Source organism: Punica granatum, chromosome 4, assembly GCF_007655135.1.
Source record: "Punica granatum isolate Tunisia-2019 chromosome 4, ASM765513v2, whole genome shotgun sequence".
NCBI classification, from domain to species: Eukaryota; Viridiplantae; Streptophyta; class Magnoliopsida; order Myrtales; family Lythraceae; genus Punica; species Punica granatum.
The window spans coordinates 17,206,377-17,278,465 of record NC_045130.1 but is presented as its reverse complement, the minus strand read 5'-3'; the positions used below and the strand labels follow the sequence as shown (position 1 = coordinate 17,278,465).

The window sequence follows — 72,089 nt, the reverse complement described above, 5'->3', positions numbered from 1 at the left end:
CTTTGAAATTTTTTTCTAATTTCCACTTTTCTATCGGATCAATTTAATTTTCACCAGTAAAAATTGCTTTTTAGATTTTTTATTTACAAAACTAGATATAAAACGCCTCCAAGATATATTGAAAATTTATCTGTAATCTCCGTAATAACACCTAGCAAAATGGTGAATTCATGTGTAACATCAATATATCTTTTTCTAGATTGGCCATATGCTTTTCCAGCTAAATGTGATAAAGACATTCCCGAAGACCCAACACTAGTGGCATGTGAACTTATCATCTCCAATTAGGTATCTTATTATGGAGAATAGAGATAAGGAATCTTTTTTCAATTTAAGCCCTACCACATTTCATATTTTTTTATATAAATAATTGCCTTAGATAGAAGAAAGATGCTCTCATTCAACCAAAAAGGACAAACCTTTACAACCGTCAGATTCCACCCACAAAAATCAAGAACGTATTGGCTATATTCAAATTTAGTAACTTATTTAATTTTACAATTTCTTTAAAAAATATTTTCTTTTTTCTTTTATTTTTTTTTATTAACTTTTTAGATGCACCACGGTTTCCCGCATTTCCACTGGTTTTGTCGGACGTTCGGTTGCCGCGTCATTTTCTATGGTCTCATTTCTTCTTCTTCTTCTTCTTTTTTTTCTCTCTCTGTTTTTTTTTTGGTCTTTTCTTTTTCTAAGCACCAGAAAGATTCCGGAAAATAATTGAACAATGGGTGCATGAATAAAGCATGGTGAAAGGCTAATGACAAAGTACGATCGCAAAAGATCTGTCATGTGTCCGTCAAAAATCGAGTCATGTCATTGCAGAGTGCTGTCAAGTTACAGAATCTCTGTTCCAAGATCGAATCCTGATCAGTGACCATTGATGAGGAAGTCGTATATAACTGTACATGTTCTTGATTTATATACATAGCGAACTGTACATGTTCTTGATTTATATACATAGTGAACACCTTAACAAACTAAATGTCTAAGTCGATCAGGCATTGGCGGAAAAAAAAAGTGAATTAGGCAATCCGAATGAATGCTAAATTGATATTATTTGACTCCTAACCTTAGTTTAATGAATATAAATTCTAATAATTAATTAAGGGGACGGATAATTTTATAATAATAATCGAATTTAGAACCTTAGTTTTCATTACTAAATGAGGGCTTATACCACTACTTTGAGATCTATATTTGAGCCAAGATAAAAGGACCAGAAAACAATTTAATCGGACAATGCGGGAAAAAAAAAAGATGGGGAATCCATAGTGGACGAATGGAATTCACTATTTCGTGCGTGAGTTATTGATAGAGAAATAGGCCAATCAAAGCTAAGCACATGTCCTTGTGGATCGATTCTTCAAGAATCCAAGAAAAGGTATCAGAACGTTCAATTATTTCCAAGACACACTCTTCTTTTCATTTATTTATTATATTACACTAATAAATAATAAATAATATAAGACTATAAAATCTCAAGATCGAGTCAATATAAAAAATCATGTATTGAGAAGCTTTATCCTTTTAGTGAGTCGATCAAATTCAAACTGAATTAGTCGGGATTCGTTAGGTTTCTGAATACACACTGGACAAAAAAAAGAATAATAATATAAGTTAATTTTTTGGGTATAGAGTAAGATGATATATTGAGAAAAGTCTCGTTCATGCTTATCTTCTGTAGTGGGAACTATATTGATTTTATTCGCATGGAAAGGAGTGAACTCTACCATAGACCCATGACTGCTTAGGGTTCTTTAGTTTGGAATTTACGAGAGAAGTTTCGAATATAAAAACGAACTAAGAAGGGTCGATAATAGTGAGACTTTTACTCAATCTGAAATCATATGGTACTGTAGGCGATTCATTAATTGTAGGTACTTGATTTTTTTTTTAGTATGCATATTGATATTCGAAAGTTCAATAAGTTCCGGTTAATCAAGTTCGAAACAGTTTGGCCCATTAAGAGATGAAACTCGTCCAATTATAAATTTTCTCTACTCACAAGAATTGATCCGAAACTTTAGTTAAAGAAAACAAATATCGAATTGTTTGAATTAATCCATATTGGTTTTAGGTACTTCAATTTGCTATGCCCTTTCTAATTATTTCCCCAAACCTTATAGATGTGATGCAGATCGCCCCCCTTCCAGTTGACTTTGGCTGCCTCTATAATAAGGACCACAGAATAGGGAACAACAAAATTAAATTCGTGATATTAATTGAGATAAGGGCTGCCGATTTACGAAAATTCGTGGAACTTCATAAAAGTTTGGCATTCAAGTTACTGGAAGCTTGATATATACTTCTTTTTCTTTCTATAAAACATATGTCGAGCCGAAATATAATTCTCAAAATACCGGAAGCGTAAATCGGTAAAATTAATTCGATGTGGAACCGGTTGTTAATTAGTCGGGTGCCCCCACCATATAGAAAAGAAATATATTGCAGCCCCACAAAAATATTTCCACAAGATTCACTCGAATTGCATCATGTCCTCTTCCTTTTCACTCTCTTGGGGGAAAACAACAAGCTCAACTTGATTTGAATCCAAAGAACTATGCCAGGAGATACCCTCACATATTAGGGCTATCAAAGGAGACACACATCCCATCCTTGTCAAACCAGCCCCATTGAGCATCTTTCACGTGATGACAATAGCTCGTGTTCCATGGCATTATATGCGACGATACCGTCCTCATGAGGGAATCTCCTCGATCGAAAGGATTACCAGTCAAATAATTAAACTCGATCCAGTACATGCATGTAATTAATATTTGCGATGATACCGTCCAATTACATTGAACTAGCTCAAACTTCATACATATAAATAGCCTCCCCATCTCTTTAGTAGAGCAGACTGTAAAATAGTTAATGTCTGATTTATCCAATATTAGACGGATCGAATCTACCGATCGATGGAGATCGGGCTATAATATGCCACGCCTCATCTCAATGTTTTCCCATTTACATTTCGATGGGACCCTATCGACTCTCGAGATGGAATCTTTCAACGAAGAAAATGGAAAATAAATAAATTGACATGTACAAAAGCTAGCAAACAGTTGTGGGAACTCTCTAAGGCTGTTTTTGTCACTTAGGGTTTGGAGTCTTTGTCTACTTTTTTGAGGGAAGCTGTTGGAAGACATTATTGTTGGGTGCTCATTGGTCCTCCCAAATACTCCACTCAATTCACTATTTTTGGCCCCCCTTCGCTCACCACATCCAACCAATTAAATCATCATCCTCATATGTTATTCTCATCTGCAACTTGATCGTTCCCCGCGTATTTTCGACACGTCTAACGAATTATCGATTCAATTTGTTCTGTTTCTAGTCTAATGTACAGACCAAGAGAACATTCCTATTGTGAAAGTTTGAAATTTTTACAGTCAGCCGTTCATTCTAAAAAATTGATGTTCTTGGACGATGACATTATCTATTATATTATTTACTAAGATAATACTGGTTTTGCTGATACGTCATACATACATGATAATAAGGGAATTTTTGAATGATAAGAGTGCATATTAGAATTCTTATTATTGGAAATCTACTCAACGATCAACGAAGATAATGCGGAAGAGAGAAAAATCTGCACACAATATATATGTGGTAAACTCTCAAACGTGGTAAAAATATTTGAAGGAAATATCCATGGGCAAAGTAGGTTTAGCGGTGACTTCTCATTAAGAAACAATTATGGAGTGGAGTACAAGGTCCCTCACAGGCACAATGCTCGACTACAAATAAGGAACTCTAGCCCTTGAAGATATATCTCATCTCAGGAATACTCCCACTATCTAAACGGTCTCCCGCACTTTACATGAAAGATCTCGATAGATATATATAGACCCCGTTTCTCACTCAGCATAATTTTCCCTATAATCTCTATCAATAATACCCCAAAATATGATATTCTCAAGATATTACCTAACCAAAAGATAGTGATTCGATACAACAAAATAGGAAACAAAATCTGATCAAAATTCAAGACATAATTCTCAACATTTATAGTGGATAAAGTTCTTGTAGGAACAAAGAATCAAAATGATTCTTGTTCCTATTTCCGATCGTTCTTTGATGTCTTGCAATAGATTTATCAAAATTTTTCTTATCAATATAGCTTTTTTCTCTGTGTCTTTAATTAATTGGGGGCTTACTCTTATGAACCACCATATGGCTGATCGGCGATTACTAGAGATTCTAGCGGCTTCATGCAGACGAGTTATCATGCACTTTCGTATCTTATGAATCGCCATATGGTTGATCGGTGATTACTAGAGACCAGCGCCGACTTCATGCAGACGGATTATTAAGAACCTTTTAATTAAAATTTGTTATCTATGCACATGGTTCTGGCGGCTTTAATATAGCCTTTTCTTTGATATCTTTGATTAATTTGGGGCTTACTCTTATGAACCGCCGTATGGCTGACCGGCGATTACTAGAGATTCCGATGGGTTCATGCGGACGAGTTATTATGCACTTTTTAATTAAAATTTTAATGAGCACTATACATGTGTCTTTCGACTTTGGCTATAAAATTAATTGGAAAGGGGCTCACGTTATAAGGGAATAACAAACTCATTTCTATACGGTTTTCGAGTTCAATGTGCCGGTAAAGGCTGGTCGGAAGTAATTCTAATGAATACGTAGATCCTGGATATGTATTTTTATTTTTATTTTTATTTTTTTGGGTAATTTTTGTACAGGGAGTAGTTCGCAATGTAAGGAACCGTATTTGAATGCCATATGCGACAATTTGTAAGGAAAAAGAGCAACCGAAAAAATGAAAAGTAGAGTTTATACTTTATAGTCGTGCCTTAAAATTGAATATTGGATGGATGATCATAAGAAACGAGCAGAGCTTACCAGAAAATGAACTGCTACCTCCTTTTTTACTTTTTTAAGAAAAACTTGAAATGGCCAGGATCCAGTCCATAATTATCAGCTTTGCTGTACTAAAGCGTTCTTTAAACTTGATCAGAAAAGGGTAACGTAGCAGTGACATTGCTCTTGACCGAAAATTAAGAGGAATTTTAATTATTATCAGTGACACTCCCCGTGTCTGTTCATTTTCCTTCTTTTATTTATTCAATTATATAGTTCCATATGTTTCCCATATATAATAAAAAAAAAGGAAGCTTTTTTTAAGCTTGTTAACTAAATTTTAATTTCCAATTGAAATTCCCTTTTGTTTCTGGAGGGAACTTGTGCGTGTGCTCTTGATCCAACAAAATATCTACCAGATCTAGATTATTAAAGAAAATAAACCTGAGAGCTTATTCTTTCACTTTTTTGTCACACTTTTTCCCTTAATCTCCAACTTCTGGCAACGTCCTTTTTTCACTTTTCTCGCCTTTTCTTCTCTCCGTGTTTTCTTTCTTTCTTTTTTTTAATAAATCATAAAATCTTCTTGATCTTGATAATTGGTTTATAAATTTAGCAAAATTAATTGGCACCTCTAGGGCATGACTGCTTCCAATCAATTGGCACCCAACCGCGTCAAGAGTTCAAAGCAGCCGAACTTGGCAATCATCGGCTGGTTCAGAGTCCGCGCATGCATCTTCCCGCTTGCTATGGTTATTCTTCTCTATCCCGGGCATGGAAGTGCAAGGTGACACATGGTAATAATTAAACCAATGTGCCAGTTTCATCGCCAACCGGTGAGCCGAACAACTCATAAGAATTGATCTCGTGAGGGAGCTGGAATCACGACCTGATCGATCTAAAAGTCAAGCTGCTGCAAGTCCAACTACTCCCACTCCTCAACTCTGATGTCACAAAGATATATATGGTCCACCTTATAGATTTTAAAGAAGCCATAAGATGAATAAAAGGATTTCTCATAAAATCACACGAGGGCGTATAAGTGACGAAAGTGTGTGTGCAAAAAGTGAAAGGAAAAAAAAAAGAAAAAGAAAAGAAGAACAGTACCATATCCTTATTAACCCGAGAAAATTGTTTCTCCTTTAATTTCTTTTGGCTTAATTTTGACTCAACGAAATTCTTTTCTTTATTGTGCAATTAACTCGATCGGTTAAAATTCTTTAGGGTAGCTAATTCACAAATTAGCAATTCGGGTGAAGAAATACTTGTCAGAGAATTTTCTGGATCACAAAATTAGATAGAATTAGATTAGATATTTATGTATCCAGTTTTCGTATTCGTATTCGTATTCTACTAAGTTTAATCTTTTCTCCTACGAGCGCAATCGTGCTGTATATATTATTCATGAGCTTTTCTTTTCTTTTTCTTTTTTTTTTGGAATGAGAAAGAAGTATGTGCCACTGAATTGCGATCCTTTTTATCTAAAAAATGCATAATCCTCTTAGATAGTGTATCAAAAAATTCATTCAATCAATATCCCAATCACATATGTTGAAGAGTTATTGGATATAGTGTAAATTATAATTAATATTATTGATAGTAATCGTTTAAATTAGAAGGATTTATAAATTGATTATTAATTAGAAGAATGTAAGAACTTTTCATTTATTTATTTATAAGTTCTTCATATTTCATTATTTACCTATCAAACTAAAAAAAAAATGCTCATGAAGATTCACCATTACTTATGGGAAATGGAGAAATTAATCTCTCCTAAAGTCCAAAGTCGTAGAAATTGCAATTTAGTCCACCGGGGGGGGGGGGGGGAAGGAAATTGCAGCATGAAAGGGAGGGATTAAGAAGGGAATAGGCGGAAGTGTTTGCAAATGCAATTGTGTGTTGTGGGGGGGGGGGGGGGGGAGGAGGGAGGAGGCGAGGGGGTGGGGGGGTGTGAGGAAACGTGGGAGCTGTCGGGGGCGCGTGGGCTGACGTGGCCAAGACAGTGGAATCGGTTCGCCGCATATGGAACGGCGGTGCTTTTTTACTATTTCTTTTTTCTTTTTTCTACCCTTCAATTGGTGGGTCCCCCACTCCAATAGATTCCCCACCTCTCTCTCTCTTTTTTTTTTTTGGTTATAAAAGAAAGAAGAAAACTCTTTTCCCCACCCTCCACTAGATAAATTCTCTTTTGTCCATAAACGACGTGTCGTTTCCATCTTCCTTCTCCAATGAGATTTTTATTTTTTTGGCTAAGTAAATCTTCTCCTAAATCATGAAAAAGTTATCCGATATACCCGATATTATCTATTGTATGTAACATCAGTAGGAATACATTTCTTTGAACTTAATGTATTCCCTCCGGCAACCTCATATTTCTCAAATGCATGATTGCCTGGTCCAATAAGAGATATACATTCTTCATTAAATAAATTATTAGGTATTTCCGATATATAGTATCAGATTATTCGAGTACGGTGACTTTGATAAAAATAGGGTAGCACCATATGTGCGTGCATTTTCCTCTTCCATCCGGACATCCCTTACCAAAGCACTACAAGCAAAAGCTAACCTATTTTTTGAAATAACAATCGCTTTCTCAACCACTCATGTCCTCCTTGCTCCCTTTATGCCATTGTGAGCAAGTTTTCTTGCTTTCTTCTTTTCGGTTATAATAATTGATTCTAATCACATGCGTCCTTTGTGCGATCACCGCGCATTGCAACTTGGTTTTTCGGAAGGGACGTGTGAATAAATCTTCGACATCGTATGTTTAACACCACACTCTTTCACTTCTTGAATCTCATCGAGAACCAAAGAACTATATGCGATCTATAAAAATGCTTTTATATTGACCTCTCATTTAATTGCTATCTACTTCCAATCCATGTTGATACGGGGCCAGTACCATGTTGAGAGTATCTTCGTTGGGCACAAGATGCTTTGGCAAACAAAGTATTTCGAAAGATTTTGATAAACAGTAAGCTGTGGATTTTTTAAGTAGACTCTATAAAAGATGATGCGGACAAACGGCCCAACATTGCTTTTCCCCGTGGAACACCTTCTAAAATTGATAGAAAAAGAAAAGCAGTGCAGCATTATATGCTCTCGCTTAGGAATCAATTACTGTTTTAAATCCAATTTCTTACCAGTGAAACTGTATATGTTACATTATTTAGCTCTTCATTTTCTTATATATTAGACTAAAAATTCTTAAATTATGTACAGAAAGTATATGTGGTTATTTGTCATTGTTAAGAGTCAAATATTAGACAGTGAAAGTCAATACTAGCTTTCAGACCGTAATCACCATGTTCTTCCTTTCTCCCATTCGGGGTCTATTCAAATTCACATGCTAATCACTAGGTATGGCATAAAAAAAAAAGAAAAAAAAGAAATATAAACAGAAACTGGAAAATATAATTAATTATTCCGAAGTTTTAATTTTATTATATCACATCATCTCTAAGCTTTATATATTAAGTTTTATCTCCTTCTAATCTCATATCATTTGATTGAGAAGAAACTGGATGGAGGCCAAAAGGTATCTGTACTTTATATTCCCCATCCATCGACTTCACCTTTCTTTGTTTTCATTTGTTCTTAGGGATAAGGCAGTTGTGCGCTTTCGTCAAAGCTAGGGCTGTCCAAATGGGTAATCCGAACTGCAAATTTTCGGTTCGGTTCGGTTCGGCTCCATTTCTACTTTCGGGTCAGTTCGATGATGAACTTGTTCAAGAAAACTTCTGGTGAGGCCGACCCGAAATGCAAAAAACCTATGGCTTTTACTGTTCCATCTATTACCTCTTCCAATAAGGGATGAAAAATATGGAAGAGAAATAAATCGTTTTCCTTCATCTTGCAAAGCCAAAAAGAACAAAGATGACCATTCAGGTTTGCGGCCTTCCACTCATCATTCCATTTCTTATTCTCGAGACCATCCAGTCCTGATGATCATCAACGTGACAAACAAGAGAAAAGAACAGCGCGAGAATGTATACGATCAATGGGATAGTCAATTATAATCAATGCGAGGGTGACATGGTATTATCGTCGGGTTGTTTTTTCAAGGGGATGGAGAAACTACTCGGTACTCCTGAATGAAGGAACACCGATGAGGTTCAATTTGCAATCAGCGTCTAGTGCAGGTCGTGAATGAGATTGGAGAATCTCCTTCCCATAAGAGTTCTTGTATGTTGCAGCCGTGGCCGATGAAGGATCACGCATGCTTCAATTTGCATCCGTCACCGAAGGAACAAGGCGATGCCATATTCGACCGATGGAAGATAGTTACTTGGACCCAAGCGGAAACTTGTGGACCCAACGGGCTGAGTGGGCCGGGCCAAGCCTATTACCCGAGATACCTGCCGATGGATATCAAAAAAAGGCGGACCCAGAATATATATATGCACCCCTACCATCCCCTTAGTAGGCCAGAATCCGGCATTATATCTAAAGAAGTCGAGGGGCCGTAATTGAGTTGATCAAATGTATTAAATAAATGTAAAATTTTTACTTTGACCTATACGGACTTGAACTCAATTTAAGTTAATAGATTGCTGAACTCAAGTCTCATATAATATTGTGGTTTCTTTCTTAATTTTTTCGTATAGGACAACATATCTCAACATTCGTCCTCATATGGTGTCGTGTGGTCCAGCACGTGTCACGTGCATTTAAACACCCGCTCTCAACAAGTGACCATGAGCCGAGCATCCTCTTCTGTGTTCGGGCGAGGGGGACAAACACCAAACTAGCATGATGGTTCACACTCAGGCCTAACTAGAGGTGCATCTTTAGCTACCTCGGAACTAGATCGAGCCACTCTCGGGCATAACTAACATGAGGCGCACTCTTGGCTATCTCGAAACTGAATCTGGCATAGTGTGAGCCCGCGCGTGCGCGCGAAGCTCTAGTACCATATAAAATACCCATTGGACCTATAAACGATTGAGCTCATCTCCAACCCAAAATCTCGAGCTAATAGGTTGTGATACCCAAGCTCTTAATAACCTATTCAATTCCTCATAAAACTCGTAATTGAACTGAACGATCTCGATCCATTGATGTCAAGAGGATTACAAATATACAAGTTTGCTTTACCTCTAAGAGGAAACTAATTCTATGGTAAATATCAAGAATGCCTAATCTAGAAGATTACAGTAAAGATCATATTATAAAGTGTATCCCGAGACATTCTCGAGTTATCTAGAAGATTCAGTGCATCTCGGATGTATCTCTCAATAGTCCCCTCAAGTTGGAGCATAAGACTGTTGAATACCCAACTTGCTGACAAGAAATGCAAACCGATCTCGACCCAATGCCTTCGTGAATAAATTTGCGAGCTGCAACCTGATGGAAACATGTACAGTGGCAATGATTCAAGACTGAATGTGTTCACGAACAAAGTGACAATCTATCTTATATGTTTGGTCCTCTCATGAATCGCAAGATTGGTTGTGATATGTAAAGCAGCATGATTGTCACGGAGCAAGCATGTAGGATGAGTAGTTTGAACGCCAAGAGAACTCAATAAACTCCGTAGCCAAAGTATCTCGCTCATAGTGGCTGCCATAGCCCTACACTCAACCTCCGCAAATGAACGAGACACAATAGTATGCTTCTTGGTCTTTCGGGAGACCAATGATCCTCCAAGTGTGATGAAATATATTGTAATTGATCCTCTGGTCATAGGGCAGCTAGCCCAATCTAAATCACAGTAAGCCACAATATCTAGAGAATTAGCCTGTACAGAAATTCCTTACCTTGGAGACTGGAGACTGCTTCAAATATCACATAATCTGGACTGTTTCAAGTGGCCGCATCCTAATGAGGTTGACGTGGATCCTGCATAAATTGTGCCAATATGGGCCTCGAATAACTCAAATCCAGTCTGGTAAATAGTCAGATAAATTAATCGACTAATCATATGTCTGTATTTGCTTGCATCTTCAAGGCGAGAACCCGAATCAATAGAAAGCCCATGATTTTGCTCCATAGGAAAAGAAGAGGGCCGAGACCCCTGCATCCCGCACTCGTTGAGAATATCAAGTGCATATTTCTTTTGACATAGAAAGAGACCAAAATTGATATGAGTCACCTCAACTCCCAAAAAATACTTCAGTGGACCAAGATCCTTAATCCGGAAACACCGATTAAGATACTTCTTAGGAGAAGCACAATGAGCAGAACTGTTACCAACCACTATAAAATCAATCACATAAACTAGAACTCCTAGAAAAACATGCCCTCTCGAATAAATGAATAAAGAATGATCGGGATCACATTTTTGAAATCTATATTTTCTCAAGGCATCGATAAATTTAGAATACCAATTGCGAAAAGCCTGTCGAAGACCGTAAAGAGACTTCCGAAGATGACATACAACCCCTCCTCTACGTGAAGTAAATCCCGGCGGCAACCTCATATATACTTCTTCATTCGAATCCCCATGTAGAAAAGCATTCTGCACATCCATCTGATGCATCTCTTATCCTTTTGCTACTGCTACAGTAAACAACATCTCGCTGTGACTAATTTTGCTACGGAGTGTCTGTACAAGATGTTTGATGTATAATCCCATTTCGAAAAAAGAAATCCTGCAATTATGGAGGCATGAATTCCAACCCGTTATCACTTCAAACTACCTTAACAATTGTTCCAAATTGATTTTTAATTAAATTACAAAAGCCCATCAAATTTTGTTGGGCTTCCGTTTTATCCTTCAACAGATATAACCAGACTATCAGCTGTGATCATCCACAATAGTAAAAAATTGCTTGCTCAGGAAATAGTTTTCTCCTTGCACAAGATGAAATGGAGATGAAGCTTTATTCAAACTCAAATTAGTCTGTTTAGCCCGAAGACATACATCGCAATTCTTATTCTTCATGCAACTAGAATCAAAATCAAATTTATTTATTCTAATACCACTGGACGAATGTCCAAGACGTCTATGCCAGATATCTCCCGAGCCTACACCCAAAGCCTGACAAGCCAATGCCAAAGATTCCACCCGCCATAGGTAGTATACCCCCTCGAAGCTCACCTTGTCCAACCGTCCTCCTTGATACGCGGTCCTATATAAGACACACCATAGATTAGAAAGTCATAAGACAATCCATATCCTTGCTAAGTTGACCGACCGAAATCAAGTTACAGTTAAATGTGGCCACAAATAGAATATTCGGCAAAATGAATGGATCCCTAAACCGAACAGTTCCCACACTCGTAGCTCGAGTCGAATTTCCTTTAGGAATGTAAATAGGAAACGTGTCTCCAATCAATCTCAAATCATCCAAATAATCTACACACCTAGTCATGTGCCTCGAGACACCAGAATCAATTATCCATTCACCTCGCCCAACAAAAATAAAATTATTATTATTACCTACAAGTAGCTCATTACGTCCTTTGTGTGCTGGAGAGTCCCGAGAAGGAGCTCCCGCGCTGCTAGACGTCATCCCTTCATGAACCGCATTGGCCAGCGTATTCCCAACTGGACGTCCTCCATTCCATTGTCCAGGTGCTGTTGTATTCTGCCACACGTTCTGTCCAGGCCCCTTTCATTGCCCAGGCGCTGTCTGTTTGCCCTAGCCTACAGGTTTCTTTCTTCTGCCCTTGCTGCCCCCGTCCGTAGGTTGCCCGTGAAGAGCCCAACAGGAACTCTTAATGTGTCTTGGACGACCACAATGATCGCAGATGGGCTTCCCTTCAGCTGTCTATTGCTGCCCTTGCCTATTCACACTTCCACTCTTGACTGCAAAAGCTCCCAGTTCAGTTTCTCCCTCGAGTGTGCGCATTATTTCTCAAGAACGAGCCACAACATGTTGTTTTTCTCCTCTGAGACCATCTGATAGACTCTGCTCATCGTTGGCAGAAGTACGATCCTGAGTATGTCGGATTGTACACCTCGAAACTGATCATCTAATCCCATAAAAAACTGATAGATTTTCTCCTTCTACCTCTGGGCAACATACAGAGCAGCAACATTGCACGAACATCCCGATGGCTCGAGATAATTTTTGAGTTCATCCCATAGCGTCTTGACACTTGAATCATACTTCTGGATCGTCTTGCCTCCCCGCGTCCCTGCCTATACATGCAGATATCAGATTTCAGCTGATAAATCCTCATCTCTTTCCTTTGAGAGCATCTCTCCTTGAGATTGTCCCATAGAGGTTTCACATCTGTGGCATAAGCAACACTCGGTTGTAGGTTTTTCTCCAATCCATTTAATATCGAAGCTAGAACAAGAGAATTGCACATCTCCCATTTTTCCAGATTTGAATCCCCAGCCGGTCGCTTCAGAACTCTGCCTTCTATAAATCCCAACTTCCCTTTTACCGTTAATGCGATCGTCATCGCTCTCGACCACGTTAAATAACTTTCTCCATTAAGGAGACAGGAGGTGATTTGCACTCCTGTTGAATCCAACGTCCCAATCTTTTAGACTGCAGAAATCCGCATCCCTTTCCCTGAGTCTTCAACCTTGCCTTCGTTCTTCGTCATCCCTTCTATATCAAATCTCAAGTCTCGAAGGTTTGAGAGAAAATCGTGCTCTGACACTATCTTAAAACTCGTAATTGAATTCAACTATCTCAATCCATTGTTTTCAAGAGTATTACAAACATACAAGTCTACTCTATCTCTAAAGGGAAACTAATTGTATGGTTAAATATCAAGAGTGTCTAATCTAGAAGATTACAATGAAGATTATATTACAAAGTCTATCCCGAAATATTCTCAAGTTATGTAAAAGATTCAATGCATCTCGGATGTATCTCTCAATAATGAATAATACCAACGTGGATTGATTCACGTGGTTCGATACTTGTTCCGTTTAAGTAAAGTCTCAAGTTTGAGTATTTATGAATGTAAAAAATCAATGTTGGGAGAACATTACCCCTTAGTGGGCTGATTCGACTCGACTGAATTAGTCGAAGCGCAATTGAAAGTCTGAATATTAGAGTTCACACTGAAAAATTTGTATTAAATGAATAACGGAAGGGGGGTGTAGCACATGACCTTGTGACTCGTTTGGTGATCAAGATATTCCAAATTTGATATCAGGTGGGATTATCGATGCCTATTTACTACCTATTATGATTAGGATTTCTATTTCATTATACTCAATCTATAAGCTTTCTTTGTAACCGAGAACAAAATGTATTAAATGAATAGTGAACCGGGAGATGGTAAGTTGAGAGTTCGTAAGTTCTGGGTGACCAAATGGACTATCTGTCAATGGGTTTCTTTTCTTCTTCTTTTTTACCGCATATACATTCTTGAATTTAATTTATCATTTCCCTCATTCTATTTGAGCTTCCTTTCTTCTATAAGATGAAGAAAGAACGTACAAATCACACATTACATGTTTCCGCAGAGAATATCTTCAGTCCAGAACCTCCAAGACTTATTTAGAAAGTAAAGGCTTTATTTTTATTATCAATTAATTAATCCAACCCATGCACCCCTAACTCTTTTGGAAGTTAGATTTTGTCCGATTTGACCAAGCTCTTTTTTTTTTCTTGTCTGAATAGCCGCTCCGGATGAAGTGTCTGAGATTATTTTTCGAGATTTTTGGCCACATGGGATTGCGAACAAGAAAAACGGTTCTCCTATCATGACCCGGAGTCATGTTAGAATTTAGCTAAGAGATAGAGAGATGGTACATAGGCAAATTATATATGGAGGAGAGTCTTTAGGAGAGTAAGCCTACCACCAAAGGAAAGATTCTGCTCATGACAATCTCATACGTACCATTAAATTCTAAATCTGATGTATAGCAAAATGCCAATGAGATCCAGCCAAATACAAACTATTATTGTTACAAAATAATAAACCGCTCATGGCAAGCGCGTATACGTGTACTATTATATGTATTCAACAATCGTAAATTGATGCATTGATTGAGACTACAAAAGTATCCGAATTTATTTAACCATTCCTGCAGTTGGCTCAGATTCGAGCAGTTAGTGGTGAATAGGTGGCCTGCAAGAGAATAATATTTCATTTAAGCGATCGCCTAATTAATAGAAGAGAACAAAAAACTCTTGTAAATTTAACTTAACTAGATTTTTGCTGTACGTTACATTGCTTTCTTAATAGAGATTTTTTTGCTGTTTGTTTAATTTAAAAAAATTATATAAATGTTCAAAGTTTAATTTTAGAAATCATAAGTTCCATATCATTTTTTATCCAAATCGTTAAGTTTCACTGAACGACGAACACGGCACTTCCTGAATGTCCTCTTTTTTTTTCCCCCTTTTTCCAAAACATGGCACTCCAAATCGAGGAACAAATAGAGATATGACTGGGAATTCGGGGATTTAGAAAAAAGAAAATTTACATTAGCAATCCATTGAAAACCTTAGCATGTCACAAGCAAATGCAACGCAAGATGAAAATTTCAAGAAAGAAACCAGAAGATGTCGTCAAAGGACCTGAACAGGCAACGGCAACCAAAAGGTGGCTTATTTGCGAACGAAACAGAAATCTAAGGAGAGATGATCAATCAAGGTGGGATCAATATCAGGAAAAATTAAGTAAAACATGCTTTGCCGGTTTACTTTTGAAGAATTCTTTCAATTTTCTCAGAAAGTTTTCTAAAAAATAAAGCATTGCAAGAAAATTACTAGTTATTGAAATGAATTAATTTTTCATAGAAAATCTTCTTCTCCACTATTCCCAATTATATATATAGATTAAAGAATCTCTTTTTTTTTTATTTCTCTTTTCATTAGTCCCTGCAAAAAAAAATCATTCATCTATTTTTTTTATATTTTATTTCCTTTTCTATTGACTTTTCCATTTATAAATTTAATTTATATCATTTTTTAATGGTGACCATTCCAATTATTCTCACATTTGAAAATTTTCTAACTTAACATTAATAAACATATTCTTTATACTTTTCAGTGGAGAAACATATTTAGAAAAGGAAAAGAAAAAGAAAAATTGAAAATTTTAGTTTAGAAAAGGAATTCTCTATTTCCATCTCTATTTTCCACGTCCTTTCTAAATTTATTTCTTCGTAGAAAAATATGAAATTATATTTACTAATGTTTAGTTAGAATTTGTTTTTGAGAAATATTCTTAACAAAAAATAACTTATACATGATAAATTTTTAACCTCAATGATGCATATAACAATTTAACTCGATTTTATCTTTTGAAATAAAGCATAATGCATGTATAATAAATTTAACTCAATTTTTTGGGAAAAATGAAGAACTTTCTAAAAGTAAACATATTTTAAATCAGTAATAATTCTTTAATTTATTACATAAGCTCAAGAATATTGATGAAATTACAACCTCACGTCATTGCGAGCAATATTTTTGAATTGGGAGGACTTTTGGATGGATTAATATTAGGAGAGTATAATAAAACTCAAGAAGAGTGCATTCAGATTCCATGAGTTACCGGTAAATCATAGTTCCAAAGATAAAAGAAAAAGGGAAATAAGAAAGGTTGTCAATATTTGTATTAGAAAGAACAAATTAAATTACAAAAATTGCTAAATCCTCAAAAAATGCGTGCTTAATAATCCTCCTATAACACTCACATATATTAAATAATCCCTTAATATTGTGTGAATTACAGCTCATGTCATTATAAGTGGAATTTTTTTATTTAGGATAATTATTAGTAGAATTTTTAGATGCCACTTGCAATGTAATATACAAGTCTCAATTAATATTAAACAAAAAAAATGCATGAATTAGAAGTTTACAAAATTCTTTTTAGGAACTAAAATTTTGTGTTTGATGTTACTCAACCATATAATACCGGATCCAATAAAAATAAAAAATTGTGGGTAAAAGTTATAAAGAAAAAACAAAGAAAATAAATAATACTAAAAGAGAGCAAAAGTAACGGAGAGAAGTGGTAAAGTGGAGATGGGACATAAGTATTCAAGGACAGGAGATAGAAGAGAGATGCGTGTTCAAAATGTGTAAATTTACATTCTTACTCCTATATTTATAGCTTATTTAGATAGTATATCTATATATCTATATATTGCTATACAATAGCAAAACGAAAAAGTACATTAATGAGGCTGCGTCTTGTGTCATTTCAGGATTTACAAGGTGGTGCTATGTAAGGGTGTGCACGGGTACTGGGTATACTCGGAACTGGTCGGAACCTACCCGTTAGGGTAGAGTCCGAATAGCTCGTATTGAAAATAGAATAGGTTCCGGGTATTAAAATCAGGAATCGATGAAAATCGGTTCCAGTTCCAGTTCCTGCCTATGAAATCGATTATTTATTAAAAAAAAGAGGAAAAAGTAAAGTTACTATCTCTTCTAATGAATCAGAACAAACACACTTTGTTGTGCGGGATCGTATTATAGATGTTTAATTTTGTCGATGGATTGATGAGACATATATATTTTTTTGTTATGGATTAATCTAAATCTTTGTTGATATTATATTTGGCATGATTACTGATTATGTATATGAAATTTTTGATTTTATTGAGCAAGAGAAAAAAATTTACAGGTTCCAACAGGGTACTCGGAACCTGTGGTATAATACAGGTTCCGGTTCCATGATTCAACATGGTAGGGTCCGGTTCTAAAATCTTGGAACATGTCCCTTACATGGTAGGGTTCAGGTATCGTGAAAAATACAGGGTACTCGAAACCAATCACCCATAGTGCTATGTGTCAAGTCCTTAGTCTCTACTTACTCAAATTTTAATTATCTTCTCTACCCTCTTTAATACATTAATTAATAATTAGTGCATAAATAATTAATTGTTTATAACGATAATATACTTATATCAATTCAATCTACTAAAATTATTTCCATTTTTCAATTCTCGATTTAACAAGTAAAATTATATTTACTAGAATATCTATGAACTATAAGAAATTTCTATACCAATATTAAATACACTTAAAAAATATTTAAAAAATCATTCAAGTGAATTGATTTAAGAGTTCATACAATTTAGTAATAAATATATCTTTTGAAATTTGATTAATTTAAATTATTTACTTTTCCAATTTTCAATTCTAAAAATGCTTAATTATATTTTTGAAACTGTAATAGATTTTTCAGTTTAAAAAGGATGGGGAAATATTTTTTAAAATTATTTTACATAAGTAATTACTTACATAATTGAAATTGTAAGAATGTCTAGAAATATTTAAAAACTATTACAAGTTCTATATCAATATTATATATACTTAGAAATTAAAAATGATGCTAAAAGAATTTATTTATTTAAAAGTTCATTAAATGAATGGACTAAATTTAGTCTCTATTTTTACTAAATTTACTTAAAGTTGAAACATTTAAGTTCGATGAGTAACTTATTATTGTATAGAGGATATAAATGTAAATACTTCTACAATTTCATTATTGAAAATTAAGAGTTTTTTAAAAAACTAATAAGTATTAATTAATTACTTTAATTAAATAATTTTATTCATGTGATTTTACTAATATTTTTTTGTAAAATATATAAATAATGCTTTTTAAGTGAATAATATAATTTTTTTTTATGTAAATAAAGTATTTAATAGAACAAATCTAACACAATGAATTTAACATTCTTTGTTCATTATTATTTTAATGATTATCAAAGAATTAATTTTATAATTATAAACCAAACAAAATTTTTAAAGACTCAGTATAATAAATTATAAAAATTCCTACCATGAATAACACTTTCCCACAACGCGCGAGTGAAATGACTAGTTATGTATAATAACTCTTCATAATTCATCCCCACATAACTCTTTCCACCCCGCAATCCAATTAAGTGGTTAATGTTATATTTTTCCTTCCTCCAAATATTGTTTAAAGATAATGAGGACAATTTACTAAAACCAACCAAAAAATAACTGACTGAGACACAAAATCTTACTATTAGAAATATGAGAAGAAAAGATTTGGTCTACTTTTTAATTTTCGAAAATATTTATCATAAACTGACGTAATAATTAATTAACAACTATCAAATTCAAAAATATTAAATATTTTCTTAACCACCATCCCCACCTGCTCGTTATTTCCTCTTCCACGCTTTTCTCTCTCAGCCACCCCACCGTTTCCCTTGTCCTCCACAACCCACCTGAATTCGGTTGGGCACACATCTATTTATTTATGAATTACATATTGGGAGTTCATAATTCTTCACTACCTAAAACCTTTACCCGAAAGAGGGTGGGGGGTGAGGAAATCAGTAATACATCCCAAATTCGAAACGCCTTGAGAATCACCTGCTAGGTCAATTGGCTAGTTTATCCGTCCCAAGTGTCGCGGGAGATTCCCAAGATCCGGAAGATTAATCAGGTTAAACCTAGACAGTCAATATTTTTTTAAAAAAAGTTCCTTGAAATTTTTAAAAGAAAATCAGGGAAAAAGAATGACAGTTGAAGTAACTTTTATTATCCCAAAAATACCTATCAATAAAATAAAAAAATTAATAGCATTAGATATTAAGGAAGTTATGGCTATATTAGTAATTTTAAGCTTCTTCTTAACTACCCATTTCTTTCTCTTCCCCTAATTTTCTCCCACTTTCTCCTCTTTTCTTCTATCTCCTCTCTCACCTCCCTCACGTTCAATCCCCAATTGCCATTTCTCCCTCTCATCTAGGGTTGTGCAAAAATAACCGATAACCAAACCATCTCGATAACCTCTCTGCTCTGAAGAGAAAAATAACCAAGTTATTCTGTTTCGGGAAAAAAAATCGGTTCCTAATTTCTCAAATTATTTGTTTTTGGGACGGTTGCGGTTTCTAATTTTAAAAATGGTGGTTAACCATCCCGTTCCGAATATATATAAAGATATATAAAATATATATTTTATTATATTTATATATAGATTTGAGTTGAAATATTTCCACTTTCTTTTTTCTTAAGAAAAAACTTGGAAAAGAAATCTAAAAAATCATCTAGTCATTATGTAGAAGATTGAGAGATGTTGAGTAATGATGGGAATTTTGATATTTTTGTGTAATTAGAACTTCGTAAAAGTTTGATTAGTAAATAAAAACGTGCTTGTTTGTATTTTTTACACTTTATTTAGTGTTGATTGCACTCTTGTAGAATGATTAGACTCTATAAATTTAGACTTTACTTCTAATTTTCTTAATTCAGGACGGTTTGGTTAATTGAACTTAAAAATTGGTTATTTTTCGGGAAGGATTTGTGATTGTAATATGGTTACGGGATCGGTTTCGGTTAGGAAAATTTCATTACTAGAAATTCTGCACCGGTACGGTTAGCACTTAAAACTGAACCATCCCATCCCATACCCACTCTTACTCTCATCTCATAATTTTCTTTTCTTAAAAAAAAATTAATTCACCAATTACTATTTTACTTAATGAAAACATTTTTACGATAATTACTAAAAAATCAATACATATTAAAAAATTATTATGAAAAAAAGTAGATATTTTAATGAGTAGTAAACTGAAACTTATTAAAACGGCATGCATAGGAGTTTTAGCGTTTAAAAACATAGAGCCAACAAAAAGTACAATAAGTCATGCGCTTGTAAATATATAGGAAAAAGAATTTACGAAACACCGCGAGTAGCGTAGTTAGAAGTGCGTACGTAGAAGCCTGTCCCCCCATACGTGGTGGTGGATGTCTATGTATCACGTCTATCATCCCTGCATGTATACATAAAATTCACAGATATTGTATTTTGGCAAGTCAGATTCCATTAGGGCAAATAAGTTTAGGAGTTAAAAAAGTTTCACAATCAAAATTCATTTTTATAAAAGGGGAAATTAAAAAATTCTTGTAAAAATTTATCACAAAAAATCATCAGAGGTATATCTTATCCCCGTGGGAGACACATCATTTTTTAAAAGATTTCAGTAGATTTGGTATCTGGAGTTTGAACATGGATCGAAAGACAAGGCGTGCATGGATTGAGATTATGTACGTAACTGCGTGCCCGCAGATGACCAACTGACGATGGTAAAATGCCACGGATGTGCACTTCATCTACAAAACAATTAACTTCGTCATTAATAGACTCCCCACGGCTAGTAATCCAGGCCCTACAGGGTTCAGGTTCTGGTTTAACCTTAGAAAAGTATACTCACCCCGGGGTAGAAGTCGTCCAGCAAATGCCAGCGGAAGGAGGAAGAGACCGAGGATAGCTGCTATCGCCATGAATCTTCCACCGGTCATTGCGAACGATGAACTTGGAAAAACCAAAGGATTTATATATATCGAGTGGTCAAAAAAATACTCCACAAATCTCCGTGTGACCAAATACTTTGACAAAGTCAAGCCTGACGTGCTTAGTCAGTTTATAATGTATAGAATCTTCAGTTAGTCATGAAGCTGGCCAAACATGAATTTTCTTTATTCAAAATATCCGAGTCCTTTAATTAAGAAAAAGATGTGTCGAATCACCTGAACCAAAATATATTGATTATGCATGTTTCGCTATTACACTATTCAAGTTGGCTCAGCCTTGAACGCTTCTATCACCGTTTGTGCAACTAGATTTTTATTTTATTTTATGAGGACGTGTAAACAATTTTCAGATATTTGTCTACCATATAGAATTCTTGGTAACTAATAGAGATTGGAGAAAACTCGACCACACGTAATAGTTTCTTAGATATAGACCGAAAGTATATTAATATATATATATATACCCAAAATATAAAATCGACCTTACATATGTTAAAGATATCATGTAATCTACTGAATCTTAGGATTCGAGTGGCCGAAAATGGAACCGGTTCCTTTTATAAAAGCTACTCCAATCGAGGGCAGCAAAATGGGCCGTCCCATTTCGCTGATGTAGCCTGAATGGAACGCCCAATCCCATCAGAGATGCTCCTAGAGGTCAAATAAAAATAAAAGTCATTAGTCTATATTTGCAAGAGGGTTGGAACCAATTAGTTGTTAGTGTCCGAAATTGTAGTAGAAAACCCAAAGTCATACTAGTTTCCAGACCATACTTCACGTTTCTTATTTAATGTTCCGGTCGAGTTGATTTTCAATGCAAGTGAGAAACTACTTGGTGCATGTGAATGCAAAGACTCGGATGAAAATGAGGACGTCGAACCGGAAAGAAGATTTATTTTGAAATCAGCGTCTAATGCAGTTCGTGAATGAGACTGGGGACTCTCTTATGTACGAAAGGCTGTTGTGCATGTCGAAGTAGTTGTAGCAGACGATGGATCCATGCAGTATGCTTCGATACACAAAAGATTTCTACAGATGAAGAAAAGCCGGACCCACGAAACAAGAGGATCCCACCACTACTTGTTTGGATATGGCCCAAGGAGAATTTTCAGTTGGGCGGCCGATGAATTTCCTAAATGGGCTGAAAAGAGGCATGCTTCCATGCCTGTGAGCAAACTCGATTATTGGATTCACAGCCCCTTCCTTTTATGATTTTATCAGATTCTCTCAATGGCTCAGTTGAGAGCAGTTTCTTGAAAATTGTCGGTGCCCTGCAACCACACGTGAATCCCATCCCCGCTCATTAACCAGCGAGGATCAATGGAGCCCCTGCCCTGGCTTGTCCTGTCAAAAGTACGCAATTTGTTCAATATTGAAGACACTCATTTGAATTCCGTGGAGGATTTTTCTCCACTGTTTCAACAGAAGGATCGAATCAAGCTTGAGGAGATTTAGTCCATGTAATCTCATGTTGTATTTACTGTTAGTTTGTCTTTTGATTCTACTGTATCTCTAGGACGAACCATTAGATCTCCAGCATATATATGTACTTGTAACTATGACTGACGAAATTAATGAAAAACAGAACCTTTCTCATAGCTTCTACCTTCTCTGTTTCTTGACTTCCGCTTTCAATACTACTAACAAAGTGATAAGCCTATGCCTTGGAATACTTGGGTGGAATTTCCAGATGAATCTGTACCAAACAACCTTTGATGTCTCGAACTATAGTTTGGCTTGAAGACTTATGAAAACTAGTTATGGCGCGATGAGCGGGGAGGAATTACACTGACAAGAGAGGATTTCAATCAAACCGATCGAACTGAATTAATGATCCGTATGCTCTACATATGAATGTCGGATATGTACACTCCGGACTTGGGAAGAATGGCACAACTTCCCGAGTTCCCACGACTGGACTTCCCACAACCCTTGTGATGAAATCGAGTCTCTGAATGATTCCAACATTTTTTTTTTCCGTTCCAAGCTCACAAGAAAAGCCCACAGACAGTATAGGGCATAAGGGAAAGGCAAATTGAGGAGCACGTATATGATTTTGATAGATAAGCAAGACAATTAATGGGGCCATCTTGTATGTAGATCAATAAGTACTAGAGATTATTTTCTACATTTAATATATCGTGGAATTTAAAAATAATAGCACCATCTATGCTATGAAGCGTATGACTGTTTCCTTAATCTCTTTTCTCTTAAGTTTCCTCAACGGTTAATCCTCTTTTACTGAAAAGCAACGGCAACCCGAAGAAACTTGTGAATGGTGTATATAAGTCATACAGAACATACGCATTCATGGTAAAATCAACGATGCATCCTCGTAAAAATTTTCCGGTTGATCAGAGGAATTTATATATAAACAAACGTTCGCTAAGCAACAAGCTTATTGCGTCTCTAGCACGCCACAAAAAAAAAAAAAAAAAAAAAGAAGAAGCAGAAAACCACTGAGAGGAATCTATAAAAGAAATTACAGAATATCCAAATTACAAAGCATCTTATTGGAATTCGATCATAATAGTTTTGAGTCCTCTCGAGTCTCTTGGTGTCTCACCGGTGGCAACCACCGCCCCAATTAGCATTGTCGGCGATCCCGATTGTGGTGGTGCGTAATGGTTGCTAGCAAGGCCACCACCAATTAGCATTGTCGGCGATCTCGATTATGATCTGCATGTAATGAAATACTTTACATGTCGTCGATTAAATACAGTCCATATAGTTCATCAAAAGAATTACGATCCATACAATTATTGCTTAGCTCTCATCAAATATTCCTAGGCGTAACTAAGTGTGATCGGTTCCGGGTACCCTGTATTTTTCATAATACTCGGACCCTACCCTGTAAGGGACAGGTTCCAAGATTTTGGAACCGGACCCTACTTTGTTGAATCATGGACTCGGAACCTGTATTATACCACAGGTTCTGGATACCCTATTGGAACCTGTAAATTTTTTTCTCTCGCAAAATAAAATCGAAAATGTCACATACATAATCAGTAATCACGCCAAATAGAATATCAGCAAAATTTAGATTAATCCACAACAATGAAATAATAATATATCTCATCAATTCATCGACAAAATTGAACATTCATAATACGATCTCACACAACAAAGTGCCTATATTCTAATTCATTAGAGAAGATAGTAACTTTACTCTTTCCTCTTTCTTTTTTTTTAATAAATAACCGACTCCAGGTACCCTGTAGGCAGGGACTGGAGCCGGAATCGATTTTCACAGGTTCCTAATTTTAATATTCGGAACCTACCCTATTTTCAATACGAGCTACCCGGACCTTACCCGTTAGGGTAGGTTCCAACCGATTCCAGATATACCCGGTACCCGTGCACACCCCTAGGCGTAACTGCGTCCATCTTCAACTGAATATGGAAAAGCTCCACGGAAGCTCACCTCCTCTGCACCACGTACAGTAAATATACATCACTAAATTTCCCATGTTTGATAATCTATTATTATTATTATTATTATTATATAAGTAGGCTCCTGCGAATGAGAGTCCTCTGTTCGTTCGACAAGAGCCTACCCCTGCTCTAGAGGAAGGTGCAGGTAGGGCAGCAATACGGTAGGTAACAACGGTGTCTATATAGTGGGCCTCGACGAGAGGCCTCACGACGGGCTATTAGCTCAATTGTAGAGCAAACTCCTGATAATTGCGTTGTTGTACTTGGGCTGTGAGTTCGCCTTCCCCTCAGCTGAAGGTGCAACGTCCTTTCATATTCCCTATTCATTTATTATATTCTCAATACCGAAGAAAAATTAATTAAAACAATGAAAGAAACTAAAAGAAAAAAATTATTCATAAAATTAAAAAAATAAAATCAATTAAAACAAATAAAAAATCATTTCCGATCATTTTGTACCCTAATATTTCCAGTTAAATTCATTTCTTATACCATCTACGGGTTTAAACTCCGTAATAGTGCCTATTCAATCTCTTGGGATGCCTCTCATCAAACTCGTGAAACCAAAAAATGCTAGCACCTTGAGTCTTTGACCTACTTAGCCTGCTGATATTAAGCGATCTTTGTAAAAGAAATAAGCGATTAGACCCATTTCTAATCCAAAAAATCAAGTTAATAAGATGTGGTACCCAATCCTTATAAATTCGAGAATTTTTCTTTAATTTTTTCGTGTGGGACAATCTCTTTTAACAATCTTTATCCTCATTTTTTCCCAATCACTCATCAAGAAACAAAAGAAATGTTGAGAAGAAGAGAGCTTATTGAAACAGTGAAACAGAAGTAATTTGCCAATTTTTGTATCTTCTTAAGAAGGGAAAAATATTAAATATAATTATTTGTAAATTTAAGTCATAAATATTAATTAGAAATAGTAAAGCGCGGGCCATGTTACTAGTTCATAATAATATTCCCTTCAATCCCTTTCCCACTGCCAACAAGTGCAGGAGAGGGATGAACTTACAAACTGCAGCCTGCTTACCGTAAAATAAGGGAACTAACAACTCATATAAGCCGATTAGGCCAGAACTGGATTGGTCGGGATTAATCAAATTTTCGAATATCAGAGTGCATACCAAAAAGAAAATAAAGAAAAAAATTACCGGAGAGGTAATAAATTAGAGATGCCACTACTTAGTAAAAAAAAAAATCAGTGGTTTTTGGTTTTTGAATGGATACATCGGAAAAAAATATTAATTTTTATTCCCCTCGTCCATTCTGGTCCTCATTCACCAGAATCGATTTCCATTTACCTTAAAACAAACGCTCACAAAAGGAATGAAAAATTCCGATTCCGGACGTTCATTCATGAATCAAATGGGACTTAATTTAGTAATTAACGCTCAACTGAAGTTGAAGTTGAATTCTCCATTTCCTGCAGGCTGCCGGTTCTGGTTCATCCCTTAACTAGAAAGCCTAGAGTAGAGAGGGAAAAGAATAAATGAAAGCAAAACTCACCCCTGGGTAGAAATCGGCCGGCAAATGCCTGTGGAAGGAGGAGGAAGAGGCCGAGAATGGCCGCTATCCGAATGGATCTCCTATCGATCATCGCAAATGAAGAAGTGGAAAAGAACGTCGGATGTATTTAGAATTTTCTTTCCAGCGAATGAGTGCGATCAAAATTTATATATGGCTTCTAACTCTACTGTTACTAGTGGTAAACGACTTAGTCATATCATGTTGCAGTTCATTGGCTTGAAAAGTTCCAAGTTAAAGGGGGACTCAGTCTCAGGCCGTTGATCCCAAGTTTCCTCGGAAATTCTCCTTCATTTTCTCATTAGCCTGACAACAACGATGACTGAAAAAATGGCTGAGATCGCTCCCGTAATTATGATAGGAAGCTGAATCAGAGTGCTCAACATTGTTGGAAGTTTCAACAGAGAAATATCTCCTTCACTCAACTTTCCTGAAATTGGAAACAGCTTGAAAGTTCGGTAGTTACCAGGCTCACGGGACCATGGAAATTATTTATGGTATGATGCCCGGGGAGGCACTGCACTGACAGGAGAAAATTTCAATCCAACCAAACCGAATAGATGATGATGCTCTATATGTGAACGATTATATTACAAAGTCTAACCCGAGATATTCTTGAGTTATGTAGAAGATTCAGTGCATCTTGGATGTACCTCTCAATAATGAATAATACCAACATGGATTGATTCAAACGGTTTGACACGTGTTCCGTTTAAGTAATGTCTGGTTTGAGTCTTTATGAATGTAAAAAATCCATGTTGGGAGAACTTTACCCCTTAGTGGACCAATCCGACTCGACTGAATTAGTAGGGCTCAATTGAACGTCCGAATATCAGAGTTCATACCAAAAAATTTGTATTAAATGAATAATGAAAGGGGGGTGTAGCACATGATCTCGTAACTCGTTTGATAATCAAAATATTCCAAATTTGATATCATGTGGGATTATCAGTGCCTATTTACTACCTATTAGGATTAGGATTTCTATTTCATTATATTCAGTTTATAAGCTTTCTTTGTAACCAAGAAAAAAATGTATTAAATGACTAGTGAACGGGAGCTGGTAAGTTGAGAGTTCGTAAGTTCTGGGTGACCATATGGACTATCTGTTAATGGGTTTCTTTTTCTTTCTTTTTATTTTTAACCACATATACATTCTTGAATTTAATTTATAATTTCCCGCATTCTATTTGAGCTTCCTTTCTTCTATAAGATGAAGAAAGAACGTACAAATCACACATTACATGTTTCCGCAGAGAATATCTTCAGTCTCGAACCTCCAAGACTTAATTAGAAAGTAGAGGCTTTATTTTTATTATCAATTAATTAATCCAAGCCATGCACCCCTAATTCTTTTGGAAGTTAAATTTTGTCCTATTTGACCAAGCTCTTTTTTTTTTTCCTTGTCTGAATAGCCGCTCCGGGGGAAGTGTCTGAGATTAATTTTCAAGATTTTTGGCCACAAGGGATTGGGAACAAGAAAAGCGGATGGAGAGATGGTACACAGGCAAATTATATATGGAGGAGAGTGTTTAGGAGAGTAAGCCTACCACCAAAGGAAAGATTTCGCTCATGACAATCTCATACCTTCCATTAAATTCTAAATCTGATGTATAGCAAAATGCCAATGAGATCCAGCCAAATACAAAATATTATTGTTACAAACCAATAAACCGTTCATGACAAGCGCGTATACGTGTACTATTATATGCATCCAACAATCGTAAATTGATGCATTGATTGAGACTACCAAAGCATCCGAACTTATTTAACGATTCCTGCAGTTGGCTCAAATCGGAGCAGTTACTTCTAACGAGGTGACCTGCAAGCGAATAATATTTCATTTAAGCGAGCCTAATTAACAGAAGAGAACAAAAAACTCTTGTAAATTTAACTTAACTAGATTTTTCGTACGTTACATTGGTTTCTTAATAGAGATTTTTTTTGTTGTTTGTTTAATTTAAAAAATTATACAAATGTTCAAAGTTTAATTTTAGAAATCATAAGTGCCATATGATTTTTAATCCAAATCGTTAAGTTTAACTAAATGACGACACGGCACGTCCTAGATGTCCTCTCTTTTTCTTTTCTTTTTTTTTTGTCCCTTTTCTCCAAACTTGGCGCTCCAAAATCAAGGAACAAATAAAGAGATATGACTGGGAATTCGGGGATTTAGAAAAAAGAAAATTTACATTAGCAATCCATTGAAAACCTCAAGCATGTCACAAACAAATGCAACGCAAGATGAAAATTTCAAGAAAGAAACAAGAAGATGTCGTCAAAGGACCTCAACAAGCAACGGCAACCAAAAGGTGGCTTATTTGCGAACGAAACAGAAATCTAAGGAGAGATTATCAATCAAGGTGGGATCAATATTAGGAAAAATTAAGTGAAGCATGCTTTGCTGATTTACTTTTGAAGAATTCTTTCAATTTTCTCAGAAAATTTTCTAAAAAATAAAGAATTGCAAGAAAATTATTACTTATTGAAATGAATTAATTTTTCATAGAAAATCTTCTTCTCCACTATTCCAAATTATTTATATAGATTAAAGAATATCTTTTTTTTATTTCTCTTTTCATTAGCCCCTGCAAAAAAAATCATTAGTCTATTATTTCTTTTTTATATTTTATTTCCTTTTCTATTGACTTTTTCATTTATAAATTTAATTTGTATCATCTTTTAATGGTGACCATTCCAATTATTCTCACACTTGAAAATTTTCTAACTTAACATTAATAAACATATTATTTATACTTTTTAGTGGAGAAACATATTTAGAAAAGGAAAAGAAAAGAATAATTGAAAATTTTAGTTTAGAAAAGGAATTCTCTATTTCCATCTCTATTTTTCGCGTCCATTCTAAATTTATTTCTTTGTAGAAAAATATGAAATTATATTTACTAATGTTTGGTTAGAATTTTTTTTTTTTGAGAAATACTATTAACAAAAAATAACTTATACATGATAAATTTTTAATCTCAATGATGTATATAACAATTTAACTCGGTTTTATCTTTTGAAATAAAGCATCATGCTTGTCTAATAAATTTGATAACCCCCTCTGTCTCGTTCCCGTCCAACTCACCGGGAGATCGAAGAGCGGTTTGCGCTTTGCGCCCCAGCCCCCAACACTAATAGATGCTAAGATCCCTGCCACTGAATCTGTAAGCGGTGCAGGGCAGGATGGACGAGAAAAGCGGAGAGAAGAAGACAAACAGAGGGGGGACCTGCTTCTATTGCCTTCCCTTTCTATTTCTAGACTGAAACTCAATTTTTTGGGAAAAATGAAGAATTCTCCAAAAGTAAACATACTCTAAATCAGTAATAATTCTTTAATTTATTACATAAGCTCAAGAATATTGATGAAATTACAATCTCAAGTCATTGCGAGCAATATTTTTGAATTGGGAGGACTTTTGGATGGATTAATATTAGGAGTATATAAGAAAACTCGAGAAGAGTGCATTCAAATTCCATGAGTTACAAGTGTGCTTAATAATCCTCCTATAACACTCACATTATTAAATAATTCTTGGATATTGTGTGAATTGCGGCCCATGTCATTATTAGTGGAATTGTTTTATTTAGGATAATTATTAGTAGAATTTTTTGATGCCACTTGCAGTGTAATATACAAGTCTCAATTAATATTAAACTAAAAAAATGCATGAATTAGAAGTTTACAAAATTATTTTTAGGAACTTTAATTTTGTGTTTGATGTTACTCAACCATATAATACCGGATCCAATAAAAATAAAAATTTGTGGGTAAAAGTCATAAAGAAAAAACAAAGAAAATAAATAATACTAAAAGAGAGCAAAAGTAACGGAGAGAAGTGGTAAAGTGGAGATGGGACATTAGTATTCATGGAGAGGAGATGGAAGAGAGATGCATGTTCAAAAATGTGTAAATTTACATTCTTACTCCTATATTTATAGCTTATTTAGATAGTGTATATATATATATATATATATTGCTATACAATAGCAAAACGAAAAAATAGATTAACGAGACTGCATCTTGTGTCATTTTAAGATTTATAAGGTGGTGCTATATGTCAAGTCCTTAGTCTCTACTTACTCAAATTTCAATTATCTTCTCTACCCTCTTGAATACATTGATTAATAATTAATGCATAAATAATTAATTGTTTATAATGATAATATACTTATATCAATTCAATTTACTAAAATTATTTCCATTTTCAATTCTCGATTTAACAAGTAAAATTGTATTTTACTAGAATATCTATGAACGATAAGAAATTTCTATACCAATATTAAATACACTTAAAAAATATTTTAAAAAGCATACAAGTGAATTGGTGTAAGAGTTCGCACAATTCAGTAATAAATATATCTTTTGAAATTCGATTAATTACAATTACTTTCTTTTCTAATTTTCAATTCTAAAAATGCTTAATTATATTGTTGAAACTATAATAGATTTTTCGGTTTAAAAAGAATGATGAAATATTTTTTTAAATTTTTTTACATAAGTAATTGCTTACATAATTATTGTAAGAAGGTCTAGAAATATTTAAAAACTATTACAAGTTCTATATAAATATTATATATACTTAAAATTAAAAATGATGCTAAAAGACTTTATGTTTTTAAAAATTCATTAAATGAATATAATAAATTTAGTCTATCTTTTTATTAAATTTACTTAAAGTTGAAACATTTAAGTTCTATGAGTAACTTATTATTGTATAAAGGATGTAAATGTCAATATCTTCTATAATTTCGATATTGAAAATTAAGAGTTGTTTAAAAAACTAAAAGCTATTAATTAATTACTTTAATTAAAATAAATTTATTCATGTGATTTTATTAATATTGTTTTTAAAATATATAAATTAATGCTTTTTAAGTGAGTAATATAGTTTTTTATGTAAGCAACGTATTTAATAGAACAAATCTAACACAATGAATTTAACATTCTTTGTTCATTATTAATTTAATGATTATCCAAGAGTTAATTCTACAATTATAAACCAAACAAAATTTTTAAAGACTCTGTATAATAAATTATAAAAAATTTATATCACGAATAACACTTCCGCACAACGCGCGCGTGAAATGACTAATTATATATAATAACTCTTCATAATTCATCCCTCCATAGCTCTTTCCACCCCGCAATCCAATTAAGTGGTTAATGTTCTATTTTTCCTTCCTCCAAATAATTTTGTTTAAAGATATTGAGGACAATCTACTAAAACCAACCAAAAAATGACTGACTGAGACACAAAATCTCACTGTTAGAAATATGAGAAGAAAATATTAGGTCTACTTTTTAATTTTGTAAAACATTTATATGAACTGATGTAATAATTAATTAACAATTATGAAATTCAAAAAATTGAGAATAAATTAATATTTCAAATATTTTCTTAACCACCATCCCCTCCTGCTCGTTATTTCCTCTCCCTCGCTTTTCTCTCTCAGCCCTAATAATTCGCCGTACTACCCATTTCTCTCTCTTCCCCTAATTTTCCCACACTTTCTCACCTCCCTCACGTTCAATCCCCAACTGCCATTTCTCCCTCTCATCTGGGGTTGTGCAAAAATAGCCGATAACCAAACCATCTCGATAATCGTTCCGTTCCGAACCGAAAAATAACCGAATTATTCGGTTTCGGCAAAAATTCGGTTCCTAAATTCTCAAATCATTTGGTTTCAGGACGGTTACGGTTTCTAATTTCAAAAACCATGGTTAACCGTCTCGTCCTGAATATATACAAAGATATATAAAATATATGTTTTGTTATATTTATTTATAGATTTGAGTTTAAATATTTCCACTTTCTTTTTTCTTAAGAAAAAACTTGGAAAAGAAATCTCAAAAATCATCTAGTCATTATGTAGATGATTGAGAGGTGTAGAGTAATGATGAGAATTTTGATATTTTTGTGCAATTAGAACTTCATAAAAATTTGATTAGTAAATAAAAACGTGCTTGTTTTTATTTTTTACACTCTATTTAGTGTTGATTGCACTACTGTAGAATGATTAGACTTTATAAATTTAGACTTTAATGCTAATCTTCTTAATTCAGGACAGTTCGGTTAACGGGACCGAAAAAATGGTTATTTTTCGGGACGGTTTGTGATTGTAATATGGTTACGAGATCGATTTCGATTAGGAAAATTTCATTCCCGGAAATTCTAGACCGGTACGGTTAGCACCTAAAATCGAACCATCCCGTCCCGTACCCACTCCTACTCTCATCTCATAATTTTCTGTTTTTATTAAAATTAATTCGCCAATGAATATTTTACTTAATGAAAACACTTTTACGATAATTGCTAAAAAATCTATACATATTAAAAAATTATTGTGAAAAAAATTAGGTATTTTAATGAGTAGTAAACTGAAACTTATTAAAATGGCAAGCGTAGCACGAGTTATAGCTTTTAAAAACTCTAAGAGAGCCAACACAAATTACGATAAGTCATGCGCAGTATAGGTGCGCGTCTTGCAAATATATAGGAAAAGGAATTTTCGAAACACCGCGAGCAGGGGAGTTAGAAGTGCGTACAACGCGTGCTGTCCATCAGGAGATGCTGCTGGAATAATCTCTATCACGTTTATGATACCTGCATGTATACATAAAATTCACAGATATTGTACTTTAGCAAGTCAGATTCCATTAAAGCAAACAAGTTTGGCAGTTAAAAAAGTTTCGCAATCAAAATTCATTTTTATAAAAAGGGAAAAGTTCTTGTAAAAATTGCACACAAAAAATCATTCCAAGTATATCTCATCCCCGTGGGAGACACGTCATTTTTTAGAAGATTTCAGTAGATTTGGTATCTGGAGTTTGAACATGGATCGAAAGACAAGGAGTGCATGGATTATGTACGTAACTGCGTGCCCGCAGATGGCCAACTGATGATGATAAAACGCCACGGACGTGCACTTCATCTACAAAACAATTAACTTCGTCATTAATAGACTCCCCATGGCCAGTAATCCAGGTCCTACCGGGTTCAGGTACTGGTTTAACCTTAGAAAAGTATGCTCACCTGGGGGTAGGAGGCGTCCAGCAAATGCCAGCGGAAGGAGGAGAAGACCCAGGATAGCTGCCATCGCAATGAATTTTCCACCGGTCATTGCGAACGATGAACTTCAAAAGACCACAGGAGGGATGTGATTCATTGAATGGATGAACTGGATATATATATATATATATATATATATATCGAGTGATCAGTAAATACTCCGCCAATCTCGGAGTGACCAAATACTTAGTCTGTATTTGCAATACGGTTGGAACCAATTAAATTAGTCTCCAAAAGTGTAGAAAATCCAAAGTCAATGCTAGTTTCCAGACCATAGTGCGCGATTGTTATTTAATATTCCGGTCGAGTTGATTTTTCAAGGCAAAGTGAGAAAATACTTGGTGCACTTGAATGCAAAGACTCGGATGAAAATAAGGATGTCGAACCGGTAAGAAGATTCTTTTGAAATCAGCATCTAATGCAGTTCGTGAATTGAGACCGGGGGGATCTCTTATGTACGAAAGTTTGTGCATGTCGAAGTAGTTGTAGCAGACGATGGATCCATGCAGTGTGCTTCCACACACAAAAGATATCTACAGATGAAGAAAAGCCGGACCCACAAAACAAGAGGATCCCACCACTATTTGTTTGGATATGGCCCAAGTAGAATTTTCAGTGGGACCGTAATTGGGCCGATGAATTTCCTAAACGAGCTGAATTTGGATATGACCATAATTGGGCCGTAATTTGGATATGACTGTGAGCAAACTCGATTATTGGATTAACAGCCCTTCCTTTTATGGTTTTATCAGATTCTCAATGGCTCAGTTGAGAGCAGTTTCTTGAAAGGTGTCGGTGCCCTGAAACTGAAACCACAAGTGAATCCCATCCCCGCACATTAACCAGCGAGGATCAATGGAGGAATCTGTAAATGAAATGACATAATATCCAAATTACAAATTATCTTCTTGGAATACGATCATAAGAGTTTTGAGTCCTCTCGAGTCTCCTCTTGGTGTCTCACCGGTGGCAACCACCGCCCCAATTAGCATTGTCGGCGACCCCGATTGTGGCGGTGCGTAATGGTTGCCAGCAAGGCCACCACCATCCCCCACGTCCTCTTCTCATTGTTCGCATTTATTTTCTTTGTTTCTTTAGTTTTTTCTATTATAATGTACAGTTTCGATGGAAATTGTTAATGAAAGGATCAAACCTGACACTTTCTTAGAAGGTTGAGGACAATTCCAACCACAAAAGAAAGGGAGAAAAAAAAAAAAAGAAGAAGAAATGATTTAAGAGAGAGACGAACAAAACTCCAAAGGTTGGAACAAACTGACCCTATCCCAATAGTTTAATGGTATATAATTCCTCTTCCTCCATCACATTCATATGAAGCATTTTTATTAGGCAGGGAGACACTTACCGTCAAAGGCCTAGTAATTAACCTTCCCATTGACTTCTTCGGCAACGCCCAAAGCAAATATATAGAGAAGAACAAAGAAGTTATAAAAATACTCCAATATCACACATCTTCTGAGTTTCAGCTCAAATTCTACTGTCGATTATCTGAATTCTCATATGACGATGAAACTTCATGTCTTTTTTTTTTTCTTTTTTTTTCTTTTCGATTCTCCAAAGGGTAAGATTACGATCAAGGGTTAGAGCCACACCATACTCGGGAGGTTGCCTTATCAGACCGGTTATGTGGGGGAGGGCGCCTGCAAGTGAATATCATATCAATGTTTGAGTCATTACCTAAGTAGAGAAGTGCACAAACAACTAAATTTAGTTAAGACTTAGAGAAGACAGAGTACCCAATGACCCTCGGCACATTCGAACAACCCCACCCCTCCCCGGCTTTACGAACGTGACTTCCCTGAACTTCTCCAAGAACTACATACATAATTCGGAAAGATTATACTTCTTGTAAGTCCAATATCTAGAACACATGAAGTCTGCAATTCTCAAAACAGAATGAAGAAATTTCCCAAAAAAAAATATAAAGAAATCATCGTAACGAAGGCCTATTATGATCCGCATGTAATGAAATACTTTACATGTCGTCAATTAAATACAGTCCATATAGTTATCAAAAAAATTACTATCCATATAATTATTGCTTAGCTCTCATCAAATATTACTAGACGTAACTGCGTCCATCTTCAACTGAATATGGAAAAGCTCCACGGAAGCTCACCTCCTCTGCGCCACGTACAGTAAATAAACATCATTAAATTTCCCACGTTTGATAATCTATTATGATATATATTTAAATCTATTATGATATATATTTAAAGTAAACTCCTGCTAATGAGAGTACCCTGCTCTAAAGGAAGGTTCGGGCAAGGCAGCAAAACAGTAGGAACCAACTTTGTCTACATAGCGGGCGGGCTCCGGTGGGAGAGCCGCACGACAGGCCATTAGCTCGGTTATAAAGAACGCCCCTGATAATTGTGTCATTGTGCCTGGACTGTGAATTCGCCTTCCTCTTAACTGATGGTGCCATGTCCTTTCATATTCCCAATTCATTTATTATGTTCTCAATACTGAAGAAAAATTAATTAAAACAATGAAAGAAATTAAAAGAAAACAAATTATTTATAAATTTTAAAAATTAAAATCGATTAAAACAATTAAAAATCATTTCTGATCATTTTGTACCCCAATATTTCCAGTTAAATTCATTTCTTATACCATCTGGGGGTTTGAAGTCCATAATAGTGCCTATTCAATCTCTTGGGATGCCTTGCATTAAACTCATGAAACCAAAATATGCTAGCTGATATTAAGTTATCTTTATAAAATACATAAACGATTGGACCTATCTCTAATCCAAAAGCTCGAGCTAAAATGTTGTAGTACTCAATCTCTTATAAACTCCTGAATTTTTCTTAATTTTTCCGTGTAGAACAATTTCTCTCAATAATCTTTATCCTCATGTTATCCCGATCACTCATCAAGAGCTTATTGAAACAGTGAAACAGAAGTAATTTGCCAATATTTGTATCTTCTTAAGAAGGGAAAAATATTAAATATAATTATTTGTAAATTTAAGTCACAAATATTAATAAAAAATGGTAAGGCGCGGCCGTGTTACTAGTTAATAATACTCCCTTCAATCCCTTTCCCATTGCCAACAAGTGCAGGAGCGGGATGAACGTACAAACTGCAGCCTGCTTAGCGTATAATAAGGGAACTAACAACTCATACAACATCATCAAGAAAGGCGAAGAAGAAAAGAATACCCCTCAGTAAGCTGATTAGGCCAGAACTGAATTGGTCGGGATTAATCAAATTTTCGAATATCAGAGTGCATACCAAAAAGAAAATAAAGAAAAAAATTACCGGAGAGGTAATAAATTAGAGATGCCACTACTTAGTAACAAAAAAAAATCAGTGGTTTTTGGTTTTTGAATGGATACATCGGAAAAAATATTAATTTTTATTCCCCTCGTCCATTCTGGTCCTCATTCACCAGAATCGATTTCCATTTACCTTAAAACAAACGGTCACAAAAGGAATCAAAAATTCCGATTCTGGACGTTCATTCATGAATCAAATGGGACTTAATTTAGTAATTAACGCTCAACTGAAGTTGAAGTTGAATTCTCCATTTCCTGCAGGCTGCCGGTTCTGGTTCATCCCTTAACTAGAAAGCCTAGAGTAGAGAGGGAAAAGAATAAATAAAAGCAAAACTCACCCCTGGGTAGAAATCGGCCGGCAAATGCCTGTGGAAGGAGGAGGAAGAGGCCGATCATGACTGCTATCCGAATGGATCTCCGATCGATCATCGCAAATGAAGAAGTGGAAAAGAATGTCGGATGTACTTTTAATTTTTCTTTCCAGCGAACGAGTGCGATCAAAATTTATATATGGCTTCTAACTCTACTGTTACTAGTGGTGCACGACTTAGTCATATCATCAGTGCTAGTGGATATGAGCCAACTCCACACAAGTCACTAATGTTGCAGTTCATTGGTTTGAAAAGTTCCAAGTTAAAGGGGGACTCAGTCTCGGGCCGTTGATCCCAAGTTTCCTCGGAAATTCTCCTTCATTTTCTCATTAGCCTAACAACAACGATGACTGAAAAAATGGCTGAGATCGCTCCCGTAATTAAGATAGGAAGCTGAATCAGAGTGCTCAACATTGATGGAAGTTTCAACAGAGAAATATCTCCTTCACTCAACTTTCCTGAAATTGGAAACAGCTTGAAAGTTCGGTATTTACCAGGCTCACGAGACCACGGAAATTACCATGCACTGACAGGAGAAAATTTCAATCCAACCAAACCGAATAGATGATGATGATGCTCTATATATGAACGTCGGATATGTACACTCCAAGACCTGGCAAGAATGGCACAACTTCCCCTGTTCCCACCACTGGGCTTTCCTGCATCCCTCGTGATGAACTCGAGTCTGTGAACGCTTTAGCTATCATTGTCTCTGTAATCAGAACCCTCATCTGCATCAGATCCACTATCAAAATTCATGTCTTCTCTGTCTTCCGGAAAATCATGTGAGCCGTCTAGTACATAGGGCTCTATCAGTTTCCAAAACCGCATCGAATTGTCACCGAGAAGACCAAGCCAGAATACTCTCCCTTTTCTCTTCACCCTGCAATCAAGAGATACAAACTTCAGAGCCTTCACAATCCTCGTCATACCTTGTCGACTCCCTCTCAGCTTCAGCAATATGCCTCCTGAACTAGTCCTATGACCTCCGTACATGTACCAGTAGGCAAGGACTCGAGGCGAAATCCACCGATGGATAAGTTTTGGGATTGCGGGCTTCCCTTCAGGCCAAAACTGGTCGGCAAAGAAACCGAACCTTGAGAGCGATATGGTAGAAAAACTATAGGGAATCTCATCACTGTAACCATCAGAGTTCGAAGAATGATGCAAGAACTGATGGAACTGTTCATGAACATGCTCCTTCAAAACTATATGTGCGCGCAAATTCTCGTTGAACTCGAACCAGATCATGTGGTTCTTCCTCAGGTCATCTGACTCGATTCGTAGGCCACCTAGCAGCATACCCACTAACATTTCTCGCTGCTCCTGGCTTAACTTGAGACTCACGGGCTTCCTCTTCACAGGTTTCCCACGTGAGCTCAGGAGATCATCAAGCTTTTCCATCAACGAGGCTTCGACTTCATAGTTCTTTAGGCACATGAACTCATAAATCTTTTCTGCTTTCCGAATGTCTCCAGAAGACAAGTAGCCACTCAAAATGGAATTGCACGAGCGTTTACTGACACCAATGGTTCCATTAGTACTCACATGATTGAAGATCTCCTGTGCTCTGTCAAGATTACCGATTTTCACCAAAGAATCCAAGTATATACCATAAACAGCACAATTGGGCTGGCAATGCTCAAGGCACTGGTTGAAGGTCGACTCTAACTTATCATGCAAGCTCAAATTGAAGTACATATTCATCAGGTCAATATAAGAGGGCACAAGGGGCTTTAGACCGGTTTGTACGAACTCCGCCATCAAAGATTCAGCAAGTTCCACATTTTGGGCTTTACAGAGCACCTCTATAATTTCATGATATGCTGCAATGGTGGGAGGATTGACGTACTCCTTCATCTCTTGGAAAATTTCGAACGATTTCATGTGTTCTCCGACCTTTGCATAGACCTCCATCTTATAGACATAAGCCATTGGAGGCAGCGAGATATCAGCTCGAATGAGTTTAACCCACGTTCTCTCAGCTTCTTCCACATCACCTTCCTTGGAGCAAGCTCTGAGAACAGACAAGAGCACTTCTTTACTCTCCTCGATTCCAGCTTCCCGCATCTCCTCCCTAAGCTCTTCTATCCTCGCTCTTTCAATGGAGTCCTGATAGCTGTGAAGCCACACAAGGCCCCCGTATATATCTCTATGGACCTCCAGCCCGGAAGTCACCAGGTTGTGGAATATGAACTCAGCCTGCTTGAGATAATGCTTCGAAGATGGCCCCGGCCAACTCACCAGAGCTCGAAAGAGAGCGTTGTGCAAGCTTAGGCGAGGCTGGTACCCTCCCAACTGGATCATGCGGTTGTAAATGCCACAAGCTTCCTCCAGACAGCCTTTTACCGATGAACTCAGATACGTAACGATGAGAATGTGAAATGTAGATTCACTGGGTACCCGTCCCTGATCGATTACGTGATCGAATACTTCACGGCACTTGGCAAACTTACCCACCTTGCCCAGGTAATCCGCGAGCTTGGTAGCGAGAGCGAAATCGAATCTGTACCAGTGCTGCTGCATCATCCATTTGTATACCTAATGCAGCAAAATTGAAAACTTCAGCAGCTTTCATAATCTTCAGAATCAACAAGAACAGACATGGCATTACCCTGTACCTTAAACCCGGTTTCGTTCTCGCGGATCCGCAAGCAGTGGACTACCACATAGGTGGCATCCTCCTGCCTCAGCCACTTCCTCTGGGCGTTCAGAACCCTCACGACCGTCCCCGACTTGTGAGCGGGGAGCTCCTTGCACAGCCAAGCCAGCTTCGCGCGCCGCCACTGCTCCGGCAGCTCCTCCAGCTCCTTCACCTCGAGCTCAGTGTTTGGCAGCGGGGGAGGCGGCGCGAGCTGCTTCGAATCGAAGTCGAAAAGTTCTTCGTCCCCTCCGGAGCCGGGATCCTCGTCCGGCTCGGTCTTGACCGGCACATGTTCGACGGAAGTCCCGGGTGACGCGGCAGGAAGCGAGGGCAGGAGGTGGCGCGGTCTGGGTGTGGAGGACAGGTAGGTGGCCGCTAGGCGGCCGAGCGGGAAGTGGTGGTGGCAGTGGTGTAGGGACGGCGGATGGAATGGGGGAAGAGAGCGAAGCGCGGGAAATGCGGTGAGAGTGGATATCTGGAGGAGACAGGAGCCGGCCACGGCGGAGGCGAGGGAGAAGTTCGCCGGAGCTCCGTTCAGGAGTAGCATGTCGAATGAAGCTTCGAGGCTTCCGGACTTGGCATCGGAGACAGCAGGTTGGCCTCTTTGAGGATAATTCAGGGGATTTCTATATTAATCAATTTATATAATAAATAAAAGCCGCGCTCTCGAATTACACTCTACGTTTAATTGACCTTTCGATTCCGATCCATGAACATTTACTACATTTTATTCGTTTTATATTTAATGCATTTTGAATATTTATTCATATTATTCGCATGGAGTGATATACAATTAAAAAACTTTTAAAAAAATAAAAGGATTTTTTTGATAATTGAAAAAGATTTTTTAATGTATAAGATTTTTTCAAGTTCATAGTACCAATATTCATATTTCTATGCTTGGGTGTCTAGCATGATTATTAGTGGATTACCAAGCCAAGCTCATGGCTGCAAAGTATGAGAGATGAGGAAGACGTCAGTCCTCGATCGAGGAACCTGTGGAGCATGAGGATCCTCAAGCTACAATCTTGAACGAGCAATATTGGGCGAAGTTAGAACTATAAGGAATGTACAGTTTCAAGTGATTTTCGATATTGTTATCTTTATATTAGTAAAATTCAGGATTCTTTATGAACCGTTCAAAAAATTTCGTCTCTATGACAGTCTTAATAAGGGTTTCATAATCAAATCTTCGGGATTAATAGCTGCAAAAAAGTAGCCGTGCATAAGGGATTATGAAGATATCCGCAGAGATAAATGATGACGTATTTGGCTTGGTATATGTTTCATCATTGTTCATACTCCTTAGAGTCCTAAAGATTGCGAAAACTATCAAAATTAATTTTCTTACAAAAATCCACACAATGTACGAGTTTATAGCTAGTTAATTGTTAACTTCAAAAAAGAGAAAGAAAAAACTATCCAATTAATTCTATATTTTTATTCATTTTCTTTTCTATTTTGATACGGTATGTTATATTACTTTTCTATTTTTGTCATTCTGCTTAATTTTTTTTTTAAGTTTGCTGAGTTGAATCCTTGTATTATGGGTGCAACATAAAAGACACATCATCCATTTTTTATTTCATTAAAAATTAATAAAAAAAGCCAAAATATTAAAATAAAAAATAAAGAAAAATTGAAAAACTAAGAAGAACGTGAACAACAACACAATATTTACATCTTCTACTCTTTGGATTGAGGGAAATGGAGGGAAAGAAAACGGATGGGAGGGAAACTTGTATGGAAGTTTTTCAAAATTCTATACAACTTTATTTTTCCTCCCCGCATTTTTTCCTTTATTTCCCTTCTATCCAAACAAGCTCTTCGAGTCCACTTGCACATTGGACCTACATAAGGTCCATCTCACATATAGTCCATTTATACATTAGGCCTATATAATGCCCATCTCACTTTGAGTCCACCTTGTACATTAGGCCCACATAAGGCCCATTTCACTTAAGTGTCACATAGAGTCTATTTACACACTGGGCATACATGAGGACCATTTCACCCAGAGTCCCCCCCTGTAAATGAGTCCTACATAAGGCCCATTTCACTTAGAGTCTGCATTTCACATGGAGTCCATTTACACGTGGGCCTACATAAGATCCATTCGGACGGAGTTTGGTCCTCGTGTGAGTGATTTGAACGATGTATGGTGCATTTAGTGTGGCTTGAATGACGTTTGACTTATTTAAAGTGATTTGGAATAAGTCTACCGTATTTAGAGTTACCTAGACGAGGTTTAGCCTATTTGGAGCGATTAGGAATAAGTATAGGGTATTTGGAGCTATTTGAACAAGGTTTAGCTTCCTTCATAAAGCCAAAGCAACTAAGAGTGCGTTTGGTATATTATCATTTAAGATTACTGGTAATGTGAATTCTCATGTAGATAGATTTCCATCTTTTTTTTGGTAGGATACGGTACAAGTGCCCAATACAAAAGGAAAAACTAAGAAATATAGAAGCGGGGTAAGGAGACCCCAATAATGTCACCAAATATCAGCGGTCCAAATCCAATTGACGGAGATTGGTATAGATAAGTCCCCACGGACAAACAAAAAGCACTCTGAACCATCCAATCCGCACACATATTTCCTCTATATGTATGTAAGAACCTGCAAAGACCAATCTTGAGCCAAATACTCCCGAATAGGTTCCACTAAGAAAGCAAGTTGTGGAGCAAATGGCCTTGTACTGCATACCAAACTCCGCACCGCTTCCAAATCCATCTCAAGTATAACATAACCATGTTACCGGTAATGTTACATTACCATGTTTTGTATGGAATGGTAATCTTGCTAGTAATCTACATGACCTTGTTGGGTACAAACAAGAGATTACTGGGAAACTTGTGTACTTTTAGTAAAATACTCTCAAATAAAATGAAATAGTGTGCTTAAACTCAAGACAACCAAGTCGGTTATCCGTCCACACGCAGATGATCCATGACTGACCACCGGCATTTGACAACCGACGAACGGCGAGTACAACCAGCGACCAGCAACCGCCAGTGACCGACAGCGGCAATTCAGTGAATCAATTTCAACCCTCGTAATTAAAGCTACTGAGGCTCAAAGATTCTACGGCAAATTAAGCTATGGATGGTACAAATTACGAGGTTCCTTTTGCAATTAAACCGAGACTCTTTCGGTGCATGCTAAGCCCCTCAAAAATAAAATCTATCTTGTAGTGGGTCGCATGTTCTTTGTATGATGATGATCACGCTAAAATATATGACAATTCGTTTACTATAATCAATCATGCTAAAATCAGGAATTGGAGAGGAGCGGGAGGTGGCAGCCGACGGACAACACACGGGAGGAGCTGACGGGAGGCAGGAGGCGGTGACGGGAGCCGACGAGAGGCAGGAAGAGAAGCAAAGGAGATGGTGGTTTTGGGGGAGGTGGATGAAATGTTAAAGCAGAGCTTAGAGTTAAAGGGGCATTTTTGTTAAAGAAAGTAAAATAAGATTTCCATTTGGGTGGTAATGTGGATTGCTTTGGGAATCTAGATTACCTCATACCAAACATAGTAATCTAGTAGACCTAGGGAATTTAAATTCAGATTCCAGTAACCCACATACATTACCTCATACAAAAACGCATCCTAAGGAATCCAACTAAGGATTTAAATCGTCATCGCCGCTCGAGTAACGGTCTTGTCGCTGTTATAACGGTTTCGGACAATCGCGGTACTATGTAATGGCGTCGTCGGTGTCGCAAATAGATATTTTGTTAAACATTCAGAAATGATAAAAATAGATATAAAATTACTTATGCATTGCTGGTAACATTTACCACATCAAATTCAAATGATAAAATCACATCAAATAACCATATAATTCCACATGATTCGTCACCAAGTGGTGGAATGACGAGTCGGGTCATAATAAGAATCTGCTCCATCTTCATTATGTCCTCTACCATCATACATCCAAACTCGCCCAAACACAAAGTTTGCTGCATTGTTCTCAAAACTTATCTCTTGGTCTTCATGAATTGTTGGTGGTAGTGCGGTATCTTGTACCAAGTAAAATGAATTACGAGCAGGCATGTACTGATGGGTGTGTGAGATATACCATCCGTCCAGCCGTCCATCATGATCGTAACGCCCCTTTCTTTCCATGGTCGTTCACTTCTTCATTTAAGTACACGTCTGAAACTTCGTAAGGAGTAGGGCATTTTACTCCTTTCCCGACCTCAGCAGCAACATCAAGCATAACCTGCATATTCAAATCATTGCATACGTTTGGGGCAATATTATTTGCAAAATAAAAATTTGCTCGCTGCTCTTCCCAACTTTTGCCCCAATTCTTTGAGAAACTTGGTTCTTATTTTGGGCTGCTCGGCACCCATATGTCAATGATAATGAGGATCCATCGTCCTGAGTTGAGCTTCGACTGACTGGGGATCAATCCACTGTCGTCCACTGCCAGTAGATTCTCGAACACTTCGAGAGCGCCTCCCTAATCTTCCACCAGAAGAACCTCCAATATCAAAGGTGTTGCGAAATGCACCTGTTTGTGCTTTAACTTTCTGCATATTTTCCCACTGTTGATGAGATCTTCTACTTCTACTCTCTTCCATCGCATGTCTCATCTCCCTGTCTTCAACAAATCCTTCGTAATCATCTTGGTCCTCTTCCTCGTCACCTCGTAAATTTGCCGTAAACTCTTCTTTTCTTTTCTGCTTGTCAACTTGAATATTAAGTGACTTACGATCATTAAATAATATCACCCTTCCCTCTTCTTCTTCTTGTTGACTAACTTTTCTTTATGAGTTGGAAGAACTTCACTTTCGGAATCTCTGCCTGCAATTTACTTTTACAGAGAATATATCTACTACTTTTTTAGATTACAATTATTTCAACTATATCTATCAACTTGCACAAATAAAATATACATATATATGTATATGTATATCAGATTGCATAAATATACAAAACATTGCTTACAAGTACCGTATAAGTACATTCTATTAGTCTCATCTATCATCTCTTTGTTACATCCAATGTCTTATTCGTTTTTTTTTTCCTCCTATAAAATAATTGAAGCATGACCCCAAGGGCCCATGAGTTCTTTCTTTATAGGAGGAGTAGACATGTCAAAGGGTACTTCAATTTCTTTAACCCAAAGGCATTTGTCACGACTCAAGTAGAACATTGTGCTTCATCTTTTCAATCTTTCCATCTACTTTTTGTTACATCTACCAACTTATTTAATTTTTTATCTTAAAAATATTTGAAGTACGTCTATTATATGTCTATAATGTATGCATCTTTCACTTATCCAGGAGAAAAAATCTATACATCTTTCTTTCCCATTTAATTCCATGGGTCATCTTTCTTCACTCCACATCCAATAATTGCACAATTTATCCAATTGATCTGCAATAGAAAGTTAAAAATCGGTTAGAAATAAACAAATAATGGTTGTATCGGACGTTACGGCCAGTATTTTGTCCATTACAGCCGTTAATTAACGTCATTACGGATGATATTTACGTGAAACTAATTCTCCCCCATATATCGGCCTGTAACGATATGGGATCCGACCGATGCCGTTACATAACGACCGTTGCAGACCGAGTTTTAAAACCTCGAATCCAACTTTAGTACATTCCAGCTCTCCTATGTTTAGTCTTCTAGTCATGTGCTAAAGCAAAATTTAGGATTTGCTTTGATTATATTAGGGATTTTATTGGTTTGATGATTCTACGTACAAGTTGGATTTAATTAGACTTTCAATTCCTTGGATTTGGAAAATTGATCCGATTGGGGTCTGGGGGATGGGCCTTGGATTTGAAAAATTGATCCGATTGGGGTCTGGGGGTGGGGAAAGGGGGGCAGCTGGAAGATATGATGATCGAGAGTACAAAATCCTTGAAATCTTTTCATTTATCCAAAGGGAAACGAGGATTGAACCTTATCGAAGGATTTTCTGTTTATTTGGAGTTCCATAATAAAATTCGAAGTTATTGACTTCATCAATCTCTTACACGCAATGCCTTCGCCTTGAATGGAAGATCAATATGTGAATTTACGTATACTGCACAGCATCAGCAATGCGTACACATTGTTACTGCAATAAAATACGTTGTTTCTAATGAACCTCAAACTAGACAATATATGCAAACATCAAACCTAATACTAACACATAACTACTTGCTACCACTTTGCAAAATAGAAACACTAAACTAAAAGCCCATACCGAAATAAGCACCTAGGAAAAAAAAGGCCATATGCAGATAATGAAGAACCATAAGACTGAATTACTAGGGATGCTTGTGCCCTTAGAAAATCGCGGAGCCAGCCAACAATGGTGATGGATGAGGTTCTGATCGAATTCCAGTGCGGTAGAGCCCAAAATTCACCATCAGTTAAGAGAGCAGTCTCCGGATTGGTGCTTACACAATCGATCAACACAAGTTGAGATTCAGTAGGACACGATTGTATCCAGATGGCTTGCCTGCTTGCAAGCTACAATTGATCTGTGCGGCCTTAGTTGGGGTCCACTCTCCGAAGACCTGCCAGCATAACGGCTCATGGATGTGGTGATGGTGATGGCCATGACCATTCTGTTGCACGGGCTGCAGGTCCACGCCATTGAGGGTGATGTCGGTGCATGGGACACTGTCGCTGCATGCAAAGAGGATGGACATATCCGTGTATGTTCCTCGAATATTTTCATATGTAATTCCCGAGACTGCCACAGCTGAAGTTTGGTTCCCGCAGTCCTTGCCTTTGTCACAGTAGTATTGGTCGATGATGATCGGGTATCGGACTCGGGACATTCGGATGTCCGAAAAGGTCACTCCTTGAACAGAGCCCATTCCGCCCTGGTGAATCGGGATTTCCATACAAACGATAAAATCAGAATTTTATGAACTGATTTCTTTGACTCTGAAATCTTAAATTTCTGTTTATTATTATAGTGCTTTGACATTGATTTTGTTGAAACAGTCAATGGCACAGTAGATATTAATTACCTGCCACGTCTTTATTCTAGCTCCATTCGTCGTGTCGTGCATGTCGATATCCCGAACCATGATGTTAGAGACGCACGCCTTGGAGTGATCTGGGCCTAGGCTTCCAATGCTGATCCCATGCCCAGGTCCACAAGTCACATTGTATACAGTCAAATTATGACATCCCTTTTGAATAGCGATACAATCGTCTCCTGCTCATTTTTTTACCAGCAAGAACGAGACATCTTAATAACGAATGAGCTCAATTTAAATAATTGAACTCGTATACCATTTACATAAAATGGGATATAGCAAGGCGGAAGCACTATAAAAGATAATCGTATCCGAGCAGTTAATGCAGCTTACCACAAGCAAGATTGCTGCTGTGGATCACCACGTCTCTCGAGCGATGGACTTGTATTCCATCCGTATTGGGGCTATCACCAGGCGATGATACGCTCAAGTCATGCACCTTAACTCCATTGCAGTTCATAATCTTTACGTGGACGTTAGGACTGTTCTGAATTTTAATCCCTGCGAGCGTTGCATTGTTGCTCCGATAGATCCTCAGAGCCTACACCAGTAAAAAAGCACGAAATCCCAACTTACTAGATTGCAAGTGTTAAGGGGGTGCACATATATTGCAACCAATTTTCGAACTCCTTACAGTTGGTTTGACGCCCCGCAAAACTTTGGCAGTAACAACGGTTTCTCGTCCTTCCTGGAAGGAAAGGAAAAGAAAATGTTCCAATAGGTATTCGATCAGTTAAGGTATCAAATACTGCAACAACAGCAACAAAATGAGAAAATGCATAGCCGGAAACTTTTACCCGCTGCTCTGTCCGGTTATCTTCATCACCATAGTCCTCATCCTCATCCTTGTCTGATAAGTCCACATGCTGTTTCCCAACATCTTCGATGTCTTCAAGATCATCAGATCCGGAGACATGCCACCAACCCGAGCCGCTGCCCTCGATTGTTCCTTCTCCTTGTACCGTTAGTCCAGTGACTCTTTTGAACACTATCCAGTTTGATAGGTCCCTACCCCAATTCTCGCGATTCATCGGTGCAATAATTGTTCCATCCAGCTGTGAAAAAATTTCAACTTTCTAGACTTTATCATCCATATTACTTGGAAGTCACAAATTGAGTTTCTGATCAGCTACATCACCTGGAATATGATGTTTTTTCTGCAGTGTCGACCTTCAAAAGAAATCGTTCCCACGAGGAATTCATGTCCTTCTGGGACGAGCACTGTCGATGCCTCCATTTGACAAGCAGCGGTCCACGTGGAATGAAATGCCTGAGACACGCCACAAAATAAGCTCGATCATATAATATGAATGTCCGTGATCATACTGTTTCTCATCGATCACTCCTCTGAACTAGAATCCGATTGTAAGCTCGCATGACTACAAGAACAAAGTCCCAATACAGTTTATTATGAAGTTCAATGCAACATTATTGGATATACGCTACTATACCATTGTGTCATCGGTCTTTCCATCACCCCTGGCACCAAAATTTAGCACATTGAAAGTGGGAAACTTTCTTGTCTCGTGACCGGGATTGGCGGGTGGTGGTGGTGGTTTAGATGATGGCGGTGGTAGTGGTGGTGGGGCGTGGCTCTTCTTTGGTGGTGGAGGCAGTAGCGGTGGTGGCAGATGATCATTATGAGGTGGCAATGGCAGTGACGGTGGTAGCAGTAAGGGTGGTGGCTGTGATGGTGAGAGTTGTGGTGGTGGAGCTGTATGATTAAGCCTGCCAAATCCACCGTGGTGGTGGCGCATACTAGGCAGCATCCACCACGGCCTCCAGTACCATGGGCGCCAGTACCATGGGTGCCATCTTATAGCATGGCAAGAGTCGAAACTCGATGACCAAACAAGAACGGCAATTAGAATGACCAACGTGCTTGATCTCATCTTCGACTTCAATAGTAGTCAGTAACATGCCGATCGGGGTTATATATGTTCTACCGTTGAAAGTAAATCCCAACAGAAGCTCTTCTATGATACTCTCTGCTGATTGCTACAATCTTCTCGGTTGAGATCGGATTTCGTTCCAAGCTTAACCTCTTCATCATTTGTGATTCTACCTAGCGACTTGATTTCTTATCTCGTTAGTTTGAGGAGTTGGATTCAGGTCGGCGATCAAGATCTCCCAATGAACATACGTGGATTTTTTTTTTTGGTGAATTACGGGGCAAAACCCGACTATACATGATTTTAATCACTTATTCTTCCTCTCATCTTTTTATTCATCAAATTTTCGTTGCGATCCATTTTATGTGAATCCTATCCTTATCCAGAATCCATCTCAAATGTCCGTCAACCACAACACATTCATTGAGATCCAAAATTTCTCTCCTCTCTAACAAAACAATATGAACAATTCTGAAAATTTATAATATCTACCCTTTGCTAAATAAGAGAATGAGATCTTTGAACCATGAAGAGTATGCAGGTTGTTTTTTGGAAGTTTCGACCAAACACAATCTCATACCAAATTAATCAACTGCTGTAAACTCGAAAACCGGGGAGCTCTAGTATATAGTAAAATTACACATTTTCTACTAGGTGTGAATATTATCAGTTATCACTTACTATTCATTCATCACTAGAAATCTTGCCCATGTGCTGCACGGGGTTTTATATAATTGATATTTTGGTTTAACAAAGTAATTCTGATTGACTGATGAGTAAAATATTGGAAATTAGTTTTAATGCGATGTAAAATTTTGTTATCTATCTGAATTATTGTTCATGCATAAAATTTATTGTTTTTGAGATGATATTTACAAATACCAATAATAGTTTTATTATTTGTAATGAGTATGAAAATAGGTTTGGTTATAATTTGTTGTAGTTATAAACCATTCATAATCAGAAAAAAGCATTGCTGCAATGAAAAGATAAATGGTTATTGGTTCCATTAGAAAGATATTGTTCCACTAGAAAAAAGGGAAAAAAACATAAGAATGAACGAGAATACAAAACCAAAGAAATGAAAGATAATTTGAAGACCGAGAAATGTATTATTGAGATGTAAGAATCTCTAAATAAAGGAGAAAGGACTACGCATTCGAACATTAAGGGAAAAAGAAAAGAGTCTAAAGAATATTTTATATTAATAAAACATACGAAATTGTAGATTTTGTTAATATTGACTATTTACTTCATTCTTTATATGAGTCCGAATGATTGGTTTCACTAAAAAAATAGGATACAAAAGAAAATTTGTATATCTTAACAGAGATATTATTCCACTGAAAAAGAGAAGAAATGAAAATATTCATATCTATACTGCACTACTAAATAAATAAAAAAAGAAAGAAAGAAAGATAATTATAAGACTTAGAAGTGTATTATTATTGTTTCAATGTAAGCATATCTAAATAAAAGAAGAAAAAGGTTATTATGTGTGCGAATATTTTTAAAGAATATTAATTTATTAATTTTTATAATATATTTTAGTTGTGATGAACTTTTAAATTTCAGCACTAGATTCATGAAGCAAGCGGCCATTGATAGGATAATTTCTGCAGCATTGCATGATCGGAACTAATTTCTGCAAAATCAAACCACGTCAAAACTAATTTTCGTAGTTTCTTTTTAATTACTATGTTGGCTCATACTTTTTTAAAAAATTAATTTTATAATGAATATTTTATATTAATTTTTACTTTATTATTTCTTTTAGGGAAAATTGCACCAAAAATCGTGAATTTTACATGTGTACCCAAATCTAGCATAAATTATTTTTTCTCACAAAATACATCAATTTTCATTTTCTTCCCGCATCTAGCATGTATTAGTTTTTCCGTTCATTTTCCATAATGTGGCAAATGGGGTGTTGGCCTGGCATTAAAAATTAAAAAATAATGTTATATGTATAAAAAAATCCAAAATTTCAGAAACAATATAAAAATAATAATTTTAATAAATTCCAAAAAAATTGGATAAAAAACAGAAAATAAAATTTACAAAAATTAAAAATCTAAATAATTGGGAAACCGAAAATTTCACAAAAACTATAGAAATATAGTTTAGAAATTTTAAAAAAGAAAAAACAATTAAATATAGTGTAAGCGATTTGACATGCAGAGAGAGTATATATAATGATTAGGCAATTATCCTCACGAGATTATTGAAGATTAATTAAACGTACCTATTAAATGTTTAAGTTAAAATTTTGAATGGTTTAAATTAAAAAAGCTTGTTAACTTTACTATACCTATATTTACTTAAATCGACCTCTCCGAGATCAATATGACTCTTCACTATTTACCATGTCACTCGCGTTTTACTTCGGTTATCCTTTATTCGCCTCTCAAGTCAATCCCTTCATAGCTCATTTCTAAGCTTTGGCCTCAATTGATGCTTGTTCGGTTTCCATCAAGTCCAACGCAACTAAGCTAAACTCATTTTTAAAACTTCCAACTTCCAAGAAAACATGTTGGAATTCATTGAGATTGAAGGAGCCGACGTGGCTTTCCAGGTAGTTGGTTTCCTCCCAATTGCTTGATAAGCTATAGTCTGATGGGAAAACAACTGTTGGAAAGCACGTCTACTATAGTGACTTCAATAAAGTCCAACAGGTTTCACTAGCAATTGGGATTCTAGAGGCGAGATTAGCTTAGTAGTTGTGAATTTGTTGGACTTGATTGAACAAGTTTCAATTGAGGTCAAAGTTTAGACATGAGTTGTGACGGGTTTGACATAAGATGCAAATAAAGGGTAATCAAAATAGAACATGAATGGTATGGTAGACAGTAAAGGATGCATGTTGATCTTGGAGTATCAATTACTCTCATGAAATTTCAAAATTAACTATATGTAGGTATAAAATGGTAAAGTTAAAAATATTAAAAATTTTAAGTAAAATTTAACTTAAGATTTAATATGTAAATTTAATTAATTTTTCAAAATCTCAAAAGGACAACTATTCAATAAATATACATCCTTTTTACGTATCAGGTCGCTTACTTTATATTTTTATCATATTATTTTTATTTGCCTAAATTCTAATTTATTTTTTACTAATTTTATCTTATTTTTCTGGATTTTTTTCAAATTTTATTTTTATTTTTGTTTTTTCGAAATTTTATAATTTTTTTTATAAATTTCCCCTTTTAAATTTTTCTTAATTTTTTAACATTACAAAAATTTTCTGATGTTCTGCATTTTCTCTGAAGTTTTTCATTTTTTTATTTTCTAAATTTTATTTTTTAAAATTTATATTTGATCCTTTTTTCAACATTTTAAAAAATTCTTTCTTCAATTTATTTCATTTTTCTAAATTTTTTAATGCATTTTATATTATTTTAAAATGTTTTAATGCCATGTCATTCCGTTTACTGCATCAACAAAAACGAATGGAAAAACTAACAAATGCCATATTTGGCAAGGAAATGAAAGTTGATATATTTTTAGGAGAAAAAAATATTTCATGTTAGATTTGGAAGGCATACAAAGTTTATGATTTTTGACGCAGTTTTCTCTTTCTTTCATAACCGGGTTTTTTTAATTATCCCAAAGTTTAAATTTTATAAGTTAAAAAATGACAAATATTAATTTTTTTTGTTTTAAATAAATATTTTGTTAAAATGTGGATATTTGTAGAATATATTTTTAAAAAGTAATTCCCTAATTTACACTAATTTTTTACTTTAATAAATATGTTATAATCTTGATTAATTATCATGAACTTCTGAATATTGTTAATTAATGTTATAATCACGAATATTGAATTTTTAATTAAAAAATTATGCTATAATGTGGTTATATGTGTAAAAAATTTTAAAATATTTTTATAGTTTTGCACTCTTAAAAATTTTAAATTTATATGTATGTCTTAGAAAAAGAAATTTTGAGCAGTAGATGAAATGTTGGAAATTTTTTCGAAGTGGTTTCAATTTTGTCATCCATATGACTAACGCCGATAATTATAAGAATTACTGGAATCTGTAATTTTTTAATGGCTTTTACAAATATTAACAATTGCTTTATTCTTTATATTAGAATGAACATATTCCACTAGAAAAGATAGGATATAAATGAAAATTTATATGCCTTAACAAAGATAGAGTTCCACTAAGAGAGAGAGAGAGAGAGAGAAATATATATATGAAGAAATGAAAATATTCATATAAAAAAGAAATGAAAACATTCACATCTATTATTATACTACAACATCAGAGAAATGAAAAATTATTACCAATAAAGTGATAATTAAGTGGTAAACAACTCAACTTCTTTAAGGAGGAAAACATAAGTTTGAGTCTCGATAAGCGCATTTGTTGAGAATAAATTAGTTTTTAATGTTCAATTTTTCAGAATTGTGAAAGTGATACTCGCAATTTTTTTCCTCTAAAAAACGAAAGATTATTATAAGATCGAGAAATGCACCGTTGGAATGTGTGCATCTTTAAATAAAGGAGAAAAGATTGCAAACACTTTTGCCAAAAAAGAATTCTTAAGGAATATTTATTTAGTAATTTGTTAATTTTTTTTTATAAATTGGGGTTACAGGTCCACGTGAACACCCTGTAAACTTACGGGATAGGTCAGTCTGACCACATAATCCATACAGGTACCCAGTAGGGAGTATTCTCCTGCATGGTTTCTGAGGTAGCTTGAACTTATCCCCAAGGAAGATACGCTCCTTAACCACCAGATGAACCCTATTGGTTTACTTGAATAATTTTAAATTTTAATAGAGGTTTTTACCTCATATATCTCATGGTTTCACCTTTCAAATATATCATAAACTTTTAAAAATGTCAAAAATATCTCATGGTTTACATTTTTTTTCCAAATCTATCCCGCCGTTATATTTTCCGTCAACATTTAACGGTCTTGCCACTGTGGCCCTTTTACCTGGAATATATTTGAAAAAAAAATTAAAACATTGTGATAGATTTGAGAAAAAGATTAAAACCATATAATAGATTTGATAAAAAAATTAAAACAATGGGATGTATTTGGAGTATACTTACGTTTCGTTAATGGAAAATATAACGGCTGAATAGATTTGGAAAAAAAATGTAAACCGTGGGATATTTTTTACACTTTTAAAAGCATATGATGGATTTGAACAAAAGGTGAAACCATATGATATATGGCGTAATTTGCCCATTTTAATAATACATGCCCGGAGCAAGTGATTATTCATAGAACAATTTCCTCAACATTAAACTATATCAAAACTAATTCCGATAGATAATATTTTTTAAAGAATATATTTATATTTATCATAGTGTTTACTGATTTATAGTTTAAAATATAATAGATTTTATATATTATTATGTAGTATTCTAACGTCATGATCAAATATATCTATATTATTTTGTAGTATTTTAAAGAATATGCACTTTGTTTTTTATTTTTTATATTTGTGATTGTTCATTGCTTACTTTTATTAAAAAGATATAATATTTTCAAATAGATTTTATTGTTTTTTATATTATATTGTTTTTTATATTTTTTAAAATTGTATTTATTATTTTTAAGTTTTTCAATTGCATTAATTAAAGCGCTTGTATTGCTCTTGCAAGTGAATTTCACTGTGTGTATAAATTATTAGCCGATTAGTATTCTAACATGACATTCGAATATGTGTAACCATACAAATATCATCCCAATAAAATTTAAAATTTTTTTAATACACTCTTGTTCATAGATTCCAATTTTTATATATATGATTGTTCATTGTTGCTTACTTTTGATTAAAAAGATATTATATTTTTCAAATAATATTTTATCGTTTTTATATTATATTATTTTTATTATTTCGAAAAATAGTATTTACTCTTTTAAAATTTTCCAGTGCATTCATTGAAGCATATTTCTTATAACTGAATTTTACTATATCTATAGAAAGATAGATATTGGGTTCTTTTTTTGCAATTTATGACATTACCCTCTAATTTCTCATTGCATTTGACTTTTTTTTCCAATAAAAAATCAAGGCGCTTCCCCTCTGTTTGACCGCTCTCATATTAAAGTTACTTTTTTCCTACTAAGTTAGGTTGAAAGCGTATTCATTGGGGTAAAGTAGTGATAATTATTTTCAATAGTTTAGTAACACTAGTCAACTTTATTATTAGTAAATAAAAGATTGACCTAATCTTGAATAGGGTAGGGAAAAATATCTCTTGTCAATTTTCAAAAGCTTGAAGGATATATCAGTCCCAAAAATATCCCATTTTGGCTTGCTAATGTTGGAAGACAACTTTAATCACTTGCGAGTCTCTATCTTCCTACTAATTACGAATAAAATAATAAACATCTCATCAAAACACACTATAACCAGCTATTGGATCAAATACACGTCGTCTACACGGAAAAAATTTTGGATGAGCATTAGTCATTTATTTTAATTGAGTAATAATCAATCATAATATTTATAAGTGAGAATATATAGGTATTAAGAGGTCTGTTTTTCACTTATAAATATTTTAATTGTGTATTACTCAATCGCAGTGGATAAATAACACTCACCTAATATTTGCTCAACTCCAAGATCCCACACTTCTAGGGGAGTATTCATGCGAAAGTCCTTTAATACCAAAAGAACACACACACACACATATATATATATATATATAAATGCGAAAGAACCGATTCCATCCGGCTATCTCATGCCATGATGTATCTAAAGGAGATTCTATATGAGAAAAGATGATAATTTGTGTAACTTTCGTGATTTCAAAATTACCCATTAAAAATTAAAATAATAAATTTGTGAATCATTAGATTATAAAGTACTAAGAATAAAATTATAAACTTATATAATTTCTAATTACCTTTGGCACCACTCCTCGTGTTATCTCTCCTTCCTATTTCTTCTATCTCACCCTTATCCATATTTTCCCTCTTTCTCTTCTCTTTACTCTCCCGTGGATATGAATAAAATAATAATATTTTTTAAAAAAATTTCCTCTGTATTTATTATTGCTATTATATAAATTTTAATTACTTTTAATTGAATTTTTTAATCCTTATAAAGAAAACGATAAATTTCATACGTACGACAGAGAGCAAGCACATGCCAATAATTTGCACATAAGATAAAATTAGTTTGATACTATGCCTAGTGCGGGTCTTTCTCTAGTATAACATATTTGTGATGTTTACACCTTCACGACTTTCCTATTGCAGCTGATAACAAAATAGAAATCTCTAATACAATTGTTTGATTTGGGATTGCTTATTAAGGGGAAAAAAAAGACAGTCTATCACAGGAAATCTCCTCACATCAACCAAATTAACAATCATTTTGAATCTTTCAGTGATGCATAGTCGTACAATAAAAGAAAATGACAATTCTTTTGGGTTCGAGCCACTTAAGTTTTCGCAAAGTGAAATATATAGGAGACTTATTACATATCGTGGCTGGTCAAACTTTACATCGAGCCAGTAACTAATTCTACTATGAATGATAAACATATTGAACTTTGCTTTAGTAAAAGGGAAAAAAAAAAAAAGGAGTGATCCTTGTAGAACAAATGAAGGAAATATATTGATAATTCAACGAGTAAACTTTCCGATAAATTAAGAAAAGGAAGTAATTGTAATCGGATTAGTCTACAGTACATAGGACTGAAAATATATGTATGATATATACGAGTAAATTACCTGTATTTGTCTGAGTAAATTACTTGATTTCAAGTAATTCATTTATTTCTTTATTATATAATTTACTTGAATTATAAGTAAATTACTTGGAATTTTTCAATATATATATATATATATATGTATACGTGCATTTAATTTCAAGTGTATGTATCATAGGACTTTCCTAATTCCACAAAAGAAATAAAATGGAAATTGGAAAGCAAGTTGGTACTCGAACTTTGAATAGTTACTATACGACAACCTCCCCTAACAACGCGTTTGTCATAATCGTATGTATAATTTCTCGAATACGAACAAATTTTATCCAGACAAACTGAGGCGATAACTGCATTAAATACATACGGGCAAAAATAAGCCCAACGATTAATCAATTAACAGGCAACCTGTGCGGTTGATAATTAATAGTACTCTTTTTTTTTTTAATAGTACTCAATACACTTGTATTTATTATTTTTAATCAATCGATAGTTAATTTTTGGGAATAGTTTTGATTAATTAAAGTATTAATAAGACCCTGCAAGCAGATTTAATTTAAGACACAGGTCAACGGTATCATTAGTAGAAAGAAATCTGAACTAATCTTTAAGTGGAAGAGAAGGAGAAAAAAAAAATCTCATGTCAATTGTCAAAAGTCAAAAAGATATATCTATCTATCGGTCCCAAAAGCGTCTCCTTTTTCTGCCTGCCCTGCCCTGCCCTGCCCTGCTAATCTGGGAAGAAGAAGAAGAAGAAGAAGAAGCAAAAGCCCATCTCCATCTCCATCATCATCATCATCATCATCATGAGCCATCATCCATAACCATAACCACCGGGCTGATGAAATCTCCCATCTTCCCCACAGTTTAGGAATAATAAAATGATAAATATCTGCTCTAAGCTACTTTCAGACACAGAATCCTGCGAAAAAAGCGAACTTTTTTTAAAGGGAAAGAAGAACGAAAGGGGCTAAGTTTGGGAGTTGGGAGCAGTTCACGAGAAGACCCCCACCGCCTCTCTCTCTCTCTATCTCTCTCTCTCTCTCTCTCTCTCTCTCTGCAGCAGCCAGCCAGCCAGACACCCAACGCAGCAGCAGGACGAGCGAAAAAGAGAGAAAACCCATTGGAGTTTGGTGGAGATTTCACGGGCTAGACCACCGGAGACAGCCCTCTATACCCTTTCTTTTTCTTGCTTCCTCCTCTATCTCTTTGAAGGCTGAGAGGTTGAAATTCCGCCATGTCATCTCCTTCCATGGAGGTTCGGTGAGGCTGTCAGGTGGAAAAGCTGAGACCTTGCTCTGAAGTTGGTGGGTGGGTTTGTTTCCTTTGCTTCCCCTTCTTTCCCTTTTCCTTCTCCTTTTGTGGGGTGGGAGGAGGGAGACGGTTCTCTGTGTTAACTGGTGCTGGGAGAGCTCAGAGTTGGAGATGGATCGGTCTGCGGTTACGGTTGGTCCGGGGATGGACATGCCGATCATGCACGACAGCGATCGGTATGAGCTTGTTCGGGACATCGGGTCGGGAAACTTCGGGGTCGCGAGGCTGATGAGGGACCGGAAGACCTCCGAGCTCGTCGCTGTCAAGTACATCGAGAGAGGGGACAAGGTTAGCCTGTTCTTAGTGATCATGGGCTCAGTTAATTCAAGCTCGGTTTGTCGATTTTCGCTTGGTTCCTCCTTGTATTTGATAGCTTGAGCTCATTCTCTTTGCAATGAGGGCACTCCGAAATAGGCGCAATTAATGGTACTGCCTAATTTGGTTCCCTGCTTAACTATTGTTAATCCGTGTGGATTAGCTTGAATGATATGGTAACTTGCATTGCCATGCTCTGATTGTATGACTTAAGTCTGATTTCTTTGTATTAGCCTGTTGCTTATTGGTCGGACAGTGAGTGACGTGCTGTTCAAACATTATGGTCAGGACATATATTAGAATTTTGAGTATTCGACTTGCTATGACATCTTCAATTGCTTTCTTCCTGGTATGCAGATAGATGCAAATGTGCGGAGGGAAATTATAAACCACAGATCACTAAGGCATCCCAACATTGTCCGATTCAAAGAGGTTCGTATTTATTCTGGCCTGTTAGTTCCTTCTCCACTCTTTTCTTGAGGTATGTCATTTCTAGCATCTCTTTTCAGGTCACGTTAACCCCAACCCATCTTGCTATTGTTATGGAATATGCATCTGGAGGAGAGCTCTTTGAGCGTATATGCAATGCTGGCCGGTTCAGTGAAGATGAGGTTTGTTGTTTAAGTTAAGTACATAGTTGTTCTCATTCATTTGTTTTCCTGATTAAACACATTGAAACATATCTCACTTCGATACAGGCTCGGTTCTTCTTCCAACAACTAATCTCAGGAGTCAGTTATTGTCATGCAATGGTATGTTAACGACTTATTTGTTCACTTTGTTGTTACTTTCACCATAGACCACCAATATATTAGAGGGATGAGTTTGATCGTTTCTGCTGTATTCCATTACGAAGCAAGTGTGTCACCGTGATTTGAAACTCGAAAACACTTTGTTGGATGGAAGCCCAGCTCCTCGTCTGAAGATTTGCGATTTTGGTTACTCCAAGGTTCTGTCTCTCTTTCTCTCCTACATGCACAAACTCGTACCTGCCCACTTGGAGAGATTATAAGTGCTAATTAATAGACATCATTGGCTCTGCTTTGTAGTCCTCAGTGCTGCACTCACAACCAAAATCAACGGTCGGAACCCCGGCTTATATTGCTCCAGAAGTTTTACTCAGGAAAGAGTACGACGGCAAGGTATTTTATTAACCTCGCATTATATTTCGATGTTCTTTTTGGAGGATTAGAGTTCTTGCCAGCCAAGTTACTCAAGTGTCATTGCGGTCCATTAGGATCTCAGCTTCCAATCTAATGCTTAGTGTAGAGTGAACAAATTTCTGAAAGCTGAGCTGTTAAGAAGGTAGAACTAGGAGAAAATGTATCAAGCATAGTTTAACCCTCCTGTTGACTTGTAAGTCGGACATTACACGTATAGACTAGACTTGGAATAAAGAAAAAGGAACAGGGTGTCATAGAGATCCAGTTTTGGAACATATCCTCTTAGAATGCATTTAATGATCTTCTAATCGAAACTAACTAGCAATTAAAGCTTTATTTTCTGCACTGATTTTTGGATTGAACTGCTTGAGGTTTCTGCATTGCCCGAGATTAATGAACTGATTACTCTCAGGTTGCTGACGTATGGTCCTGTGGGGTGACTTTATATGTCATGTTAGTGGGGGCTTACCCTTTCGAGGACCCTGAAGAACCTAAGAACTTCCGCAGGACAATACAGGTAACTTTCTCGGCCTCATTGTATCATTGTGTTGATTGTACAAGCTGCATATGTCTATTATGGATTCTGCTTCATTGAGTAATCTTTTTTTTTTCCCCCCTTGCATCAGAGAATACTCAATGTCCAATATTCGATTCCTGACTACGTTCATATATCTCCTGAGTGCCGCCACTTGATTTCAAGGATCTTTGAAGCTGATCCTGCAAAGGTTAGCAGATAAAATTTCAGTGAGATTTGCGTAACTCTTTGTGGCTCTCCTGTTTAGCTGAAATAGATTAATATCCTGTCTGGAAATAAGAAGGCTGTTTAATGCATGTTATTTGCTTTTCTAAATTTTTCTGGAAAATAACAGCTGAAAATTAAATGAATGTTTGATACTTTTCGAAATTTTCAAATGATGAATAGTGAATAAAATAAGGAAGCTGTGTGCTCGATTGCTTGTTGTGGGACGTCTGATGCTCCGACGCACATGAGAAATTGCAATTTAACATTTTTAATGACCTTATCTTTTGCTCTTTTTGCACAAAAAGCTTGAAAATCTGGAAAAGTCTTCTAGTTTCCAAAATCAGAGGTCTAAAGCTTTATACCTTTGCAGAGGATAACCATTCCCGAGATAAAGAGCCACGAGTGGTTCCTGAAGAACCTCCCGACTGATCTCATGGACGATAACGCACAGTTCGAAGAGCCAGATCAGCCCATGCAGAGCTTAGACGAGATCATGCAGATAATTGCTGAGGCCACTGTTCCAGCTCCCGGGTCCCAGAACCTCAACCAGTACCTTGCTGGCACTCTTGACATGGATGATGACATGGATGAGGACCTCGAGACTGACCCTGACCTCGATATCGACAGCAGTGGGGAAATAGTATATGCGATGTGATCAGTTCCAAAGCTTTTCCCTATGGGATTTTGAGGTTATACAGGATGATGCAGATCTCGGGTCTTACCAGTTTGATCCACGTTGTTTATCGGGTAAGAACCCGTGTTTCGTGCTTATGCCTTTGTTAGCACTTTCTCATGTGCTCTTTGTTTCTGTTCCGCCCCATCTGTATGGTGGTGTATGCATCGTTATGTACTGTATCCAGTCTAAATTAGAAGAATATGTAGCAAATGTACTCAAATGACTTTCTCTTTGCATATACTCCCGTCTTTGTTATATATCTGATGAATTTGACGACGGTTGAATACCAGTCTTCATGGTTAAGCTGCACTTGATGTTGGAAGTCTTGACTGAGGACTGCATGGCTCAATGATTTGTTCTCTGTTTCAGCTCTAATAAGAACTATCAGGCTTTCTGCTGCTGCCTTTTACATTTTTGAGAAAACAATGTGACTTTATCTTTGTTTTCACCGGAAATAATTGAAGGAATATGCATGTATATATAATATATATAGCTCTAACATTATCCATTTCAAATGTTACGTCAAGCACGATTATAGTATTATAAACTTGTGGTTTATTTTACTAGCTCTATGATTTTCTTTGTCCTTTTTTGCCCTTTTTTTTTTTTATCGTGCATGGTCGTCCTCGTTGAAAAAAGCCTCCACTGTCGACATTATTGTTCACCTCCCATTCCTCTGCTCCATTCACATGAGAAACGTTCACTCCATGACACCCTGTACCCATTCAGTACCGGCCGACTGGTTTCCTTTAGACTCGACTCGTTCTGTTTTCAAAATAAACGGATCAGAGCAAGCTGAAACTAATAACAGTAACTGCTAGGAGCCGGGACAGGCTGAGTTGAGTTTGAGTCGAGGCAGCATCGGCTCGACTTGACTCATCGGAGCCCAGGCCTCCACCTGCCCTTGACGGTCGTCTTAATTGTCTTGCTTGATGGATATTGGACACCTGTGGATGGGAGGGTTTTATCAAGTTGAGATTTCATTAATATAACTATTTTCCGTAGGTTCAAGATATTTGTCTTGTCTCCTCTCCTGACTTGATGTATATCCATGTGAATTCATGTAAAACGCCCCTCCAGGTCCTCGAAAGGCCGTTTTGCAACAGTTCTGTTCGGGATTGAGTTCCCCCGTTTCTTCTCTGCTGCAGCAGCGTATAAGTAGTTGAGCTGTCTAGTGACAGCTTAAGGAGGACACAGCAAAAGGATAAGGAAGAGCAATGGTGATAATCAAGAGAATAGAAATGTGCATTGAGCTGCTGAACTTGGTCATGGAGTTCATGCTCGTGGTCTCGGAGGCGATAGGCATCGTTATTCAGCAAGAAAGATTGCCCCAGTTGACGAGCTCTGCTCTCGCTCAATCTGCTCCTTTAGTTGGATTGTTCCCCTGAATCTTATGTTATTAGCTTGCAGAATTTCATTCGGTGTAAGGAAGCTTGTAAAGGAAAGTAGAGAGATCCGTCGGTTTCCGAAGGGAAATTTTGGTCCTTCATAAATTTCTTCTCCCATGCTCTGTATATACTCTGTTCTCTCCCCCGTTCATGGACATGGTATACTTGGTGTTTCATTGTTCCTCGATTTTACTCGCTTCGGAGAGGTTTACATGTGATTTTGCATCGAACAACTCTGGATTTATACGTTAAAATGCAGTAGTACGTCTTCGTATAAATGATGAAATCAGTAACAACATGAACTGGTTGAAATGTATGCCCCGCGGTGGACACTGGAGGGACTTTATGTCACCGCAAACAGAGACTAAAGCAAGTGTTGGATTCACTGCCGGTTTTAAAGATTATAAGCTGACTTATTATTCAGCAAAACAAAAAAAAAAACAGAATGAATCTGTATCGGATTGAATGAATCCATCTTTCTGAAGTTTCGGCTTTTCATGATTTGGTGCCTGGTCTTCTTCATGCCCTTGGGTAAGATTCTTGGCCAAGAACACAATTCATGATTTTGCACATAGTTTTATCATTCTCAGGATCAAATAATTTATTTTTTCCATCCCCCTTCTTTATGATATGTGCACGGGTGGGCCGGCGAAGGGTGCCTTATTGTTCTCCATAGGAAATCACAGCTTGAGCCTCCACCCCGGCCTTCGCTCTCTCGTTAGTTCGAGATGCTACTGGGGCCGCCATACCTTTTTTTTGTAGTTCTGAATGTTTTCCTTTAATGTAGTTGGCTTTGGCCTCGTATTTCACCGAACCAAAAGATTCCTCTTATTAGGATGGTATAATCTGAAGATAGGAATTGATGCGGAGAGAAGAACAGAATCAAATCGAGCATCATTGCTGCTTGTGAAGGTCATGGACTACAACTGACGTAAATAAAATATAAAAGAATCCTCCTTATATATATATATATTAGACTGCCTTGATAACAAACTTAGTCCACCGGATATTAATTGATGAACAAGACCTTTTGTCACTTTGTATTGTTAATCGTCCAGTGGCAAAGTAAATAACGGCAGTTCGAAATCTAAAATGATGTTACATAGCTATACAAGAAGATGTTATTTCATAATTACAGACTAGTTATTAGTACCCGGGGTACATTGGCGGGGGTGGGGATGAGTACTGGGACCCGAAGATCGGGGGGAGGTGTATGTCGTCGAAGCTCGGTGGTGGAGGAGAGTGGACAACAGGAGGAGGAGGTGGAGAAGCGATTGGTGGTGGCGGAGAGAAGACAGGGGGTGGGGGAGAGAAAATGGGTGGTGGCGGTGAGTGGACTGGCGGTGGAGGTGAGTGTACGGGTGGTGGCGGGGAGTGGGCTGGTGGAGGAGGAGAATGGACCGGTGGTGGTGGGGAGTGAACTGGTGGTGGTGGAGAGTGCACGGGCGGTGGGGGAGAGTGGACGGGGGGCGGTGGAGAGTGCACTGGTGGTGGAGGGGAGTGGACGGGGGGTGGTGGAGAGTGCACGGGTGGAGGAGGGGAGTGGACGGGGGGTGGTGGCAGCGAGTGGACTGGTGGTGGAGGTGAGTGGACGGGCGGGGGTGGAGATTGCACTGGTGGAGGTGGAGAGTGAACGACCGGAGGTGGGGATTGGACAGGCGGCGGAGGCGGAGGAGACGCAACTGGTGGTGGTGGACTAAGGTGGACTTGCGGCGTTGCTGAGGACTTGGGAGGGACAACAGTTGGAGCCTTTGGCTCTACCGGTGGCGGGGAGCTAACTGGTTTAGGAGGTGGCTGCACTTGCTTTGGTGAAGGTGGATGAATTTGTGGTTTCTCCGGTGCTGGGGGCAGGGATGGTGCACTAACACGTGGTTTCTCCGGTGCCGGAGATGGTGGAGGTGATTGTGGCGTAGCGAGAGATGGCGGTGGAGATTGTTTCGGTTTGGGAGGCGAGATGACGGGTGGCGGCGGCGGCGAATGGACTGGTGGTGGAGGTGAGTGGACGGGCGGGGGTGGAGATTGCACTGGTGGAGGTGGAGAGTGAACGACCGGAGGTGGGGATTGGACAGGCGGCAGAGGTAAAGGAGACGCAACTGGTGGTGGTGGGCTAAGGTGGACTTGCGGCGTTGCTGAGGACTTGGGAGGGACAACAGTTGGAGCCTTCGGCTCTACCGGTGGCAGGGAGCTAACTGGTTTAGGAGGTGGCTGCACTTGCTTTGGTGAAGGTGGATGAATTTGTGGTTTCTCCGGTGCTGGGGGCGGGGATGGTGCACTAACACGTGGTTTCTCCGGTGCCGGAGATGGTGGAGGTGATTGTGGCGTAGCGCGAGATGGCGGTGGAGATTGTTTCGGATTGGGAGGCGATGCAGGTGGTGGTAGAACTGCCTTGGGAGGTGGTACAGGTGATTGCTCCGGCTTTGGAGGCAGAGGGGATCTAATCCGCTCACGGGGAATTCCTCCTTGGTCGTGATCCCCTGGTCCTTCTGGAGCTGGAGCTTGAGGGTTGGGAGTCGGAACAGGCGATGGTTTAGGAGGAGTAGTTAGTGCCGGTGGACTAGGAGTTGGTGTGGTGGGCTTTGAGGGCCTGGGAGGAGTAGGCTTAGAGGGCTTGGGCACAGGTGGTGGAGAAGACTTTGGTTTAGGAGGTTCTGTCACTGGTTGGGGAGACGGCTTCGGTCCCTTCGGAGAGACGGGAACCCGGGGAAGAGGAGGAGATGATGGCGTAGGTTCTTCCTTTGGAGATGGTGGGGCTGGTGCCTTCGGTGGAGGGTGTGAGCTCTTCGGCGGATGGGAATGGGGGTTTGATGGCGATGGTGTGGGCTGGGATGGTGTAGGCGTTGTGGGTTTCGATGGTGTCTGAGTCGGTGTAGAGGGCCCCGAATGGCATCCGCCGTTGGCTTTGCTGCAATCGACGGGGTGGCTTATAACAGGGAAGCATGCCTTTGGCGACTTCTGGTTCGGCCTGTTAGGCAGGCAATTGCTCTTATCATCAAGCACAGTCCTACCGCCGGGAGATGGCAAGCACGCCTTGGCCTCTCTGCTGAAGTAGTTGTCAGAAAATGTGAAGTTCTGCAAGCTCGGCAACTTGCAGACACCCTCGGGCACAAAACCTATCAGCTTGTTGTGCGAGATATCCAGTTGCTCAACCTTCTGCAGGCTCGAGAGGCTCTTCGGCAAGGTGCCGAGGAACGAGTTGGAGCTCGCGTCAAAGACCGTCACCTGGCCAAGCTGTCCTAATTCTTCCGGGAAGCACCCACCGAGTCCATTGTTCAAGAAGATGATCTCGTTCAAGTTGCTCATGTTGCCAATGCTGCGCGGGATACAACCAGAGAAGTTGTTGTTGGCAAACGACACGACTGAAGCCATCGATTTACCGATTGTCTCAGGGATGACTGATTTGAAACGGTTGTTGTTCAAGAATATTGCGTCGAGGTCCTTCACGAAGAGCTCTGGAGGCAGCTCTCCCTCGAAGTCGTTGTATCTGATGTCCAGGTACTTGAGGCCAGACCAGGAGAGCACCACTGTCGGGAAGGGACCGACAAAGCGGTTGTTGCTGATGTCGAACTCGTGCATCAGCTGAAGCTTCGACAGGCTCTTCGGGACGATCCCACAGAACCGGTTGGAGTTAAGGTGGAACAGCGCGACGTCAGTCAGCAGCCCCAGTTCCGCGGGGAGGTAACCGGCAATGTCGGCGTGGTTGAGGTCGACCCCAGCAACCACCATGACTTTCGGGTCATCGAGCGCCTGGGAGCAGAAAACGCCGGTGTAGGAGCACACGTCGGCCCCGACCCAGTTCCCGGTAGTGTTGAAGGGATCGGAGTACATGGCCTTCTTCCAGGCCTGGAGGGCAATGTAGGCCCTGCGGAGCCGTTGGTTGGCGAACTTGATGTTGACATCGACTTCGTACTCGTAATTATCAGGGAGGTCGCTGTTTTCCTTGAGGGAGAGGAGCTGGCGGCGGGTGATCATTGCCGCCTGAGAGTCTGTGAGAGCATCCGAAGAGGGCAGGAGGGAGGAGGAGAGGGAGAACAGGAGGAAGACGGCGAGGAAGCAGCCCGAGGGCCTCATCCGGAAAGGGTTAATCATGGCTGAGACCGCACACATACCTTGGTAGCCCCAAGGCTGCTTATAGGAGTCGGGGAGGGCGGGAGGATGGTTAGGGAGTTATATCGAGCGAGCGAGGGAGAGGAAAGGAGGGAAAGTTCGTTTTCGGGTACCCAGGAAATGTGGGTGTCTACCCAATTGAGACACTCCCGACCTTCCAATTGGGAAGACCAAATTTAGAAATGTAAGTTGAAAAAGTCTCCTCCCTCCCTTCAGCAGAACAGCTAATTCGGTTTATGGTCTAAAATTGAAATTGTTTTCTGTTCACTAATCATATTTAGGTAACCGTTATGGTTGTTAGTTTTCTGTTGATAATTCATGAGCGAACGAAGAACAAAAATTGTTTAAAACTTGTTTGGTTTTAAAGTAAGATTTTAAAATCCTACTTTAACTTAATTCTACTCACAACAAAATAAAATAACTTATACAAAATCAAAGGGTGGTCTTTATTTATACCACTCTTTTTTCCACAACAAAAAAAATAACTTATACAAAGTCAAAGAGTGAGCCACATTTATACTGCTCTTTTTCAAAATCAAAATCTAATTTTAAAATTCTATTTTGAAACCAAACGCAGCATTAATACCAAAAAACAAAAGCTATATGTATTGAGTAAAGAAGGGATCTTAGGACAACGGCACAATTCAAAACCAAGATATTCTGGATTTGGTCCTCATTAGTGGGACTTATGTATTCTTTTATTTCGATTTAATTCATATTCTTATACTAATCTTATGAATCTCTATTATGAATGAAAGAAAAGTTATATACTGAGCATTATGAAACTTCAAAATACTGAAAAATACAAAAATGCAACAAAAGAAAAAACAGGGAGAAATTAAAAATTGAAGAGCCTTGTTTTGTTTGGAAGAAAAATAATGAAAACTGATGTGATAATGATAATGAGTGCAAATGCACATATGTATCATCAAAACATTATAGAGAACGAACTATCGAATGAGGGAAACGGTATCAGCTTTTAAAATATTAGTTGAACGTCAAATACTGTTTATTAAGTTGTGCTGATATGTTTGTTTATGAAATTAAATTTACCTTAACTTAATTTTACGTTTCCCTCAATTCAACAATCATTATTTTTTTATCTTTTTTTTCAAATTCTCTCTCATTTTTTTCTTATCCATTATTACAATTAATTTTTAATACTATTTTTTTTAACTATTCAACATTTTTCATCAATTTCAACACATTTTTCTCAATTTAACAATACAATCATTCATTCTTTATCCTTTTTTTCAAATTATCTCAATACTTTTCCCAACTATTTTTGTCTTCATCTCCTTAAATCAAACTAAATCAAATTAAATCAAATTTAATTTCGTTACCAAATGCTATGACCATATCGCATGACAATTATTAGTTTAATTTAATCAGTATTGAATGTTTAAAAAGCTATTAGTAATGTAGAAAAAAAAAAAAGAGCTATTAGTAAGTAGTTATTATTGTATATTGATATGTAACCGAACTATGGCACAGTCGCGGTTACTATTATCGGCAACATTGTAACTGATGTTGATATGCTTGACCGAGGTTGGGTCGCCAAAATCGATCATAGTGATTGGAGGATAATCACAATTTAAGAAAACTAACTACTTTACCAGCATGTTACGGTGATTGTAACTCGTGATAAGGATTAGCATATTTTTTAATAAAAGATTAGGATATTTTATTATTGAATTTAGTCTATAAATATATAATTTGTTTATCATTGTAGAATTTACTCTTTATGTTTAAGTTACGAAAATAGAAAATGCTAGTCTTTTGGGTCCGTACGTGCGATGCATTGGTTTTATAAATAAAAATTTATAATTAAAAATTGAATTTACATTTAGAGTAAGAAAATTGAATTTATAACAAAAAAATGAATTTACATTGTATTAAAAATTATAATAGACGGTTGAATCTACATTTTAAAATAAGAAATTACATTCAATTGTAATTGTTAATATGGACTTAGCTCTATATACATACAAAGTGCGTTTTTCCATGTATAAATTTAATTATGGTAAATCTTAACCTATAATAACAAATAGTTGTTCTAGAGAGCTATTAGCTAACGTATATGTAAAAATCCAAATAGAAAATCTCATCCACCATTTTTTTTACATGAACCCTAGTATCTGGATCGACCCACTAAGGGGTAAAACTCTCCCATCGTGGATTATCTATATTTACAAAGACTCGAATATGAGACAATAAATAAGTCTCGAACTGCTTGAACTAACTCATGTCTGTATTTCATTCACCAATTTAACTTTCAACAAAATAGTTGTTAGGATCTCATAAGCCGGCCATTTAATATTATTTGATGAAAGAACAGTTGCAAAACCTTCCGGCCACGTTTGGACGTTAGGATATGATAGGAAATAAGAGAAAGAACGGATGAGATTTTAATCCTAAGGATAATTTTAATACCAATCTTGTATTTGGAGCAAACTAGGATATGTTAGTTGGCTATAGTCTTGAAATGATCAATATATCCATATTTTTCCTTTATTTTCTTTTATAATTTCTTAATATTTTTCTTCAAAAACTGAAAAAGAAAAAATAAAAAAAGAGAAAAAAAAATAACAAACCATCGAAGGGACTGGGAGTGAGTTGGGGCTAATATCCTTATCTTCCCCCATTTTTTTCCTTTTATAATTTGTTAATTTTTTTTCAAAAACTGAAAAAGAAAAAAAAAGAGAAAATTACGCCGAATATCATTTCACCAGATTCTCAAATCTATCTTATACTTTAAAAATTACTCAATATAGCTCATAGTTTACATTTGGTTCCAAATCTATCTGGCGTTAATTCTTCCGTCAACATGTAACAGCCGTGCTGACATGGTATGTTTGAAGATTAACGACACCTACGTGGAGCTTTAGTGGGGCCATACTTAAATTTTCCCAAGATAAATTTGAAAAAAAAATAAAAACTATGGGATAGTGATTGAGAATTCAATGAAATCATAAGATATATGGCATAATAACTCCTTTATTTAAATTCAATAGTAAATAGTTATTAACTATGTATAACAAAACAAAAACAAAAACCAAAAACCATTCAATAGATGGCAGTGAAGGTGAAGTTTTAAAGGACAAAACTCTCTGGCTGGTCGGACATTTCGCATTGACGACTTACTAACATTGCCTGACGCCACTCAAGTGTTCATCTCGTTGTTCCTTTTGGTGACTATATTAAGGACCTTTTGGTTGGATTAATTATCAATTGGTTAGTACTGGATTGTGCCAAGGATTCTATCATATCAGATGTGTGGTTTGTTCTCTTGTTTTGCTAATGAGGGATGATCATTCAACCATCTGTGTTAGTGTGGTCATTTTCTTAGTTGGTAGTCGAGTAGCTAACCCCATGGTCAGTAGTCTAGTGTCTGTGTTCGCTGATACTCTTTTCGGCTATGCAATGTAAATTAGGTTTGCTATTAATAAAATATTCACAAAAAAGGGTGAAGTGTATTATGACAAAAAGAAAAAAACGGTGAACTGAATTATATCTATATATTTTCATTCATTTTACTATTCGTATTCGGTAAAATTACAAAAGGAAATAAATAAATAAGAATAAAAAAAGTAAGATAGGCTTTGCATTTTAAATGAAGGGGCTTTCATTTCTCTCGATATTTGTCACATGAAAGGAAAGATAAGTACCGTAAAAAATGATTTTCCTTCCCTTTTCATCTTTTGATAAATTATGATTTTCCTTTCTATTATATACTGCAATGTGTTCTCACTATTGTCGTCTCAAAAAATTATTATTATTATTATTATTATTATTATTATTATACACCATAGATCCTATGATTTTATCGAATTCTCAATCATTATCTCATAATTTTTATTTTTTTTCAAATCTATTACATGAAAATTTTCAGCGTGGCAAGTATGGCCCCACTAAAGCTCCACGTAGGCGCCATTAATATTCAAACGTGCTATGTCAGCACGGCCGTTACATATTGACGGAAGAATTAATATCGGGATACATTTGGAACCAAATGTAAACGATATGTTATTTTGGATTATTTTTAAATTATATGATATATTTGAAAATTCGGTGAAACCATAGCACATGTGGCGTAATTTTCAAAAAAAAAAACATAGAAGAAATTCAAACCATCGAAGGGAGGTAGCTGGGGCTGGAGTCGGCCACAAGACCTCCGTTCGAGCTCGCCGGTGGCGGCCCCCACCTGCGGGGAATTCGGCTCTAGAGAGAGAGAGCTCAGGAGATTCCGGGTCTGTGATTCACCGGGCTGAGGGGCTACCCGAGCAGATCTGGTGCGCCTTTAAGAAGGGGTAGTGTTGGTGCCCTCATCTTCTTTCCTCGTTCAAGCTCAGAGAGAGAGAGAGAGAGAGAGGAGATAAACAGCGGAACCCTTGATTTTCTACCTTCATCTTCTTCGATGGTGTTTGGTGAAGGTTCGCTCCTTAGCCGCCGCCTCAAAACTCCGGTGATGCCTCGCCGTCCCCCGACCGGCGGCGAATAGGCCTAGGTCCATGACCCGTCTTCCCATTTCCGGCACGACGATGACCCCACCGCAGCCACCGGCATTGTCCAGACTCTAGCCTCTGTTACCTTTCTCCCAGTCGGTGAATTACCATCAACGGTAAATGGCAGCTTTGGAAAATTAGATGCAAGCCTGGGGTATTTTCATCCTTTTAGTCTAAATAAAATCCCAATCCGGGCCTAACCTACCTTTTAAGCAGATATCGGCATTAAACGGTAATCAGGAGGTCCAATCCTCCTCGATTTTCTATCCTTCGTCACCAAACACCATATAAGAATTTGAAAAATTAAATCCGATGTTATATCCGGTGGCCTCAGTGTTTGTATATGAAATAAGATGTAAAGATATTTTTAATTCAATATAATGTTAAGTAAGGAACAAAATTTAATTATAATCACTGTTTATGTTACAGAGTTTTCAAATAAAAATAACATTTCAAAGTGGATCAATTTAATCAGAAAATTTATGTCGTTGACGTTGAAAAATTTTCAATAACCTTCTTATAGAAAGCATTTTCTAGAGCAAAATTGCTAATATTATACATTTCAATTAGAGTTACTAATATAACTTCTCTTCTAATGAAAATTTTTATTTTTTTATATGACTTAATAAATATATGGTTCGATTTCATGTTATTAGGAGGTACAATTTAATAGGATCAAACGGTCTTCTAAAAAGTAAAGATAAACATCGAAAAAATAAATAATTTACAATTACGATTATTCACAAATGTACGTAATTTGTTGAAATAAGCTTATCTCATTCAAATACTTTTAGTGGGGTAAGTGGAGAATAAAATCCTAATTGCCACTTCCGGGAATCATTTCTGCCTATACATAAGTGGGGAGATTTCTTCATATTGCCACTTCCGACCAACCCAGCTACAGTCGACATCCCCTGGGGTCTATTATTCTCCTTTCCCATCTGGACGCTCTGGAAAAACAGGAATGCGATCATTTTTTACCAAAGAAAAGCCCTCCACGAGCACTACATACTCCAACAAGCTGCAGAATTCCATTCCTCCTCTAAACGTCCTCAAATTCCGACAGCGCAGGCAAATTCAGGTCGGATGGACTCCTCCTACCACGGGATACGCCAAACTCGATACTGACGGGTCTAGCCAAGGAAACCTTGGCCCAGCGGGGGCAGGCGGGGCTAATTAATCAGAGATTCGGAATGGCCGGTGGGTTCAGGATTTCTCAATGAATCTAGGATTTACATCGAGTATCGTAACTGAGCTCTATGCAATTAGGGAGGGATTTGAGGCTGGTAATAGAACTAGGCATTGAGAGGATTCAAGTAGAATTCGATGCACTGCTACTTTTTGACTGGATATGGGGAAGACGGTCATCTAATATGCTCTTATGCCCATTGATCGATGACTGCAAAATGTTGAGCAGCCGGTTCGTAGAGATTCAGGCCTAGTATTGAAGAGGCCAATTGTTGTGCTAATACTCTTGCGAAGAAGGACATGAAGCGATTGGAGTCATTAGTTATCTATAATTCTGTTCCTTCGTTTTTAAATTTGACTGTCCTCAAAGACGCTATGGGTATCTCTGTATCCCGTTATGTTTCGGCTTTGATGTCCCCTGAACCTTTGAATGAATGAAAGTTATTTACTATTACCAAAAGAAGAAAAGTGGAGAATAAGATAACCTAAAAGGCACTTATAAATATAAAACTTGGCATATTCAAATCATATCATCTCATTGCTCATTACTTAAATTTACAAATAAAAGAAAAGGAATGAGAAAATAGTCTTTTAGGCCTTTTAACTAAAATATATAAAATTTAATCCAATTGTGTCTTTTAATTAAGTCATAAAGAATTTATTTATTGCAATATTATGCTATATTTTGTGTAAGAGCAATTTATTCTAATTAAAATATAAATCTAAGTTATGTTAAAT

At 36.8% G+C, this 72,089-nt stretch overlaps 4 protein-coding genes and 3 long non-coding RNA genes across 8 annotated transcripts; 1 reads left to right on the top strand and 6 right to left on the bottom strand.

Annotated features, from left to right (window-relative positions):
- Positions 1-14,589: 14,589 nt before the first annotated feature.
- On the bottom strand, positions 14,590-21,050 carry LOC116205776. Its single transcript, XR_004156574.1, has 4 exons — positions 20,912-21,050; positions 20,754-20,810; positions 20,413-20,470; positions 14,590-14,823 (listed from the first exon to the last, which is right to left on the bottom strand). It is a non-coding gene; the product is annotated as an uncharacterized LOC116205776 (long non-coding RNA).
- A 2,296-nt stretch (positions 21,051-23,346) lies between these two features.
- Positions 23,347-26,083, bottom strand: LOC116206061. The gene is made up of 3 exons (XR_004156628.1): positions 25,962-26,083; positions 24,325-24,440; positions 23,347-23,690 (listed from the first exon to the last, which is right to left on the bottom strand). It is a non-coding gene; the product is annotated as an uncharacterized LOC116206061 (long non-coding RNA).
- Positions 26,084-27,543: 1,460 nt separating this feature from the next.
- LOC116206008 lies at positions 27,544-33,145 on the bottom strand. Its single transcript, XR_004156616.1, has 4 exons — positions 33,017-33,145; positions 32,859-32,915; positions 32,530-32,587; positions 27,544-27,801 (listed from the first exon to the last, which is right to left on the bottom strand). It is a non-coding gene; the product is annotated as an uncharacterized LOC116206008 (long non-coding RNA).
- A 1,362-nt stretch (positions 33,146-34,507) lies between these two features.
- LOC116204788 (pentatricopeptide repeat-containing protein At2g15820, chloroplastic) lies at positions 34,508-40,000 on the bottom strand. 2 transcript variants are annotated; one of them, XM_031537077.1, is made up of 5 exons: positions 39,347-40,000; positions 36,693-39,266; positions 35,144-35,194; positions 34,807-34,885; positions 34,508-34,710 (listed from the first exon to the last, which is right to left on the bottom strand). In XM_031537077.1, the coding sequence occupies exons 1-2, from the start codon at positions 39,914-39,916 to the stop codon at positions 37,422-37,424; spliced, it is 2,415 nt and encodes an 804-aa protein (XP_031392937.1). In that variant the 5' UTR covers positions 39,917-40,000; the 3' UTR covers positions 34,508-34,710; positions 34,807-34,885; positions 35,144-35,194; positions 36,693-37,421. The 2 variants fall into 2 exon arrangements, with proteins under 2 accessions (XP_031392937.1, XP_031392938.1); XM_031537078.1 differs by lacking the exon at positions 35,144-35,194.
- Positions 40,001-45,791: 5,791 nt separating this feature from the next.
- LOC116204192 (polygalacturonase At1g48100-like) lies at positions 45,792-48,265 on the bottom strand. The gene is made up of 7 exons (XM_031536261.1): positions 47,825-48,265; positions 47,512-47,643; positions 47,240-47,428; positions 47,008-47,028; positions 46,707-46,914; positions 46,362-46,552; positions 45,792-46,211 (listed from the first exon to the last, which is right to left on the bottom strand). The coding sequence occupies exons 1-7, from the start codon at positions 48,263-48,265 to the stop codon at positions 45,792-45,794; spliced, it is 1,602 nt and encodes a 533-aa protein (XP_031392121.1).
- Positions 48,266-56,672: 8,407 nt separating this feature from the next.
- Positions 56,673-60,475, top strand: LOC116204891 (serine/threonine-protein kinase SRK2E). The gene is made up of 9 exons (XM_031537245.1): positions 56,673-57,558; positions 57,943-58,017; positions 58,095-58,196; positions 58,284-58,337; positions 58,442-58,534; positions 58,635-58,727; positions 59,161-59,265; positions 59,375-59,473; positions 59,861-60,475. Exons 1-9 carry the CDS (start codon positions 57,382-57,384, stop codon positions 60,143-60,145), a joined length of 1,083 nt encoding a protein of 360 aa, XP_031393105.1. The 5' UTR covers positions 56,673-57,381; the 3' UTR covers positions 60,146-60,475.
- A 1,958-nt stretch (positions 60,476-62,433) lies between these two features.
- On the bottom strand, positions 62,434-65,966 carry LOC116204890 (pollen-specific leucine-rich repeat extensin-like protein 3). Its single transcript, XM_031537244.1, has one exon. It carries the CDS (start codon positions 65,656-65,658, stop codon positions 62,701-62,703), a length of 2,958 nt encoding a protein of 985 aa, XP_031393104.1. The 5' UTR covers positions 65,659-65,966; the 3' UTR covers positions 62,434-62,700.
- Between the last annotated feature and the right edge of the window lie 6,123 nt (positions 65,967-72,089).

Excerpts from the sequence above, each read along its gene's own strand:
- LOC116204788 (XM_031537077.1), bottom strand. The coding sequence starts at position 39,916 with ATGCTACTCCTGAACGGAGCTCCGGCGAACTTCTCCCTCGCCTCCGCC. Across the intron at positions 39,267-39,346 it reads AGAACGAAACCGGGTTTAAG|GTATACAAATGGATGATGCA; the intron begins GTACAGGGTAAT and ends TTGCTGCATTAG.
- LOC116204891 (XM_031537245.1), top strand. The coding sequence starts at position 57,382 with ATGGATCGGTCTGCGGTTACGGTTGGTCCGGGGATGGACATGCCGATC. Across the intron at positions 59,266-59,374 it reads ACTTCCGCAGGACAATACAG|AGAATACTCAATGTCCAATA; the intron begins GTAACTTTCTCG and ends CCCTTGCATCAG. Across the intron at positions 59,474-59,860 it reads TTGAAGCTGATCCTGCAAAG|AGGATAACCATTCCCGAGAT; the intron begins GTTAGCAGATAA and ends ATACCTTTGCAG.
- LOC116204192 (XM_031536261.1), bottom strand. The coding sequence starts at position 48,265 with ATGAGATCAAGCACGTTGGTCATTCTAATTGCCGTTCTTGTTTGGTCA. Across the intron at positions 47,029-47,239 it reads TCGAAGATGTTGGGAAACAG|TTGCGGGGCGTCAAACCAAC; the intron begins CATGTGGACTTA and ends ACTGCCAAAGTT. Across the intron at positions 46,915-47,007 it reads TGCGGGGCGTCAAACCAACT|GCTCTGAGGATCTATCGGAG; the intron begins GTAAGGAGTTCG and ends TTACTGGTGTAG.
- LOC116204890 (XM_031537244.1), bottom strand. The coding sequence starts at position 65,658 with ATGTGTGCGGTCTCAGCCATGATTAACCCTTTCCGGATGAGGCCCTCG.